This window comes from Erithacus rubecula (assembly GCF_903797595.1).
Source record: "Erithacus rubecula genome assembly, chromosome: 2".
Taxonomy (NCBI): Eukaryota; Metazoa; Chordata; class Aves; order Passeriformes; family Muscicapidae; genus Erithacus; species Erithacus rubecula.
In genome coordinates, this window is record NC_136685.1 from 69,570,283 (window position 1) to 69,634,634 (window position 64,352).

General features: G+C 37.8%; 3 protein-coding genes across 4 annotated transcripts in view; 1 reads left to right on the forward strand and 2 right to left on the reverse strand.

The window, feature by feature from the left end:
• The window catches only part of LOC306814592 (uncharacterized protein C1orf198 homolog), a 21,506-nt gene extending 17,299 nt beyond the window's left edge, over nucleotides 1-4,207 (reverse strand). Inside the window, exon 1 of the mRNA XM_079330782.1 lies at nucleotides 3,770-4,207. Within this exon, the coding sequence (XP_079186908.1) occupies nucleotides 3,770-4,117 (348 nt within the window). The 5' untranslated portion in view covers nucleotides 4,118-4,207. The remainder of the gene's footprint in view (nucleotides 1-3,769) is intronic.
• Nucleotides 4,208-6,540: 2,333 nt separating this feature from the next.
• On the reverse strand, nucleotides 6,541-44,497 carry TTC13 (tetratricopeptide repeat domain 13; the record flags this gene model as incomplete). 2 transcript variants are annotated; one of them, XM_079330708.1, is made up of 23 exons in its annotated part: nucleotides 6,541-6,720; nucleotides 10,085-10,164; nucleotides 11,672-11,750; nucleotides 12,760-12,839; nucleotides 13,502-13,637; nucleotides 14,994-15,100; nucleotides 17,125-17,209; nucleotides 18,618-18,701; nucleotides 22,876-22,968; nucleotides 23,454-23,586; nucleotides 23,922-24,052; nucleotides 24,322-24,478; nucleotides 24,888-25,062; nucleotides 26,273-26,414; nucleotides 27,553-27,635; nucleotides 29,110-29,220; nucleotides 30,035-30,151; nucleotides 31,214-31,306; nucleotides 32,520-32,585; nucleotides 34,785-34,855; nucleotides 37,645-37,720; nucleotides 40,344-40,438; nucleotides 44,059-44,497. In XM_079330708.1, 23 exons carry the CDS (start codon nucleotides 44,495-44,497, stop codon nucleotides 6,597-6,599), a joined length of 2,757 nt encoding a protein of 918 aa, XP_079186834.1. In that variant the 3' UTR covers nucleotides 6,541-6,596. The 2 variants fall into 2 exon arrangements, with proteins under 2 accessions (XP_079186834.1, XP_079186833.1); XM_079330707.1 differs by having other exon boundaries at nucleotides 14,994-15,103.
• ARV1 (ARV1 homolog, fatty acid homeostasis modulator) lies at nucleotides 44,461-57,487 on the forward strand. The gene is made up of 5 exons (XM_079330795.1): nucleotides 44,461-44,594; nucleotides 53,769-53,888; nucleotides 55,518-55,671; nucleotides 56,529-56,753; nucleotides 57,234-57,487. Exons 1-5 carry the CDS (start codon nucleotides 44,496-44,498, stop codon nucleotides 57,338-57,340), a joined length of 705 nt encoding a protein of 234 aa, XP_079186921.1. The 5' UTR covers nucleotides 44,461-44,495; the 3' UTR covers nucleotides 57,341-57,487.
• Nucleotides 57,488-64,352: the final 6,865 nt, after the last annotated feature.

Here is a 64,352-nt window from a genome sequence, read left to right on the forward strand (position 1 = left end):
TACTGCACTCAAAAGCTGCCTTTGATTTCTGGGTGTTTAAAAAGCACAAATCTCTAACAGGTCCACCTTAAAAGTTTTTGATATGTTGATTATTTGTTGCTTTAAAGCAATTTTAAGTAGGGAGGTAAAGGGGTTGATCCTTTACTTGGTGCCAAAGTTCTTAAGGCTAAGCAAAACAAATAGCACCTCTGCCTGAAGGAAGGTAAGTCAAGCTTCCCTCTAAAACACAAATAATAAAGCCAACCAAACTCTCTTACCTGTCTTTCCTCCACAGAAATTTACCATTTCCTAAAGCATATGGCATTTTTTCCAATCAAAAGTTTAGTTATTTCATGTCCAACTCTTTTACTGTTCAAATACTGAATATCCATTCAAAGAAAAAAAAAAGGAACTAAAAACCAAAGGAAAAATCAGACCTTGACTCCATGTGTATGTCACATGCTTATGGATAAAAAGGGATGGTATTAAGAGAACAGTGAGAACCTGCTGGAAACTGAGTACCTAAACTATCTTTCATTGAACCAGAGAATACCCAGTGGCATCAACTGACACAAAATCAGCTGCATTATTAAATGTTGGCCACCACAATGGGCAAAGGGTGGTAGCCTCTCACATACTGCTGCTTTTCCACCTATTCCCCTCGTGGTTTATGGCATATTAAAAAAAAAATCCATCTGTATTACATTCATGCTCAATCTCAGCTTGTACTTCCACATTTCTCTCTGCTCAGTTAACCTTCATTTCTACTGCTATGGGCATTAGATTGAAGAAATTATAAATGGAGAAAAGCCAGCAATTGGAGGTTTGTTGGGAAGAGAAAGCCCTATTGCAGCATCCAAAAACCCTTGGTCAGGAGTCCTGGGTTGTCTAGACACAGAAAATTATGGTGAAGCAACAACCAGTGTCTTGTGCTGGGCTCAGTGATAGTGAGTCAATCTTCAACCAACAGGACAGAACTTATTTTATTGAGGTGTGAAATGAGCCTGTTAACCTAATTCTCTTTTGAAACTGTGTTCACAGAGTGTGCAGGGCTTCTGCTACCAGCTCCATGACTGGTGATGCTGCAATGAGGATCAGATGGAAGAGAAGGAGCAGTGATTCCAGGCATTTGCTAAGAGTCACACATGGTGCTGCAGTGCTCTAGCACTATAAAATGACTGGATCATGGCTACAGGATGCCACGGTCCTGTTACTGCATGTCTATTTTCTGTAACACCCTTCCCACACAGCCAACATACTCAAAGGTGTTTTGAAAACATCAGAGATGGTTATAGTTTGAGAACTTACAGTCCTGGGCTGTGAGTTCAGGAGATAAATTTGGTGTTAGAAGAGATATGCAGGAAATGGTGGGGGTGAAAGAGAGGGAAGCATCTGTCCAGAGATACAAGACCACTGCATATATCCTCTGGGCTGCCCTATCATAATGGTCATATGCATAAAAATGGGACTGAACTAGTGAGAGACCTGGACCAGCAAATCAGTATCTTCAGTATCCATCCTTGGTTTGCTTTCTTACCTCCAAGGAACACGAGGTGAAAGAGATCAAATTCCCATGCTTAAGCAAGCCCGGGAAGATCACTACAGATTTCAACATCAGTTAACAGGGAAGATGAGCTGTGGCTGGAAACATGAAACTTCTGGAGCAGGTATATCAGACCAAAACACTCTCATTGAAAGCGCTGCAACATCCACAAGTGATCTTGAGGCGTGTGGGCTGCTCTCTGCTTCCTTGCCTTAGGACAGCAGATGGCAACAGCCAGGGGAGCAGCCAGGATGAGCCTGATGGTCATGGGCGAGGGCTGGGTGAGCACGGTGCGTGCAGCGGCTGAGTGGCACAGAGGCAGCAGGGGCACAGCTCCCTGAGCCCTGTGACAGGACACAGGGACAACAGAGCTCCACAGCCACGCGCTCACAGCTGAACCGAGCTGGCAAGGGACCGGCAGCAGTGGCTCTGCTGCAGCAGGACAAGGAGGAACGATTTGTCAGCCAGGGCAAATGTCCAGCCATCAGGTCGGATGCCAGCAAGGGAGCCAGGGGAGAGGAAGCTATCAGATGAAGAGCCAGGAAAGGCTCCAAGGCTCAGTAGCACAGTTGGAAGAACTGAAATGGAAATGGCGAATGCCAAAATCAGTGGAATCGCTTTTCTTCAGAGAAACAATTTATATTAACTTGCTCTTAGAAGTCAAAGAGGAAGTCAGTTGAGGCAGATGCTTCCAAAATTAAACACTTTGTATCAAGTATTTGGACGAGCCATGCCTTCTTTGGTTAATGGCTACAGAAATGGTAACATTATGCATATTGTAACTGTATTTGAGGAGGAGAAGAGGGGCAAAGAAAACAATTTGCCCAGCTTCAGATGGACTCTCTAGATGCTTTAGGAGATTATTTTTTCCATACTGTGCAGCACAGCAGCTTACAACATGCTTGCTTTCCTTCCAGATCCACATAATTCAAAGCAGAAAGCACAGCAGAGTTCTCCAAGGCTGGGAAAACTGAACATATTTATTTTCCATACTCTTTAAATTCTTTCACAACCAATTTAAGTTTCTTTTCAAAAGTTGTTAACACAACCAAATTTGTCCTGTGTCCTTCTACACCTCTTTTTGGCCATTACTATCAAGTATTTATCCAGAATGTGGTGTTTCACTAACTAGACAAAATTGAGCTACATCCTATGCTCTAGCTTTAGATACAATGTGTGTGCAGCAGGGCATCACACCTTCCTGACAGGGGAAACACAGGCAGCAGTGTCCTGCACAAAGCTGGTCAGGAACCAGTGATGACCAGTACCAGTGTGCCCCACACACTTCTTAGAAATGGATATTGGAGAGGAGCATCAAAGTAGCACTGCTGTCTTTAAATCGGATTGATGATTACAAATGCAGAAGCAGCTTATTTTGTTTTTCTGGTAGAAGCCACATAACTTAATTAAGAATAGGTTACTTAAAGCTGTTATATGGACATGGTGAAAGAAACCAGCTCTGTAATCATACGAGAATAAAATAATAGCATAAAAATGTAAAAGAATATAAAACAAAGGGAATCAATACACTGAATAAGAGACACAGTGTCTGAAGAATACTGTCAGGTCTCTTCAAGCATTGTTAGATCTTTCTCTTCAAGGGCTCACACTTGGTAACACCACTCACTGCTCCAGACCGGGTACTCTTTTACTGTGGATTTCCAGAAGGGCTGCCACGCTTCACCACTGGATAGATGGCTCTCAGAAGGTTCGAAATCCCTACTTTTTGCCATCTATCTTTCCACACCCTTGTTTTTCCTGGCATGTGACATGGAACAGGCTGCATTTTTTTTAAGGTGTCAAACATGCCAAGAACCGGAATGTTTTCAGTGTTGTATTTTTAACCGTGTCTAAAACTAGAAACGAAAAGGAAGAGATTTAATTCAGTGTAAACATTCCCTACAGCCCATTTCAGCAGGGGACCATGTCCAGCGCCAGTCACGGGGGGAACCGAGACCGCCCTCTTCTCCAAGTCCTCTTTCTGCAAAATCCACTTGGGCGCCTTCCCTGCTTTACGGGGTGCCCCGGTGCCTCTCGCGCGGTGACCATCCCGCGCTGCCGCACAGGCGGGCAGCGGGGAGAGGAACGGAGCTCATCACCGGGGCAACTCGCCCCGCCGCCGCCGCGGAACGCCCGCCGCCCCGGGCAGCGCAGCGCCGGCGGCACCGCACCCGGGGGAGGTGGCTGTGCCGGGGGTAGGGAGCGCCCCTTCCCCTGCCCCTTCCCCTGCCCCGGCGCTCCCGGTACCTCGTCTCCGAAGCGCACCACCTTCTGCCCGGTGTTGAGGCGCAGGCTGGGGTAGGAGGCGGGCGGCGCGGGCGGGCGGGCGGTGCCGCGGTGCGCGGCGTAGCGGGCCTGGACGTGCGGCTCCACCAGGCACTTGTCGATGATCTCGTCCTGCTGGCGGGGCGGCAGCCGCTCCCACTCGGGCCCGTAGCGCTCGCGGATCCGCTCCTTCTCCGCCATGATCTTGCGCGCCATGGGGCTCAGCGAGGAGAAGTAGCTGAACCGCTTGCGCTCCCGTTCGTCCAGCGGCCGGTTCCCGTTCATCACCGCCGTGCGGGAGGCGGCGATCGCCGCCGCCATGGAGGCCATGGCCACCCCGCCGCCGCCAGCCCCGCACTCGCACGGCGGGATTGGGGATGGGAACGGGAAGAGAACCGCCTCCTCCGCTCCGCTCCCCTCCCGCGGACCCGCCTCCCTCGCTCCCTATAAAGCCGGGCGGCCGCCGCCCCGCGCTGCCCGCCCCCTGCCCGCCTCCCCCCCGCGGCCTTGCCGCCGCCGCCCCGGGCCGGCCGGAGCCAGGGAAGCGGGCACGCCGCCTCCCGGGCTCGCTCCGGTCTCGGTACCGCCGACAGCGTGCGGCCGAGCGGGCCCGAGTGCTCCTGCCCGCAACCTTCCCCTTCTCCCCCAGCAGGGAAGCTGTAGTATTCCCACGCTGCCGGGGCCGGCAGCACCAGGAAAGGACTTGCCCCAGCTGGCAGAGGAGCACCGTGCCCAAGAACCTGCCTTTCCTCACTCCTAAATAAGTCATACGTGTTTCTTAACACGACAGTAGGTCCAGCAGCTGCTGGCAGAAGAGACAGGATGGCTGGCACAGGCGCTTTTGTCCAACTCCACTAGTCAGGGAGATGGTCCGAGGCCTCTGTATTAATCGATAGTAAAGATGCAGCCTAAGTGTAACAAGTTACATTGGTAAAACAGAGTCCTAATGGCTGAAATAATTCGGTTTTCTGGTCTCTGCTATTCAAATGCTCGTTTCCTGTATCAAGCCCTTATTTTGGCAAAGGATTCACTGAGGTCCTATACACACTCCCAAAAGATGACCAGTCTCCTGGGGTGGGGCATAGTTCTCCTTTCCACAAAACCCCCCTCCAGAAAACCCAAAAACAAAACAACAAAAAAAACCAAACACAACAAAACAAAACCACCTAAACCAAACAAAAACCAAACCAACCAACCAACCAAAACCTACCAATAAAACCAAGCCTATCTAAAATAAATCTTCTGACATACTTGCCTACATGACACAATCTATTTTGACTTTTGGCCTAGGTAGTTGCAGGGGAATTTTTATTATCTTCAAAATATATTACAAAGTAGCACAAATATAAAGGTTCAGATTAAGGGTTTTTCATTGCTTAGCCTATTTTTTTCCTCATTCTGCTTTCTTTAGTAACATTCTTAATAGATAAATGACTGGGGATGCACTACAATAATGTTCCCATTTAAGAGTTCAAATGGTATTGCTAGACCAGCTAAGATGACACAGGAGAGGATGAAAAATGATAATTAGATTTCTCCACATACTTGGTTCTTAGGAGGTAATTACAGTTCCCCAAGTCATCACATACCAGCCCAGTTATATAACCCTGTTTTGTTTGTTAAACTTGTTTGAGAGCACTTGACTTGAGCTCACTTACTTTCTTAGTCATCTGCATCACACCCAGAAAAAGAAGCCTTGGAAACACGTTTGCAGGCACACACACACTCATAAGAGGTGTAATACATGTTACACTGAACCCTCCCATGATCTCCCATTAATCTCTTTTGTCTGCCACCAGGGGGTGGGGATGAAGTCAGTCACAGGATCAAGAAAGGAGGACAAGGAAACTCAGGTTTGTTTGCCCAGGCAGTTTTTTTTCTTCCCCACCACCCTTTCTCCTCTTCCTCTGCTCTAATCCCAAAAATTTACAAGCCTCCTTAATTTGCAAAGAAATACCTACTCCTGCCCTTTACAGAAATTCTGATCAACAAAGTTTAGAATTCATGTTCATTAGTACTAAACAGACAGGTGGTCAAATTTGCCTTGATTATGGTTTGGCTAAGGAAACTTGCCTTTCCAGAATGCTGCCAAGTCTGTCCAACAAAAACAACTCAAGGAACACCAGCTAGTGCTCCCGATATACTTCAATCCTGTCAATCAGCTAATAACTTTTGCCAACCACCACCACCACCATCAATGGGTACTTGGAAAGGAAGATTGTTGTGTTTCTCTGTTTCTGTTGTGTTTTACTCACCAAGAGCCTAACTCCAAATAAGTAATTGGTTTGGTTTTGTTTCCAAATGTTGTCTCCCTGATCCCCATTCTTTTAAGCTGACATCTTTTCCTTCACTGGACTGCACATGAAATGCCTGTGTATTCTCCAGTTACTAACACATGGTAGAGCTCTACGTTTTCTGTGCAGAAGTCAGAGGATTCGAAAAAAAAAAAATGAAAAGTAGTATAGCATTATTTTCAATGAAGATTACTTTCCCATTTTTTTAAAATAAATTTTCACCTGCAGTCTGTTCAGTTTGTAAGTTCGTAACTGTGATCAAGTTTCTTACTGCTCTTCAGTTTGGCCCCTGAATAACTATTTCTGTTAGAGTGTGTCTTAATATGAAAAAGCAACTGTTCCACTTCTTTTTTCCTTTTCAATATTATTGGTCACAGAAAGATTTCTTTTACTGGTGACAAACAAGGAAGTTTGTTTTCTATTAAAAGAAAACAAAAAATCAAACAATTTTGACCATAATTTGCTGTTCAAAATAATTTATGAAGCGGTACCTCTTGGCCTTTTATTTGTATAAATTATACAACAACTATAGTTTTTTTTAGACAATGAGATGAGTCTGTATTTAGTACTTCAATCATCGTTCTCAGGGTTGGAAAAGTCTCTGATACTGATGGTAGGCTCTTGTAAGAAGGTGAAATACTGAAAGAGAAAAAAAAACCACAAGTTATTTTCTGATGAGTTTTATAATTTACCTGCAAGTTAACACATTAACTTAGACTTCTCCTCATCCTCTCCCCCTCAACAAAATTTGCAACCTGTGTCAAGAGTCAAGTCCGTGCAACAGGCTTGGGGCAGAGTGGCTGAAAGCTGCTGGGCAGAGAAGGATCTGTGGGTGCTGGTTGACTGCAGCTGCAGTGTGGCCAAGAAAGCCAGTGGCATCCTGGCCTGGATCAGCAATAGTGTGGCCAGCAGAACCAGGGCAGTGATTGCCCCCCGTGCTTGGCACTGGTGAGGCCACACCTCAAGTCCTGTGTCCAGCTTTAGACAGCTCACTGCAAAAAGGACACTGAGGGGCTGGAGTGAGTCCAGAGAAAGGCAATGGAGCTGGTGAAGTGTCTGGAGCACAAGTCTTAGGAGAAACAGCTGAGGGAGCTGGGGTTGTTTAGCCTGGAGAAAAGGAGGCTCTGGGGGGACCTTATTGCTCTCTACAACCACCTGAAAGAAGAATATAGCCAGCTGGGGGTTGGTCTACTCTTAGGTTAGCAAGGGACAAGACATGAGGAAAAAGCTCAAGTTATGCCAGGGAAGGTTTAGATCAGATATTAGGAAATATTTCTTCATGGGAAGGGTGAAGACATTGGAATAAGCTGCCCAGGGAAATGGTACAATCACCATCCCTGGAAGTCATCAAAAATGTGTGGATGCAGCACCTGGGGACATGGTTTAATGGTGAATACAGTGGTGTTGGATTAGTGGCTGGACTCACTGATCTTAAAGTTTTTCCCAACCTTAAGGATTCAATGATTCTCAGAATCTGTTGTTCACAAACAGCTCTTGCTTTTCATGACTACTCTGTCACCATACAGAATGAAAACAATGTCTACATAGAAGAGCTTTCAAAAGCAGCAGAAGTTAAAAGAAAAAATGTATTGCTTTAAGTCTTCCAGCCTAATTTACTATATCCACTATTATTTGTCTACCACAGACAAATTAGCCACTTGGGCTAATTACCTTCATATTATTACACCAAGTCCTTTGGGCTGCAGTGCTTTAGATTTTTTTTTTTCCCTCCTCAGCAAAGTCAGCTTCTCCACTCTGGATCATTTCCTCACCTATTATACATCTCTAATTTGATCCAGCAATTCTCCAAGTTCTACTATACTACAAAATGGTATTTATTAGAAATAAATAGTTTGGCAAGGTTATTTTTAACATGAATTACTTCCTGATCTGGTTTGACATGGGTTCACATAAGTTTCAACAGTACAGCTGAGAGAGTCAGAAACATATGGGTAGGACTGAAATATCTTAAGATGACTTTACTCTCAAGAAGGAAGTTTCTCTTTGGTAAAGATATGTCAAAAAAAACAAACCCACAAAACAAAAACCAGCATGAACAGAGGATTAATAGACTAGAGTATATAATTGAGAGAATTACAGAAAAAAAATGTGGGAACCATAAATATTTTATATGTCCATGACAAGCATGTCTAAATATTTGTGCAGACTACTTTTAATAAAAAACACAACTTGCTACACCTGTAGTTTAGAAATGTCACTCCTTAATGAATACGGAATTTGACTCATTTACAAGTAGATTTTTAGCCTAAGTTTAACAAAGATGCCTTATTAGCCTTCTTCATTTAGGAAGGGATTTAATACTCTAATGAAATTCACCAGGCTCAGAACCCCTGATAATCAAGTTAAACAACACTAAACAGTATGAAATGTTTGGCACTAAGAGCAGCTGCAGAGTCCCACAGACTCTAGAAGCTGGAGATATGGAATCTAAGATCCTGTTCAAAGTAAGATCAAATGAGAAGTCAAATCGGGGTGTCAGGGCTTTATCCAGCCAAGTCTTGAAAATTTCCAGGGGTGGAGATTGCACAGCCTCTTTGGGCAGTCTGCTGATGTCAAGATTATTCCAAGTCTAAACATTGTTTCAACTCATGCACATGGCTTTTTATCTTCCCACCAAACACTCACAGGTCCTGCAGAGCTGCTCTTAGATGAAAGCCTCCTTTTCTCCAGGCTGAACAAGTCCAGCTCTCTCCTGTTAAGGCACGTGCTCCAGACCATTGGCCTATTGGTGACTCTCTATTGAATTTGCTCTGGTTTATTTCAGTGTCTACTGCAGCTGAATGCAGTATTTTAAGTGTGGTCCAAAGTGCTGAGTACCCCCTAAATCTGGTCATCCAAACATCATCGTAATCCATCTAGTTGTCCTTTTGTCCAGACCATAATGTGCTATTTTGATATGAGAGTACCGTGTTGTGGGACCATTGTTGAAGTAAAAATAAACAACTGTGATTGCTCTAGTGATCCCCAAAAGTCGGTTTTTACCACAGAAAACCATCACTGAGTCACAACGTTTGGTAATCTCACACTGGTTGTTTTCTGTGAGTTTTTCCTTCATATCAACTGAAATGCTTTCCTAGAGGACTCCATGACTTTCCCATGGATCAAAAGGAGTCTGACCAGCCTACACTTTTCTCTGGGTTTCTTTTTGGCCTTCCTGAAGAAGAACTCAAGATTTCCTTTCCTGCAGTAACCAAGAATGTTTCCTAACGTGCACCATGTTTCCAAGATTATAGATAGCCCTGAAAGGACCTTGGCCAATTCTCTCAGAACCCTTCAAGTGTCTTGACTCTGACTTGAAGCATACTAGAAATTGGTGTTGTGTCTGGCCTGATGTTTAGATTTTGTATTGGCAATAATTAGGGGATGAATCAAATGCACCAGATTCCTAATATTAATTCACTGTCAATGTATGCAGTATTAAATTCTAAATTCATATGAAAATAAAAAATGTGAAACATTGCACAGAAGTCATGCACCTATATTAAGTAATATAACTCTCAATACTCAAAATGTCCACCTACTTTGAAAACATTTATTCTCAGATCAAAATAGAACTAAAGGATAAGAAAATTACTTTGGATAGTTTGAAGAGATCTATAGAAATTAAAAATAAAGAGGTCAAAATTTCTCCTTGCTTTGTTCACTCATTGCCAGATCTACTAACCATAAGCCATATTATAAAAAGACAAATTGGACCCACTAGATAAAATGAAGAAAACATTAACCCAAAGAATTTCCTCAGAGGATAATACTCACATAACTGAATGCCTAGACTACTAACTACTCTGTTAGACTAGAAATACGCTACTATGTGTGCAAATGCAAATCTTGTCCCATCAATTCCTAAGCAGTGTTAAAAAATGCACTGAATCCTTTACTAAACTCATAATTTCTAAGTAACATTTCTTAGTGTAGGTTTGAATTTTACACATAGTCTTTCATATTTTATTTCCCTATTCCGCATCTGAACAAAAGGATTTACCTTTTTAGATTCATCCAGCTCCTTGCTATTTTGCTAAAAGCTTCAGACCCTGGTGCTGTCATGGCTTCAAAATCAACCAGCTGAAAATGCAGGAAAACAAAAGAGATATTAAGAAATGACAGAATTTTTAAGTTCTCTAATTTCAGGAAGGGCTTTGAGGGCTTTGCTGCCTATGTTCTTGTTAAGAAAAGAATAAAGTCACAAACCAGTCTGTGCCCTACTTTGTCCTTCACCATCTGCTTGAAGCCAGCATTCAAGCCAGGCACTAAAATTCTCTGTGGGGTTTGCACATCCCTACACAACCAGTACTGGAAGCTACACTTCCAGCTACACTGGCCATGGCTACTGAATGACCTGCCAGGCAACCACAAGACTCTTGGCTACTGTGCACCTTTGACTTCAGAGCAGCCTGAAAATGCATGTTGTCATAAGTCTGGGACCAGCTTAGCACTTCTAACAACTCCAACAATAAACTCCAGTTTCATTCAACAATTTCTTCCATGCTGTAAAAGTTTTTCTGAAAAACAGGTTTATTTGTATTCAAGCACTCTGTTTCAGGAAAAACCTTCAAATGTAAAGATGTCCCCAATGTTCCCATAAGTCAGAAATCCTGCTTAGTAGTAATCCTGAAACTCTGCTTGCTTGCATAAAATCAGTCATCAAAATACTACTCTATAAGAAAATACTTAAGAAACCCCATGGAAGTGTTTACCTTAGTTTGGACTCGCACAGAATGGGGTAGATACCAGCTTAATGGTGTACTGAAAAGAAGCTTTCTTGCTGCTAAGCAAATGCTGTATGCTCTTAAAAGCTACTAGAGTTCATTGTACTCAAAGGAGTACATTGTTTTCAGGGCTTTCTAGAACAGAAGAGAAAAATCACCCTTTCTTCAGTTATCCATGCAGGGTATTTTCTTCAACAACTTGGATTCTCACTGGAATTTTACTGATTATTTTGACAATGCATTAAAGAGACAGAGGTGTTCTCACTCCTTTCATGCTGAAAAAGTTATTACAGCTAACAAGCCAATTCCTGAAGAAAATTAAATCCTTTATTGAGCAAGGTGGTATAATACTCAAATGTAGTCACTTATAAACTAGGACTTAGTTTAACTTCAGCAGAATACAGAGGGGAAGGAAAAATCAAGAGAAGTTGCAAATCTGTTTCTACTTACTGACCCCCTAAAAGCTCTACAATACACTGAGAGAACAGACAGAAAATTTCTTTTGTGGGCTGGAAGAGTCACTAATTCTTCTCCAATATTCTCAGAGTACTTCTCCAAGCAAGCTGAAAAGAGCAGCTCAGCACACTGGAAGTGCTTCAGTAACAGATCTGTAATTCCTGTGGGACCAAATTGCTACAATTTGACTGATCCAACTTATTGCGCATACCATCTCCAAACTCACCACCTGTCAGAATAGCAATGGAATTTTCAACACACTCTCAGGGTGCAAGACACCATAGCATGCAGCTGACCCATCTCCTGCAAATAAGCATGCAACTTCTGTTCATCCTTACAGCTCTTTCCCCACATTTACAAGCATTACTTCTACCATCAATTCTGAGCTAATGTATTTTGATACTTGCCTTTCCTTTAGGGATTTTTCCTGATACTTCTTTTCCACTTGCCATTAGTGCTCCCATGATCACTGAATAAGCTATCACACTAAAAGAATAAAATTAAAAGCAACAAATGGAGTAGAAATCTTTCCATAATGCTATTTTAGACTACAAAAGAAATGGAACATAGTATTGTTTCATAGAAGGCTAGTAAAGATTACTGCGCTAGTTATTTTAGAAATAAGGAAACAAGTACAAAACACTTAAAAAGTGAAATCACTGTAACTATCCAACATCACTAGAGCGAAGTTATGAACCTATGGAGTTTTACTACTGTTTCTACATTAGTCAGAACAATATTTTCAGACTTTGGAGTTCTTAAAACTCCACAGGGCTGAAAACAAATCAGACTCCTGTTCCCAAGAAGATCAGCTGTAGCCCAGAAGAGTTTATTAACTCTACTGCAATAGAACTAGACACACCATAAACTTGTTCAATTATTTAATTTTTAACTTTTTTTTTTGAACTGTGAATCTCAGATGGAATTTTTCATAACTTTTACATTCTATAAGATAAATGCAAAATCTGATTATAAAATCCCAAAATTGGAAGGGATTTTTTTTCATACTGAACTGTATCTAAGAGTAAGATCCTACAGTTTCATTTGGTGACCCTAACAGTTGCAACAATTTACTAAAATCATATTTTAGTGTATCTATTTAAAATAAGTTATGCTAAAATATATTCAATCTTAAAAACACATTTCAGAAAAACTTCCTAAATGAAATTGCAGTGGTATAACACATTATAGGTTAGAAAAGCAATTTAAAAATTACACTTCTCAATGCATGAGCTGATTCTATAAATACAGACTACTCATCATTTTAAATATACATGCAGCTATGAATAGTTACCATTAGCAATTACAAACTAGCTTTTAAGACAGTACCAAGTCAGTTCCCATTGTCACAGCAGCACAAAAGGAGAGGCTGTGCAGGGCACACAGCTCCATTAAAAATAATATTAATATTAAAATAAACATTAAGATACTGCAAGACATGGACATTGTATAGCAGGCATTCAAGGTAACAGATATAATGAACACCAACACTAACCTAGATCCTCTTGAAAGTGGCATTAAATTATAGAAGTAATAAACTAGTGACAGGATCAAGTTGCAAACAGCATCTACCTCCTAAGAGAAAAAAAAAGCATGAATTAAAGATAATTTAATAACCAGGTAATACCTTATAAAGCTACACATTGCAGTCTTATGTCACTACAATTATTTTTTAAGAACCATTTCAAATCTGAACATTTCAAACTGTGAAGGTGAAGTCTGATTAACAGATGTTTAAACAAACTACTTTGTTGTATCTTTAACATTTAGGTGAAATACAGTTCACCTACACACCTATTAAAGGATGAAAAAGCACAAGGTTAAATGTAGTCAGATTGTCCTGGCACATCAAATCAATAGAAACATAATTCTAGTGCTTCTCATGAATTCGTGCTACTCATCTTATATGTAACCACCACGAGCCAAATCCTAAACAGTACTTATAGGGATGATGACAAAGGTGAACACAGACTCATGAGAGAAATAAGAAAAAAACAGAACACACTGTGATATTGAGATCTTGCCCGGACACTCTCTAGTACTGCAGGCAAAGCACTGCAAATTTTAAAGTAACAGACAGAATTATAGCACTTCTTATGGTATTTGTCATAATTTGGTTTAAGTAACTTTATTACCTAAGAACTCTCAAAAACTATTAGAACAGGGACTATAAAACAGAAAGTATAAAAACATAAAAGGATTTTTCAAGGAATTAGTAACTCCTTGAACAGCCTTACCCCCAGCTCTGCAGAGAGAATTAGAATTTTTCCTTTAGCTGTTAGATCCTTATATAGTGCATCTATTTCTGCATGATACAGCTGTGTTCTCTCTTCTGTCGTCTGAGTTTCTACTGAAAATAGTATGTTCCCCACTCTGTTAAGCAGATGAAAAAGAAAAGGAGGTAAGACTTTTTTTTAACAGAACTTGATGCATATCCAGGGTAAATTACAAATCTACTACAGTTACACATCACCTTTTTCCTATCATCTTCCTTAAGCAGGAGATTATGTGCATTACTTCCCATTTAATTTAAAAAACCCCAAAATCAGTGAATTAAAAATGCTACATCACATTATAAGTTTAAAAGAATATACAAAGACTGCCACATAATCATAGATGAAGTATTTCCACTGAAGAATACCTGGCAAGCATTAGTGTTTCACTTAAATTGTGGTTAAAAAAATAGGAAATATAAAATTTTAAAATATCTTCACAGGCTTAAGATTTTTGTATAGAATGTAGAGTGTAATTTTCTTCATTTCTAAACTACCAAAATGGGATTGTTTTAGTGTAAAGCAGTTATATATATCTATAAACTACGGATCAAAACAGACTGAACAACACCAAAGTTTGTCCAGAACAAAGTTAGGCTATTTACTGACACCAAAATATTTTCCTTAAAATGGTGAGGCCATATATTTAATGCCCTTTCACAATATGTAAGCCTGTGATTTAGGATGTAAAATTAAAAAAAACAAGAGATACAATAATATTTTAGAAGGAATTTTGGATTCCGTGCCACTATTAAAAGCACACAAATTCTGGGAAAAATCCCAATGCATAAAACTTTAATTTAAAAAGGTTTTTATTTAATAGTATGACAGCAGTTCTGAGCTTCAGACTTGTTCATTTTTCCGAAAGGCAAGGAATCAGAATCCAAAAAGTGAGACATTCACTGTCTCACCCACAGAGTGACCCAAAGCCTCCTGAATGTATTCTCATACCTTCAGGTACTATTTAAATTTTCACTTGCAGATAAAAAGATCTGCAAACATCTTAAACATAAAAAAGGCCAAAATCTCAAATAGAAGAAAGTGTCTTCCATTCTTAGATCACAGAAATTTCTATTCCATTCAGGACTTCTCAGTCAACACAAAAGACAAGGTCTCACAAGAAGAAATGTATTTTGATATGTATAAAGACTGAGGTATTTGATATTTTTCCCCTTTAAGCATTTTATAGTCTAAGCTGAAAAGCAAAGTATATTTTCACTTTTGTGCATATGTTAGAGAATCAACTCAGTTCCATCAGTGTTATCCATATCCTTTTTTTCTCATAAACACAACAGGAATCAAGTCCTGAAATGAAAAAACTTGAGTTATTTACAAAAATGCCTCTTGTGAAAAACAAAACCCACTTTATATGAACAGAAATGGCATTTCAGACAATTAATTGCTAATAGCTCATCACTGCTTAACGTACCCTAACCCCAGAAAACTGTGAACGTACTTATCTCCCGTTATTGTAATTGTGAATCCATCATATTCTTTGCCTTGATCCTTCAGGCTGGGGACTTTTGTGTTGACAGTAAATCCATCTCTAGTTTTACTGTTAAACTGCTTTCAAAAGAAAGAAAAAGCAATATTAGAGGTAGCAGAGACAGAGGCTGCCTACTTATTGCTTTGAAGCACTTAAAATACATAGAAGACAAATTAAACGTGGACAAACTTATGGAACAGAACAAAGTTACTATCAGTGATGTTATTTCATTCATCCTTTACTTCCCTCTGAATGGAAACCATAAATACTGAATGAGGCACAGTGGTATTCAACTTTATAACTAAACAGTGAATAAAATGTGCTATTTGTGAAATGCAACTGTTCAAGTTGTACAGATTCCTTCCCAAGTTGCATGTTGATGGCAACCTTTTGGTGCTACAATGTAAATGGAAAAGCAGGAATTTGAGATTCCATTTTATGTTTACACTAAGAAGTGGCTGCATTAGTCCAAGTGTGAATTCCAGAATACAACTCAAAGCAACAGTTTTTTAGCTGTGATCCAGTTTCAATTGGTGTTCATCATCATCAGAAGGAAAATATCTCTAGGTTTAAAAATTTTACAAAGCTACATTATCATGAGTAACACTGTAGCCAGAGAGTTGTAAAACCAGGCAGAACTGCATTTAAATCAAGCCAAAAGCCCAGCTTTCCACATACAGCATTTGCCAGCTACCCAAATAACCAAGTTACATCACTATTAGAAAAACATTTATTTTATATAGGCACTAATAAAGACCAGCATTTACTCACACAGTTATTTATATTAACCCAAAACCTGTGATGCAGTGTGTTTTGTTTCAAGAGAATCCGCATTTCTTTTAAAGGAACCAAAGGCCTCTAATGAGATAGCATTCCACTTTGATTCAGTGTGGAATGGGATGCAGGAGACTCAAATCAGACCAAAATGTACAGGTAGGGAAACTGAAAAGAATATTTGCTACCACTTGAGACATTTACTTTGAAATAATTATGTAATAAATGTATATAACATAATGAAGTCCACTATGTTTATATATTTTCATTATTTTCTTGGAGTAACCTGGATTTTTAAAATCCCCGGTAGCATTTTTTCTGGCCCATGATTCAAAAGTAAGCATATTAGATGCCCTACAGGATTCTACTAGCACATTTGTGCATCAGTAGGGAACCACCCTAGGCTGCTACCTCTTCAGCAAAAGCTTTTGTTAAGGTTCAGTTCATATCCACTTGGCTTCATCTTTCAAAGCCAAGAACAAGGCAGAAATATAAAAAAGACCTCTGAAATTAGAGTGCCTTCAAATAACATATATTCACAATACATTATAAAAACCCACAGAAAAATGTAGTGTTTAAGCCACGTAGTTCCTGCAAAGATAACTAGTGCACAAGTGAGCACTACTACCAAGAACAAATCCAAACCCAGTCTGCCAGGAGTAGCAGCAAGGCAGCTTCAGAGATCTCTGCTCTTGGCAACCCAGCTGCTTTGCTTAGATACAAAATTCCACTGTGGACACACAAGATAAGAAAGTAAAGAATTTGTCTCTGTTTAGCATAACTGTTTCTTCCCAAGTTTTATTCTGCTCTCTCTAAAATCCTGTACAACCCTTAAAAAAAAAACATACTTTGTAACTTTGTTTCCCCAACCCCAAATACTTACACACTGCTCATCCTAGATTTATCTGGAGGAATGGGGGGACAAGGGACACCCGTTACTTAAACCCAGATCAAATATTACTACTCAAGTTGAGATAAGAGTATAAACCATTTTTCAGATTATATATCTAAAGCCTTTCTACAAGGTCTGACCACAAACCCTCTCAGCTGAGAAGGTTGGCTTCAAAGAATTACATTTAACATTTTGGTGTCCCATAATTTTGTTAACAGTTCACAGTTAGGCCAAGGATTTAAAATATACATCACCCATTTGCACATATTAAAGGGACAGTCCAACCCTATATATGCAGATTTGGAGTAACCTGTGCTAATATTTCCAGTTATTCATTTTAAGTTTATATACAATGGTTCTATTTTGAGGAACTGAATATCCCCCTGAACACATTTTATAATTTTTACCATATATTAAAGTTTTTCTGTAATTTACCTTCATTATGGGAAGAAGATCTTCTACTTTATGTACTTTTTCCAAAGCTTCTCGAACCTCTAGCAGTCCTTTTGGATTATTAGCACTGGAAAAAAATTAAATATTAAATGCAACAGTTGAACACATGATACGGAAATTCACATATCTTTAAGCTAATCAGCCACAGTGAAGTAAGTTATTGAAAGTTAATTATTTATCTTCTGATAATTAATTCCTTTATACTTTTCCACATGCTCTCCTATACCTCAAAAAGCAATTTGCTCCAATATCAGCTCAGCTTATTTTTTCAGCTTCAAGCCTCAATTTCAGTATTCAACTACTCTATCTTACTCTTGCTATTGGCCATTCTAAAGCATCAGTGTCTGCATGAGTGTTTGTGGGCAGAGGTTACTAGGTAAGGAAAGATGGAAGTAGAAGAGAGTTAAAATTAGAGATATTCTTCACAAAATATACACATCTGTGTAGCCTCAAAGGCAAGTAAATACTTTAGATGCAGGCACAGCTGGAAGGAACCTGTTGAATTACTGTTCTAATAATTATTAATTACACTATACCAGATTTTAAGAACAGAATTATTTTAGGAATCATACCATAAATTGGTCTGGTTTAAGGTCAAATGCTACTGCGCTTACTCAGAACAAACTTTCTAGCAACAGAGGACACACTGTCAGCTGCTATAGAACTTACATATTTTCAGCAACTATCATATATTTCTAAAATATCAACATTTTCAACTGTTAAAATGATTTTCTATGCTTTCAGGGTTTTTTTTTTAATATTTAAGTAGCATAATGAGATTGTAAAATAGAATTCAGTATTTAATAAAAGTTACCAAGCCAAAGGAAAATTAGAAGGGTTTAAAGCTAAAAAAGTTTTTTAGTTTATGCTATCAGAATACTGAGCCACAGTATTCAGTACAGAAGCCAACATCAATTTTCATATTACATTATTTCATTCAGGAGTCTACAACTCTCTTCAGTTTCAGGACAGCATCTACTAACTCATCTATGTAACAGATAGTAAAGATTATCTGTTCACTTAAAACACTTGTTTCAATGACAATTATCTTCCATATTTTCTTTTATCTTTTTTCCTCACTTCTTAATAATAAACATTTTTCTCAATACAGTCAGACTAACTGTACTTGATTCTACCAGGAGGAAACCCAACATCTTTAATAAATCATATGCTTAGAAAGAGTAGAGGTCCAATCATGACAGAACCATGGCTACAAATTCAAAACAGTAATTAGTTTCTAGGTACACTGTAATTCACAGGGATTTTTTACCTATTAGTTTTAGTTTCTTAATGTAGCAATGAATACAATTCTTAATTTCCAATAGGAATTTAAACAACTATATATAAGGAAACCTGAACTTTCTAAAATAAGAAAAAAATCTTTCAGACTTTGTGAAATGAATATTATGTAAAATTCAGATCACTATTACCAGTGAACAAAGCAACAAAGCAGGGGGAAAAAAAATTTAATTTACCCGTGATAAACAAGGATCCTGTCTTTGATAAAATGAAGAATTTTCTCAAAGTATTCCAGGTACCGCATGTTAATGACCTGTCCCCTACAAAAAAAAGAAATTGTTTTTTGAAGTCTTGTTGTTCAACCCAACATTCCAGGACACAAATATTACTCAATATTTGACACAATTTTATTCACAGTTGCTCTGTAAAATAAAGAACTGAACTATGTAGGGTGAATTGCCAATCTCCCATTTTAAATATCAATTACATAATGAACTTCCTCAAACTTATGTATCATTAGATTCGTTGTTCTCTGATAAACTACATTCCATGCATATTTCCCCATTTTTAGTGTGCCTGATTCCAGCAAATCTTATCTATATGACAATTATCAATTTGTACAATATATAATCATCCCTAGACTCATAGATATAACACAACTAGAAGAATTCTGAATTTGCACATCTAGAGAACCAACACACTCCAGTTTACACATTTGTCAATAAACATGTTGATCTGCTCTGACCACACATATCTGGTCCACATGTATGTTTTTTTATTCACCTATGTCCCTCTGTATTGAAGTAATTTTGCTGTTAATCCCAACAGTTACAAGTAGTAACTGAAAAACAAAAATATTAAAAAGGTGTTGCTTTTTCTCTTGTGCTACTACAAAAAAAAAAAAAAAAAAAAAAAAAAAAAGAAAAAAAATCAATATTAAATGTGGTAGAAACCTGTTAGGATTATAACCACTCCGAGAGGAAAAATTACATACCATTACTGCATTTGTAGGAGTCCTTCCTCTTCTCCCAGTCTACAAAACAAGATTTTATAAAGCAAGCGTTATCGCTCTCTGAGGAAGCAAAACCACTGTCAATCACAGGAAGCTGTGTACACCTAGCTTTTTCTTTCCACTTTAAGGGACTTTTGGCAGCTCAAGTCCCTGTCTGATGTCTCACTTGACAGACTCTCACCTTAGGAAGCCTAATCTCAGAAAACCAGCAGAATCAGTCCTCAGAAATGGAACAGAACTAGAACACATACACATATCTGCACATAGGAAAGGGAGGCAGAGAAAGCAGAAGGATGAAGACAAATCTAATATACATCATTTGCCCTTGTTGTACGTCCCATCATTTTCCATCTGTATTAAAAAAAATATCTGTACAACAGGCAGTAGCGTGTCAGTATAAGGAAGTGGATCCTCCTTGAGTGTCCTCTTGGAAAATACATCCAAAGCAGACCTATCATTCTATAAGGCCATCTAGAAGCTGTAGCACCAAGAAAGGCTTTTAGTGGGTTATCAAAAGTGATTTGTGTTTATTCCCACTCTTTCTTCCTGTTTAGTAAACACTACCACCAAGAATTCAAAAGTTGCAGTGTTCCAGTTGCAGTGGTTTTTTTTTTGTAAGAACATTAAGCATATCATTAATACTTAGCTGATCACAAAACCTTACTTTATCTATGAAAACAACTAAAGCTTTTGAAAACATTTTCTCTACTTTAAATCAAACTTATTATCTTTGATCATTTAAGCCAGAAAGGAGATAAGCCAAATTCACCCTTGTCTATAGACCAACAAAGAGACAGCTGACACACTTTCAGCTTGAGAGCATTAAGATCTGAAAGCCTATAAAAATTGTCAAGTACAAGACGTTTCCTGTAGATCTTTAAAAAAAAAAGGCCCTAAATTGACACAAAACAAACAAAAAAGGTTTTTGCTTCCTGACACACTCTAAACATTTTACCATTTTGGAAAACAAAAAATAAAAATTTAATTCAGCAGACACTGAATGCTAATGCCTCCATGACAAGACTCATTTGACAGGAACCACTGAACAATACTGGCCTTCAATGGAAAGAATTAAAGAAAAAGGTTGTGCTAACAGACAAGTAATCCAAGTATTTCTGCCCACAGAAATTCCTGGTGTACAATTCAGATATACTAAAACCAAGAGACAGCTTGAGCTCAGCATGACTAGATTGTTTACAAATGCTAGAACACCCAACTGCTGTTGCTACACTTCTTGTTTGACTGAACAGCTTTTATCTTAATACACATAATAACCATACAAACTGCTATTTGTCAGCCTAAATCTACTGTTACACCTGGCTGTCAGGTAGCCATGGTATTATAGAAAGAATTCAGCCTTAGTCACATGAGTATGAGAATAACTTTCAAACCATAACCTAAAAATAAAACAAAGTATATCTTCCTGAAAGAGGGTCAAAAGACCATAAAGCCATCTCAGTTATCAAGAAAAGGTTATTAACTCTGTGCCCTATTAGTCTCTTCAACCAGCAGCCATTTTACAAGCTGAGTGATGTAAAAAGGAAATTATACAAATCTGCGTAATTCCTTAAGAAGAAATTGTCATAGTAAACTAGAACATGCTTCAAAACTAAAAAAAAAAAAATTTAAAAACAACCATTACCACTTAATAGGTCCATTTATTTTATCACTCACATCATGTGAAATAATCAGGATGGAACCAAAGCAGAAACAAATCACAACAGAAAGCTGATCAAAGAAAGTGACTATTACTTAAGGCTGGAGAAGGTTTCCAGAGCCACAAAGAATGCAATCACAATCCACTACTAAAGCATGAGCTACTCCTAAGGCAGTGGTATTTAAGCTGCTTCAAAATTATTTCTTAAAAAAAGGTGCCAAACCAGTATTTGGCTATCAAATAACGATAACCAAAATGCTGATGAGATCCCCAAAAGCCATGGCTCAGCCAAATCAAAAAGGTTAGAATTAGATTCGCTATGCACCTACAATTCTGAATGTTTCTGAAGCTTATTTTCAGAGTCTATAAAAATGATGAAAAGAGCTGTAACAGTACATCATCAGTTTTGCCAGTATTCTCTGATGAAAGAAAAACAAGTAAAGTACTTTGACCACTGCAAAACAAGAGTTTCTAACACAGAGATTCTGTACAAGGATGTATTTCTGCAGACGAAACATTCAGAATTAGTTTCAGGATGTTAATTGTTGTTACACGAATGCCTTTCTCCCAACACAGATCACCTAGAAGTTAAGGCTTTTACTCTCCCATTTAGAAATAAAACTATGAAGAAACAGGTGAAGTATGGGATGCATCTCTGTCTCCAAGTACAGATGGCTGTGGTTGCTGCTGCATTGTGCATACAAGAGAGAAATGCAGCAACAGCAATGATGGAAACAGTTTGGAGCCCAAATGTAATGCTTGGCTTGAGTGAAGAGAGAAACCTGAGCATAAGACTGTTCAAAAAGCAGCACATCTTGCAAAGTAAATTATCTGCACTGGAGTTCAGTGCTGCATTAGCCACTCCATAAAGTAAAGTAAAGGGCTAGGGTCCATTCCATAGACTGGAAGTGTGAGGACAAATCCTCATTAGCCTCTGCACATGAACATCAGAACATCACTATTGTTCTCTGCCTGAAATAATTCCTGAGAAGGCTTAATGTCCTTTATTCTCCTTTTCCAGTATAGCTTCTCAAAGAATGAAGATACAGACATACATAAAAGCAGAATGACAGATCAAAGATTCAGAATTTCCCATGGTGGGGGTGGAATAAGATGAAACCTGGCTACATATTTACTTACACAAACACACTCTGCTCCTGTGATTGACAGTGATGTTGCCACATCGAGTGTATTACACTTGTACCACTTTAAGGAGGTAGCACTGTCATAACTACAAATATAAAGTTTTGCAGCATGGGAGAAGATGGAACGTACAACAGTGGTTGAGTCTTTAAATTTTACCTTTATTTGCAAGTGCAACTGTTACCTTTCACAGGTTACTTATTTTGTCATTTTTGCTTTATTCTGGCCTGCCTTGAAAACAACTATGAGAACTGTGTTTTTCCTCTTCACTGTAAATTGGTATTAAAACTAATAGAACAGCATGGTTTAAATACTGATGCCACTGTCTTGAAGAGGCAGTATTCACAAAAATTGCAACTATGATGAACTTAATAAAATGTATACATTTAAGGTTATTTGGGAAACAAAAGCAGCATGTGAAAATACATATATATTCTGGATCTTCTTAGATACTGCTGTAACTCAGTTGCACAACTGAAACTCAGGAAAAAGATAAAATGTCATAAGGGAAAATTGTGCACAAATCCCAAACATTTCATCAGAAAACATAAAATAAACATAAAAGAAAAACAATAAGCACATATACATTCAATGTTGTAAAATGCTGTTTCACAAAGAGCAGGTAATTTCTGGTACAGTCCCTCAGTATGTATGGGAATGCTGTTTGGTAAAACTCTCATACCTGATTAAGTTAATGTGATTATTGAAGCCTCTGCTAAGGCTCCGGGCAGGCATTTGGTCCAACCAAAGCACAGGCTGGTCAGGGTCAGCTATCCTACAAAGACAAAGGAAATCAACATTGGCACACATTTTAACCCACGTAATATTTCTAATAGAGCTTTTTTCACAGAACAATTTTAGGCATAAACTAGAATTCAGAGATCACAGAAAAGAACTTTTCCTGAAACATATTTTTTTCTTACAAAACCCATACAACTCAAATATTTGATGTTTCTAGAGTTGAAACTGTTAGTTTTTATTTGCCTTAGCTGCAGTGGATCCTATGGTCTCTCACAGCTTTGCTTCAACTGGAAAATGCTATTCCAATTTTTTCCCTTCTTTATGGAAAAATAAAAATTGAGCATTTTCAGAAGTGCGCTCATTGTACCTACACCATCCTTTTCTTTAATCAGAACCTTTCTAGTTACAGAATGGCAAGTGATCATTTTCTTGTCCATGACTGCAGCCCTTTGGTTAGCTGGAGCACTCATCATTATGACAACCAATCCAGGCTTGCTCTCTGTCCTCTGTGACCATTACCTTCGCCACTTCACTGCAATATCAAACATATCTCTCCACTGCATCAGTCTGGTTTTCCCATTCATCCGAACTTTGGAGTTTGCCCAAGTCCGCTGCACGGCTTGCATTACTTCTAGAGTGGCCAGTCCCATTGCTGAGGTGAGGCAGGAGGACAGAGGTACCAACAACAGAAACAGAAGACCAATTAGAGACAAATACTCCGTTTTGCAGACAGGAAAACTGAAGCAGGAAAGCAATGTATTTATAGGAAAAGAGTGGACAACATCAAAAAAACTCTGGGAGATCCTGATTTCCAGTACCCAGCTAGGTCAAGAAAATGCTGAATAATCATTATTTTAAACATCCTATCTGGTTTGAAAGAAAGAGTACAAAACTAATTTGCAGATAGAAAAGATGTAGCATTCAATTATCACCACATTGACATGCCCTGCCGCCCCCCCTCAAATTTACAGAGCATTTTCAGTATACCTCTATGTATCCTTTTATTTGGAAGAAATCCTGGTGTCTCATACTGCATCATGGAACCCAGATGATCAGCTACACATATGAGTTCTTGCACATCAGGCTTATAGCTTTCAAAATTCTGAAATAACACATCTCTTACAGAGGAGAAAAACATGCATCAGACATAGCTTGGCTATAAAAGTCCTGAAAGCATTTGATGAACAAATCTGTGTTTTACAAATCAATACCATTTGTGTGAGAAACATTAAAACACAGGATAAAGAACCTTCATTTCTCCTCCCAGTCCACTGAACATATACAGGATGTTGCAGTTACACCTAATATCTCAAATAAATTCAGTCTTACTGAATTCAATGGCAGACCCCCCTATTTAAAATAGGCTTAGAAACATAAAAATTCTCACTTTATATGTGGCTGTAACCCTGGCTGTTCTTCATAATTTTCTATAAGAAAAGGAAGATTTTTGGCCCAGTGATCCTTAAAATTTCCAGGAAGATCTATATCAGTATTATACTCCGTGAGTGGGGTATCCAAATGTGCATGCAAATATCTGGAATATTCTAGAGGAAAGAAATAAAATTAAGTTCTGCTTGCATAATCAGTTTACTTATGCCATTACACAAACACAGTAACCAGGTTATAAGCTTGTCAGTTAAACAACACGACTTTAATATGTCATTATTTTTAGGTAATATAATTTTGCTATCAGCCAATTTCTAAGATAGAAATAAGTCTTTTTCAACTAAGTCTATGTTTATATACAAATGTATGTTCCATTTTTGACCTACCTTTTAACTGTGTGAACAATTAGAATCAGTGTACCTTTTTCTTATCATACATACCCAACAGTGCTCATGAGCATGTACACTGGTTTCTCTAAAATGACAATAACTACAAGTAAGTTTGCATTTTTAAGGTCCTTGAAGCATTTAAGAAAATTTAAAACAAAACAAACCAATTTCAACTCACCTCGGAGGTATTTCACTTTCAGATATTCTGGACTGGCCTTCTGTCCTGGTAGAGGATCATTTAACATAACTTTGGTCTGAGCTTTTATGCCTTCATAAAACTGCCCCATTGCAACATGGCTGAGACCCTTCATGTACTGGCACACTTCATTGTATGGCTCTAGCTGCAGACATCTCTAGGAGATTAAAGGAACAAATCACCCATAAATCAAGAGACAGGAAAAGTATTGTCAAATAATCCAACCTGTCTGGTCAGAAGACATGCGAAAAGATTTACTGATTAGTAAGATCCACTTCCCTCATAATTTTCTTTCAAATGCTGCTGGGCACTTAAACTGCTAGCAAATGTAAGAAAAAAATATTTTCAGCTTTATCAAAGGGGAAAAAAACTGAAAACCCAAACCTTGCCAATGCAAATATGTTTTGCACACTTTACTCTCAACGTTAGCTGGGAGAAATAAGGCAAAATATATTCCTGACAATATAAGAAATCATTTTGGATTAGTCATAGAGATACATATATTTTCTGTCATCTCTTCACTAGTTCATGCATTAATACATTTCTATGCTAGCCAGCTATTTACTGTATGTTAAACACACAGCAAATTCCTGTTTAGGATTCAGAAACGAATGCTCCACTTCTTCCAGCAATTACATGCCTTTACAAGAGCATTTCCATCTCAGAAGTTGAAGTAGCTTTTCAATTACACCAGTACCTACAAATTGGGTTATATAAGGTGCAATAATGCACATAAAGGGTTCTCTTTGGGATAAGCACAGATTCATTTGGAAAGGGATCTTATTTCATTCCTTGCTATAAGAATATGGGCATACAAATAACATTTGTCTTTTTTGTTCTGTCTACAAAATAAGGCAAGTATTTATTGCCAGCAGAGATAGGCAAGATTTTTGGCAACATGAAAATTTTTGCAAGCACAGTGAATCACAACATATGCTGAATTTTTCAGAAGAAAATGCTCTAGAAAAATTAGATAAACATTTTAACTTATTTTCATCTGAAAATTACAGACTAGGACGTTTTACTGTATGTTAAACACACAGCAAATTCATCCGATATGAAAAAACTTTAGGTTTCAAGTCAAAGTATCAGCAAGAACACAATCACCAGTTTAAAAAAAAAAAAAATTCATCCTGAGCTTAGTTTTACAAAAACATAAAAACAATTAAAGAAACCATCTTAGTTTTAGCAAAATTTCATTTTTAGTTACAAACTTAAGTTTTATCTTTTAAGACAGACTTCAGAAAAAATACTCCTAGTTCAAATGCATGCACACTCAGAATGAAAAAACCTGGAAATCTCTCCAATTTACCACATCTGTTGAATACAAGACCTTTACATTTTGTGTTTACTTATGGACTGCTTACCTTAAAATTTCTTAGTGCTTCATCTAAGCTACCGTGATGATAAAGCATCATTCCTTTGAGCTGTAAGGTCTGAACATGATTTTGATTCAGCAGTAAAGCCTTCTGGAAGCTCTCTGTAGCAGCATCAAAGTTGCCAAGCTCTCTAGGTGATTCCAGAATGTGAAAAGTGAAAAATACAGAAGGCAACAGTGACAGAAAAATTACTTGTTAAAGGTGACTTTAAGGTATCCAAAGGGGATATCATTGAAGAGAAACACAGTACTAGTGGAAAATGTCTTTAACAAAAGCAATAGTTTTGCAACTATTCTTCTGTGATAATAACAGAACAGCTGCACAGAGTTTGTTACTCCCAAAAATATGTACTCTGAAATACAACCCCACAAGACAACACATCTTCACAATCCTTGGCAGACATTAAAACTGTAGAAACATATGCCTAAGGTATTTCTTCAGAAACTGAAGTAAATAAAACTTCCACATAACTTTTTTCCAAGAATGCTTTATCTTTGAGAGGTCTTTTCAACTTTTAAATACAAACATGCTTTTAAAAATCTACCAACTACTTTAATGCTGAGTAAGAAGAAAGCATATGGTGTTTGAAAACTGAAACTAACTAAACATTTATTGACTGGAATTACTCCATGTGCAGGACACTTGTACATGTAAGCACACAGTAAAAACAGTCACAAAGAAACTGAAATGCAAAAATTAAAATAGAAATAATATACAACTGAATTTATCATAGTTTTTTAAATTCAGTACACTGATTTCTTTAAGATTATTAGACAAAATTAATTCAAACAAGAGCAACTAGGTTTCTAGAAAAGCAAACAAGATTTACTAGGTTTAAATACATTTGCCGAAAAGAATTTTTTGGCAAATGTATTTAAAACTAGTAAATCAGAATAGTAATTAACCACAGCTCTTTAGCTTCAAATAAATGCATGAACATCAAAGCCACTATATTTGAAGCAGGATTTAATCAGCTATAGCTCATGTTGTATTAAACCTTTCCATAATTTAAAAATAATTTAGCATACCTAAAACACATCTTAATGAAAACTGCCATTTAATTAACCTTTCAGTCTGGGAGACTCAAAGAGATACCAGAGACTAAATTAGAAATACAAAGCAAATATAGAAATTATTTACATTGAACACATTCTGACACAGCCATACCAGCTGCTGGAGCTACCAAATATCACATTTGGTTCTATGCAATTTTGTAACAAATATGAATCTTAACAAATGGCTTTAAAACTACTTCTGAATATGAGTACCTGTAGGCTTGTCCCAGACTTTTATATGCATCTATGAAGTCTGCTTTCTGCTTCAAAGCTTCTTTGAAGGATTCAATGGCTTCCTACAGAAAGGGACCAACAGAAAAATTTGTAACTTATTACATTCATTAAATTTCAGCATCCTCAGTAGCTCCTAGCTATGGAATTTACAGTTAAATATCAAAAGTTCTGGAAGGAACAAACAAGCCATGAATTTATTACAAAATCTATAGAGTAAAAATTATTACATAATAAATGAAACATTGAAACATGCTTTACAGAATTGACAGATTTAGCTGTAATTCTTTTGGTTAATATGCAGTGGGAATTAACAATTCTTCTAGTATTTTAATAGAGTTCAGAGATTAAATCCCTTCAGAGTTTGCTTTCAAACTTTAGTCTGATCCCTAAGGCAAAGCAGTCTCTTCTTACAGTCTTCCTTCTTCATTCATAATAAATCTCTTAAGTTTTGAAGGCCAAAAGACTCCTTCAAATCTGAACTCTGTCTTTAATTGTCTTATTGCATTCTTTGTTATTTCCTCAGTTGGAAACATTCTCTTGAGGGATTACAGAGTAAGCAATCACCTTCACATAACAGCATGTACTGTTGCTATTACTGCTGTGAGGAATACAATGTAATAAAAACAAAAGCTAACAAATAAGCATGTGGTTAAAGAAATACTCCTCTAAAGAATCTCATCAAGAACCAAGCTTTTCAAACTAGAATGGCTACACAAACTGGAATATTCAGTACTGAGATTTAGAATTAAGGATGGAATAATCAACTACTTTATATTCCTAAGGAATGCCTAAAAAGTATCTTAAAGTCTTCAGTGCAATAAATTAGATGCTGTAAGGAAAGAATTACTGGTATATATAGTTGATTTAAAAATTGTTATTTAGAGAAACTTTAAATATATTCTGAGCACTACAATGTGCACAAAAATACCCATTGAATAAAAATGTAGGACAATCACCTACAACTATGGATAGGCTCATATCCTATAGGTAAGTTTCAAAATCAAGATTATTATTCCCAAAAGCAATGATTAAAATACATTTCTTTTCACTCAAAAATGAACACAGCCTCAACTCAAATCTTCAGTTTTCAGCAAGCCTTATAAAACCTAAGAGATAGCATGTACAGCTTTCCTTTAAAAGGCAGCCTGAATCCTGATTGGAAGCTAAGGTTTACCTTGGGATGAAAAACCACTCGGTGACAATCTCTCTGAACATGAATATCAGGGAAATTCCCATTTAATTCTGGAATTTTTAAACACAATCATATGAATACTAGCAGAGGTGCTAAATAAAAATATCTTTCAAAGCATTCCTTAAACATGTCTGTTATCACTGATCTACTGAGTTTCAACAAGACTGCAGTACTTACATATCATATAAAGGAATTTTTTTTATTTTGCTTGCACTCTATTACCTTAAAAATCTTCCTTATGTGAGAGAAAATACATATACCAACACCATATTTCCATAATATTTTGTGGAAATAATTTCAAATAAATGGTATTATATGTGAACTATTGTTTAACATAGCTTTACCTTCAAAAGTCCTCTGTGAAAGAAGGTTAAGCCTTTATAAAGCATAGCTATAGGCTGATTTTTGTTCAGTTCCAGTGAGCGCTGAAAATCTTCATGGGCAGTTGCATAATCCTATGATAAAGAAGATTTCAAATGACACAGAAAATACCATACAAATGAGGAAGTATATGGAGTTTTCTTCTCATAAAAGTAAACCACATAATTTTGTTTAATATATGAAGCCAGTCTCAGGGCTAAGCAGCAATGATTATCAACTACCCATCAGAACATCAAAGAATGCACAATACACTTTTACAGGAAGTGCTGTATAAAACATAGCAAAGTAAATGAAAAAATAGCTGGAAGCAAACAGCGAATTTAGAAGAAACAAGTATGAAATCAGCTATCTAGCATTCACACCATCTTTGAAGATAACGCTACTTATTCTACATTAAAGTTTCAAGAACAACATATACAGATCACATAGCAAAATGAGATGCTGGCATTTTTGCAGGTTTGGTTTGGTTTTTTTTTACTGTGAGAAGTGTTTTTATTAAGTATGTAGAGTACTTACTGCCCTGGCAATAACTATTTTCCTTTTCAGACTGCTGTTTATCAATACTAATTAAATGCAGCCACAGGTTATAAATCAAGACAAGGTCTTTATCCACATTCTACTCCTCAAATACAAAGAATCTGAGGTATGCATGCAAGGTACTTGCACTCTGATTCTCCACATTAAATAGATTTGCAAATGAAATACTTAGAGAACACCCCTGAACTGTCAGAAAGCCAGCTACAGGAGAATCAGGGCTTTTGTTATATTGTTTTGGGTTTCTTAACTAAAGGAAAGAAGTTCAAGAATCAAAGTAACAACTAGTACAGAAATCAACAAAATAATGAAAAACATCTCCACAGTCAAAGAGAATCTCCAAAATCCACTAACCTCAGATATGAAGTAAAGGGTGCCTCTGTGCCTGTAGAGCCTTGCTGATGGTTGTAGCTGAATAGCTTTGGTGAGATCTGACAATGCTTCACTGATTCGTCCTAGTGGGGACAATATCTAAGAGTATAAAACCAAAACGCAGTTTTAGAGCAGACAGACTGAATAGAATTGTCTTAGAAATATGAAGATTATTATTTTCCATGTTCAGCTGTAACAGAGTAATTGTATTTTCTAGAATAGGCTGGAAAGTTCCAGTATAAATTTCAGTAGCTATGTCTTTTAAACTCCTATGAAAGAGTAAATCTGAAAGAATCTTTCTCAAAACTATCAGTGTTCATGAGCATCACCATGTTAGCAGAAACCCTGTATTCCAAATTAAAAACAAGTTGGTCAAAGCAAAATACTTAATTTCAAGCTATTTCAACATATTCAAATGAAAATGTAATTAAAGTATTCTCCTAAGTCTTATTTGGATAAAATATTCTGCAAATGGAAAATGGTTGGTTTCCAATTACTTGAATGCCTTTCCCATTTTTAGATCAATGTTCTCAAGTCTACTAAAACATCACTAAAAGCGTTAAAACTGTGAATATTATGGCAGCTATCATTATACAGTATGTTGACTTTGATACTTATACTTTTGGTTTGTCAGCAAGGCTGCTTCTTGACACCCATTTTCTGTAACTTAGTTAGCAAAACAAAACTTGATTTTCAAAATTAAAAATATATGTGGCTTGGAATGATTTTTAAATTACGTGCACAAATATAAACCCAAAACAGTTCATTTTTTAGAAATTCCGTATTTTAACAACTAGTATGCACAGTAGATTTACTAAAGTGACAAAAGGTGCAAACAGTAAAGTTCAAGTGATATTTTGATTCATTTTATAAAAACAATACCCCAAACAAAAGTGATCTTACTATATTGTATTCAAAAATTGAACACTTAAACATAATATATGCCATTCCATTGGCTAGGGTAACTCTATACAGTCTATGTCTTATTTTAAAACTATATATTCCACAAATTACACTTAGAGGAAATGTGTATATTTTAAAAGAAAGAATGTATGTTCCCAGAAGACCAAGCTTTAGCCACTAAATCAGTTAAGATATAATTGGAAACACTGTATAATTGCAACTTCTCCAAAAGTCTGAAAAGACACAAAAAATGCTCACTTCTGCTCGCTGTTCAAACACTTCAGGATGATCTGGTTCTAGACTAATCACCCTACTGAGCTCAAACAGAGCAAGTTCAGCATTTTTCATATCCTGAAAAGGAGAAAATAGACAAGGTGAACAACTGTGCATACTTAAGACTAATATATACTCTCAAGATGAAGGATAACTAGATTGGGTAAGTGTCTGAAAGTTTGCCAGTTTATATTAAAAGCCCTTCACACCTTTGCTAAAAACATCGAGATGCATTATTCTGCAAATAGCTGGAAAAAAAACACCTGTCTGCTACAAACAACAAAACCGAACATCATTCACATCATCTTGTGTTGCACCTCTAATAATTTATTAATATAACTCTGTGAGTAAATATTAGATTTATAGCTCCAGAGGTACCTTTCTTGGCAGCAAAGCTGGTTCAAGCCTCCACATGAACTCCAACACACAGACACACACACACACATCCACCAGTGTTGTCATCAGCACTGTCTGCAACTTAAGCCAAGTAGTACTGATAAACAGGGTGATGCCTACTAGCTAAAATTTTTAATTGTCCTCAATTAAGTAGTTATTTAATTAATGGGATGGAAGTAGTCAAGGAGTTATTCAATTATTCATTCTTCTAGAATTCTAGCAACCACACAATCATGATTCAACTGGCCACAAACCCCTACAAAGACCATAGTTTACTCATAAATTTTTTTATGCTCAAGAAATTATTTGAGCAGTAAGTATTGCACCAAGTAATTTCACTTTGATTTGTTTTTTTTAACAAATTCAAGGTGGTATACTTATCAAGAGGGATAAGCTATCAAATCAGTGTGAAACCTACAGTATTGGAAGAGCTGACAATGTTCCCAAGCTGCAATAAAAGACCTTTTCATTTACAAATACAGATTAGATGTGGAGATGAATTCAGTGGGACTTCATAAACCTGTCTCTCAGAGGCAGGACTCTGCCTGTTATCTTAAAAGGCAACTCTTTTCAGAAGCTGTGGCTCACAGCTTTTTTATCTACCACTCACAACAGTGCATTATCTTCTCCTTTGGCACACTCATGTCGTGCAGCTTTACTTCCACAATCACACGAAGCAAACATACCCATGGCTCGAACGATATGATCTGCTACTTCCCTCTATGCCACACAGGGCACCAACCAAGGGACAGACTCCTCATGCAAGGACAGCACAAAGACTTTGTGCTGTACTGAACACATCCTAACCAGTCTAATCATTCCTGTTACAGGCTTTCTTATAGTTCAGACTCAAATAATTCAGTTGGGTATTAATTAAAAAAAATTATCTACTCACGTGTAGTCCTTTTTTTCCATATGCTATCCCTCGTCCATAAATTGCACTAACCAGCTCTGGTTCTTCCTGTTAAACAAATAAAATACTAATTTGTGGTGGGGTTTCTTATGTTTCTTCATATGTATTTCATTTTAGCTGATCTAAAGTAGTAAGCAATGAACAATCACAGCTGCCAGGCAAATTTATTATATTACCATCCATACTTTCATATGCTCACAACTTCCAATCCAATTCAATTTAATGGAATTGTTCTGGAGTATTTGTCTGGTAAAAAGCCAAATAGAGAGCAGTTACAGTGCCAGTGACCACCTACCAGAAGCTATTACACAGTGTACATTAGATTAGAATACACAGTATTCATTAACATACACTGTTACCCAATCTTTTTTAGTTGTAACCTTACTGGTAATTATGTAACTATGTTACTGAACTGATAAGAAACATACAATTTTGCCACTCCAAGCTTATTTTGTATGCAATTTAAATTTGAGGTTTCAAATTTGGGAGCAAGATATTGTGACATCATGATGAAATTTATATTTAGACAGCAACTAAAACCAGAAGTATTCTACCAAAATAGTTCTGCAACAGTCAAACCAGCTCCTTGAGTTAGATTTAATTTTGTGACTTTCCTACTTGGGCACTTAGGGAGGATACACCCTATGTAGCGAGTCTACTTCTTGTTTGACATAATTTACTCCAACCACAGTTTCCCATACAAATTTCAAGAACTTCACAGCAAAACAGTGCTTATGCAGCCAATTTCCCTGAAAACCAGTCAGGAATCACACCATATTCACACCTGCAAGGAACACAGCTGTGCTACAAAAGTTTGTAGCACAGGCCTGGTCTTATTTAATTGGGACATCTGCCAAGAAACAAACTGTTTCCCAAGAAACAAACTCTGCCCTGGACAACACGTGGCATATCAATGATGGCAGCTTGCCAGACTTGAGCTTTACATTTGGCAACATCAACAGTAGGTAACTTTCTACTTGCAATATCAGACTAAGCAAGGCTGTTCATTCAGTTGAATGCTTTAATGCTCACTTACATGTATTTAATATTGCCTTGTGGAAAACAGAGTGAACAATCATCTCCACAGCCTTTCAGGCATACCAAAAGCATGATATTAAAGCTTTAAACTGAGATGTGAGCATGGCAGAAGTACTCTATTACATAAACACTTCTCCCAGTATCTTTCTACAGTTGGTGTATCTTGCTTATCTTCACTTGTATTAAGTTTCCTTCTGAATAAAGACAGAAAACAATATGCAAATCCAGTGGTTTTGGAAGCAGGATTTCTCATTAGGGTAAAAAAAATCCTCACATTAAAACAAATTAAAGACAGATATCACTAAACACCTATACGAACCAAATGAAAACAAAAGCACATAAAACCACAGAAATTCTTGTCCTCAGATAAATTCCCTGGAATAATTCCATTAAATTGCCACACTTCCACTCAATTTAAGAACAAGCCATATGACACTTAAGAAAAAATACATGCTATTATTTGCAGTATTGCTTTCAGACTGCATTTTGTAATTCAGTTTAAATGAAAAAGTATGTCCATGCTTCTGGATGTTTCAGGTTTATAGTCATACAAATGCAGTATTTTTAAATCATCTTTAGTTGAAGCTTATAAATTGTTGGGGCTGGTTTTGTTTCAAATGTGACTACCTCCTACTAAATGGCAGAAGATTCTGAATTCTTTATTTTGGTCAGGAAAAACACCCACAATATAATTATTAGTCATGTTTAATTCACGTATTAAACTTATTAAATTCTTACCATTGAAAAAGGATAAAGCCAGCATACAAAATCATTTATCACTGTGAAAGCAATGTGTTACTTGCCACTAGCAATAAATTATCTGTCAGGGTTTTTTTTTCTCATGTTACTGGCAACATGCTGTCACCCAAAAAAGTCTACTTTAAAATATCTCAGCCTACACAATAAGCAGACTATCTAAGGAACTTCAGCTCTGCAGAGGTCAGGTTTCTGAAAACACATGCTTTTTTGGTCAAAGTGCCATAAAAACTTTATGCCTACAGATGAGAAAAATACTCACCAAATAACCAAGATACTGATCACCCAGTTCTAAGAGTATGCTTATGTTTGGATGGAAAAGAAAATGAACAAACAGTAGAATAATTACTCTCATTTAAAAATCCTTAATGTAATATTTGTTTTATTAAAAGCCATATGTGGCAATGGATATTTTTATTAACTTATTTTTTGTGGCCCAAGTAGAAAACTTACCTGCAGCATTGTTGAAAAATGTCGTATAGCTTCATCATACAAGCCGTTGCCAATCAACACGTAAGCAATCGCTAACAAAACATTAAAAATGTAAATAAAACAGAAAAAAATCTGACTTTTTAAACTATTAAATACTACCAAATTGTAAAGTGTTTAAGTTCCTACATTGCAGTGAAGATTAAATTAGTCAGAGGATTCCTGAATGGCCACCAAAATGATATGACTCCCCTTGGCCATAACCTAGCATTCATTACTTACTTAATTCATACTGTGCTCTTTGGAGTTGTTTGGGGGTTTTGTGATTTGTTTGTAGGTTTTTCTTTTCCTTTTTTTTACAAGTTGTTTGGGAAGGGGCCCATGTTTGCTTCTAAAATACTTAGGATCAGGAAAGGTACTATGATTCCAATACAATAGCCCTGGATGCTTTCTCAATTAAAAGTGCCACCTAGCTATCATTAACTTTTTTTGACGATTTGATTAGAGAATTTCTAGTTGTTTGTACACATATTGCTAAACTTTATTAGTTCACAATAAGGTTTTCCTTCATTTGAATTACCTAGAAATATCTCAACTAAACTGATTGCATTATTTATAAAATTGAAACTGAAAAACAACTGAGTCTTTAACTATATTATAATTAAGAAAAGCTTTCAAGCTCTTGCTCATCCCCACATTTTGCAGTAGAAGCCAAGTGATCGAAAAAGAAACATATCATTAGAGATACATTCCTGTAATCTCCATAAGATATAAAAATGCAGTCAAATCACAAGATTGGAAAGCTGTAGTTGTGCTTGCATGACTGAAGTTCAGTTCTGACAGCTGAATATCCCAAGATTGCTTCATTTTGCATGTTTTCATCTCTCACAATTCTTAACTCTGAAGTAAACTCTGTCTACACTGCCAACAAAACCCAGTATCTTGAAGACCACAACTAGAGAGAACTTTTCCCCAGGCAGTTTGTTAAAACAGCTGGCAGTGGAAGTAAGAGCAGGATTTCACCTTTCCCTGCTTAAAATGAATTTAGCAGTCATCCAAACAGAATGGAAGAGGTACCTCTTAGCTTAATTATTTATTCCAACATGGGAAGAGACAAGACAGTTATAGCAAAGGCATTTTTTACAGGACACAGACACTTATCTTTCAAGCAGGCAGAGCCACATTGTTTTGGCAGCGTTGCTAAGCACAGTTAATTTAAAAAAGAAAAACAGTTAAATGAAAGAGAAATGAGAAATGCATTTAATCCAGAGCTTGTCTCATACTCAGAGCACTTCTGTTATGAAGAAGGAAATATTTGTGTGCAATATAAGCTTTCTCCTCGATACATAAAAAGCTTCACTTGGCACAAATACATAGCATTGCCATAAAAGGGAAGAAATGGGCAGAGGGAAGGATGAAGAGCTCTTGAATTTTCCTCATTTCATCCTTTTTCAAGACTACACAGTTACTAGCATCATCTTTAGGGTTCCAATCCCAGAATACAGAAAAGCTGGGACATAAAACAAAGTCAACTCAACCATTCCAGTGTTAAGAAAAAATGTGGAGGATGCAAAATAATCAAGACTTATATTGCCACTCAGTTGTCTTGCTGATAAGGACTGTAGTTAGTTTATACAAGAAACTTGGCAAAATGCCAAACTGAACTGTGAACTGTTGGTAAAACTATGGCAAGTAGCTGACAGCTAGTAGTTGATACAGTATCAGCTTATTTTTAAACAGTATCTTTTTGATTTTTTAACCTTTAATATTACAAAAATACAAGTACTTCATTATGAAAAAAATAATGGTTACCAATAGCCCATTAGCCAAAGTTGTTCAGTCCCAACATTCCTGCAGAAGGTCCCACACGTTCTGTGCTATTTTTTCCTCAGAACAGTTAAAAGTAATATGCACAAAGATGAAGGACCAAACCTCCTCACACCACAACATCCTTGAACTAAAGTGGGTAGATAGGTGTCAGCCTACATGCCAAACACAAGGACAGAGACCTTCTAGCATAGTCTTCCAAGTCTACAGAACAGATATTAGAAGTATCAGGTATTTTCATCTGAATAGAAGTTTCCTATTCTTTGCAGGATTCTATGAACATAGCTAGGTAGACTAGGAATATGAAAAGAGATTAAGCTGGCAAATCTTCCTGGATAAACCCATAAAGGTAGAAACTATGCAAAAGAAACACCCCTTCTTTATTGTTTTAAGTTCATTAGAAGGGAATAAAATCTCCCTTTGCTCTTATATAAAAGATGTTCTGCTGCTTTCCTTGACAGACATCTTCAATAATCTCTTTGCTGCCTTGTAATACCACTGCATTTGAAGAAGCAGTGCAACTCCATTTTTTAGAAAAGTATTTCCTGCTCAATTATTTGAAAGGCCCTCATTTTTTTGTACTGAGTGTGCTTTGAAAAAACTTCAAGTAGCAGACCAGGACATAATTCAGAAAGTCTTCCTGCTGCACATAAATTTTGATGGAAGGAGTGTGGAGATGCAAAACAGATCCAAGATCTATGCTTCATAGAAAGCATATTGCATTGGCAAAATTTTCTGGATGTTTGAACATGTCATCAGTCATCACAGAAAAATGGAAACAGGAAGTAGTTGAGTCTGTTAAAAAGGACTCAATCAGAATTCTTCTTGAACATCTGCTTAAGCAGACATGGTGAGGAATTCCAATGAAGAAAGCAGGAAAGATTTTTAACAGAGATAAGTATTTGCTTTATATGACCAGAGAAAAGTTGCTGCATTTCCAGACTTATTAAGATCAATTTGAAGTTAATGCATCACTTCAATCATCAATTTTCAAAACATTAAGTGCTAATAATTAGCACATCATTCACCTGCACAAATCTTATATAAAAGAACTTACCCAGTTCTTCATTTGTGTTGTCATTATCAGTAGCAAATGGAAATCGTTTTTGCTCTGCAAGCAACTTCGCTTGACTCTGTAAAACATCACATTTTTTAAGTGTTCAGCAAACAACACAGAATTTAACAGAAAATCCATGTCTTAAATCCTTAAGCGAATGCCTTAAAACACAAAGTTAAAACTAATGGGATTTCACTAAGGTAACTGAAATCAAGTTCATTCCTAGTCTTCCACAGGGAGAGAAGCTTCTCCTGAGTCAGATGCTGCTGTTTTCTGCTCTAACATAAGGGTAATCAAACCTCAGGAAGAACACTGTTGGCATTTTACCAGGCAGTGATGTTTCTGTATTGTACTTACTTAGGGTGAAGTTTTTAGGCCTTTTTAAGACACCTTATTCATATGAAGGTTTATACCGTTTACCCTATAATTACCTTTTGTCTCCTGCAAAGGAAGAGTACTGCAGAAGAGTAAACCACTGAAAATAAACATTGAAAAGAATATCACCCCAGTATTGAAAAGTTTAACTACATGATGCCATGCTAGAGCTTGTCCTTTCAAGAATGACATTCTATCAGTTCTACACTTCGTTCAAATTGTAGCCTTATCTAGGATGTCTATTTCCTAAATAACACACCTACAGAAGCCAATACTGTCCAAGACAAGCCCCTCCGAAATGTAGAAATACTCAGCTCTGTCTATTTCCAAAAGCACTTTTCATAGACAAGTGTAAGCCTAGCAGAGTAACGTTAGAAAAATAAAAAATGTTCATTTAAATCAATAGGTCTTTCAAACTGGTTTAGGAAACAAGGGGGGAAAATAACATTTCTCTCCATTCAGTTCTTTCAATTCAACTAAACAGCTAATTTCCACTACTATCCTCCTTTAAAGTTGTTTTGCCTGTCCAATCAAAAGCAGTTACATTACTTGTGTCCATGACACAGACATTTATCTACAAAGTGCAAAAGTTAAATGGTCAATTCCCATTGCACAGTTTTTGGCTTGATTATCTAATGATGAGGAAAACATTTGGTCTGCTCTAAGAACTTGAGTCTTTTGGAAAGCATGAATGATTAACAAACGGATTTTACAAACCTTTTTTTTCTGCAATTAAAAGTGATGTATGAGTTCTACATTACAGCACAACACTGAAAATTGTTACTCCACCTATATCTACACCTCTGCAGTAACGGAGTGTGAGTTATTTCCCTTATAGTGAAAAGCCATTAAAAACACAGCATAAAAAGGAGCAGAGTTCAACAGATACAACAATAAGAAAACTAAATCTACATTGCAATCTGTATCCATCTATAAACACAACATTTTTATATCTCCAATGGCCTTCGTGCAATATTCAGAAAATGACCTTTAACTCTTAACTCTGCAAAACACTGTTCTTCTGTAATTATCTTAATATTAGGAAAAACACCACAACATTTTAACTGAAGGACAACCTCTTCCTTGATGCATTTACAAAAACAGATCTACTCAGCTTTGTCTGCAGACGAAGATAAGATATAGCAAGATTCCATACTGGCATGGGAAAATAAGCCACAAGCACAAGAATCCCACAATACAGTAGAATAATTTCTTATGAATTACAGAGCTGCATTGTGACAGCAGGACAAGAAATCTGTTTTGTCATTACAGAGTAACAGAACCGTTAGGGTTGCAGAGAAAGTGGTTTCACACTTCCTCAACAAACTCTGAATTCAGCTACAGGTTAAACATCCTGCAACTCTACACACAAAAAAAAGTCAGTCACTGTCTTCAAGAAACAGGAGAATTTTTCATCAAAGCACTATTCCCAACAGGTTTAATTCTTGGTCTCTTTAAAACAACCATTTTGGTTTTTTTTTTTAAACAGGTAAATTTCTTCCCAACAAGTATAGATTTCACTGTGGTAGAAAGAATTGCTGGTACTGCTGGACTAGACTAGAAAGATTTTCTGATCAATGTATGATGAAGTCTAAGGAGAATATTCAAGTTTAAAAACTGGCTTACTGGATTTGCACTACAGCAGTTTTAATTCCAAGTGCCACCTTTGAAGAAGTTGCTTCCATTTATAATATTGCTTACACACTTCCTCATAGTCAATAATTTCTAAAAATTTTCCAAGGGTACTTTGCAAATTCACATGGAAATAATTTAAAGATTTTCAATACTTGTACCCTACTGGATTGAAGATGCAACATCAAACCCACATTCTCAAAAGCTTAAGAGCAGTGTTGTAAGAAACCCCAATTTTCAAAATAATCCTCTTGAGGTCCCTCCACCAAAAAAACTCTTCTTTTGTTAGAATATTCTTCACATGCCAAGTCAATTTCACATTTAGTGAAATATGGTCTGAAGCCTGTAATTCTCATCTTTGCACAATGCCACTTCTGTAGAGATTAGAAGTTATTACTATCACTTTTACACATTTTGTGGTAAACCTCAGGCAATTAATCTGGGTAGAAACTAATGCACCTCTCTATTTTTCAGGCATAGCCCCTACAAACTAATTACTACAAAAGAATACTTCTATGAGTACCTTGAATTTATTCATACTTCAGCCATTTGGGCAGCTATGCCTACTGACTAATATATTCTATTTGCATTTATTTCCCTGAACTTTATTCTAACTGTTATGCAGCTGAAGTGATCTGTGAGTTCAACAATCTATTAAAATTTTCTTGCACCTTATATTCTTGATAACATACCAGAATTTTTTCTGTATTCAAGGAAAGCATAGATTCACAAGATGATGATCCTCCTATGTCACAATCTGATTCATGGAAGTGCAAAAATGATGAATCTGGGAGAAAAGAGAGAAAATACCTTTAGGAACTCACAGAGTTACATATATGTTCTATTATGACATATCACATTTCCTCATGTTTGGCTGAACAGCTTCCCCACTGGGCATGCCACAGGGCAGAACTTCCATGAAGCACTTTCTGCCCATAGCACTGCACCTGCACAGCCAGGGAAGCAATAGCTGACATGACAGCTTTTACATAATTTGTTTTATCCCTACTTAAGCTATTGGTTAAAAATAGATTAATAAAAAGAGGTGCTAAAAAAGTGGGGCAGAGGCAGAAAAGGAGGAAGCCAGAAGAAAATAACAAAAGCTCAGGATAGGCATGTCCCCTTCCAGCCTTATGATTCCATCCTCTCACCCAAAAAATAACAGATAAAATTATCATTCCAATCCCAGAGAGGAAAATAAACAGAATGGATCACAAAGAAGTAGGGAAAAAGCTGCAGGAAACAGAGGTATAAAGACTGTAAAAAGCAGCCAGAATAACGAATTGCAATTGAAGAATTCAAGAATGTCATTACATTACAGTCAATGTAAGACTGAATCATTTCTTTAAAAAGTCAAACACAACTTTTGGCACAGCAGAGAGAAACTTTTAGATATCAAACAAACGAAGAAGCAACAATAACAATCAACAACACCCCCTCAGACTGATAGACTACAAAAGCCACTACTTCACCATCATGATGCTTTTAACTGATATTCCAACAGAATGTTAACTTTTGAATCTTTGGATCCTAAGGCTTCTATCATTTTAAATATTTCAAGAGTAAACAAGAAAAAGTAAATATACAGTATTATCTCCTTGAATCCATGGCACAAATACCAAATTTTATCATCTTCCTTGATGTTTGTAAATCTAAGCTTGACGATAAATTTGAAAGCCTGGGGGGCAGGGTGTGCTCTTATATTTTGACTTAAGGATTGCTGTTAATAATTCCCTATCTCTCACAAGCACAGAGCTAAAAGAAAGAAAAAAGAAACAGTCTACTTGTAAAGAGAAGTCAAAGCAGCATCTAAAATCATTCTCTGTAAATAGAGACTTGGATCTACGTTAAGCCATAAATGATAACCAGTGAGATATTTTACAACAAAAGCAAGAGTGGTAAAAAGCACAAGGTCAAAGTTTAAAGTCGCTCCTGTGAGAACAGTGGCAAACCACTCATACTTTCCAAAAAATAGTGCTGCCAGCACAAGGTTTCATCACTGCCCTTTGTTCTTCACATTGGCCAAACACTCCTGTGCTATGCCAGTGTTACTAATACATTACTTTTCCTGTTGGTGCTTGCAATTCAGTAACTTAAGAGTTTTGGCTGCAGACTCACTGAGAAACTTTCACTTCAGACATCAAAACAAAGGTCTACAGGCATGGCTTATCTCTGGAATAATTTTCTTCACAACAGCAAGGATTTAGTGAAGGAATTATTTGTAAGGTGGTAGGGAATAAGACAGCCAAGCCACAAGCTTGATACAAGCTACAGCAGGGAAAGGCCCCCTCAAATCTTCTTGCAGTTCTTGGGGCAACAAACCACTTTATTCACAGGGAAAAATGGATCTTTGTCAGCAAGTCAAACACAATCAAAACTGAAACACATTAACAACTTCATGAAAAACTGGAAGAAAACACAGAAAGTATTTTGGACCTTGCAGTAGGCTACAGGGCTATTTGAGACCAAAAAAAAAAAAAATCTTAGCTTCTGTGCAAGTTGTATTAAAACAAAGACTGAGATCTTAAGGAAAATTTTCAATTGGCAATTAATTTAGTCCTAACACTTAAACAGCAAGGAGTGAATTGGTACACAGCTATTTGAAGGTAAGTATGTTGTTCCATAACTAAGGGCTATCTTATAATCAGTGGATGCAAAGTACTTGAGAAACCTGATGATTCAAGCAGAATACTTTGTACCAATCCCAGTTACACCGGCTTCTTTAAAACAACATTCACCGTTAAATCAAAATCTAATCTTTCAAATCCACCTCTGAAGGAGTGCCTTGAGTCAATCATTCATGTCTGGTCTAGTAACAGATGAAATCAAGTGCTTTGCCATTTATTAACTTGTAGGGTATACAGATTTTTATCTCAACACTGGGTGAAAGTCTTCTTGTTTTATGCTAAAGCTTGAATAATTTGTAGCAACGGTTACCTGAGATAACTTTCATGATCTGATTTCATGTTTACATACTATGGTGTGCAGTCACTCTAGCCACACACCCAAAGGTGATAAAAACTAACCAAAGAACTTTATAATGTGAAGACAAAAAGACATACAAGAGGCAAGAGGGATGGGAGATAGCAAAAACACAGTGCAGAAAACTTATAAGAAGCTATTTCCCCAAAGTCTACTATTCAAGTGGATTATAATAGTTCTATATTAGTTGTTAGGTACCACAGGAATTGTTGATGTGAGCACAGGCTTTATGAAGTACAGGGCAGAAAAAAATTCACAAAACTATGCTGACAGCTAAGATTTTGTGACACATCACTGATTATTCTCTTACACATAATTTAGCATCACATTCCAAGCAACTGGTAAACCTTTTTCTTCATCTGTATTATGTGCACATTGTGATTCAGACTGGTCTTTTTGTGTGGCCCATTCACACCATGCTCAAGATCAACAATCGTAACACATTAAGCCACACGCTCCAGATACAAAAGGTATTCAAGGAAATAAAAATAGTTTTAACTATGTCTGTATTACAATACACCAATTAACCTGAAAAATAGCAAATCTGCTACCCGAACTTGGCACTCATAAAGAGAAGCATCCAGTTCACCAGTAAAATACAGATACAACTGTAGCTGAAATTAAATCAAGCCACATCTCACTCACTGAAACACGGAACTGGTACAGTTGGAAGAGACCTATGGAGATCATCCAGTCCAACCCTCCTGCAGGGTCACCTCGAGCAGGCGACACAGGAACACAGCCAGGTGGGTTTTGAATGTCTGCAGATCAGGAAAATCCACAAGCTCCTTGAACAGTTCCAAGTGCTCTGACACTCTCATATAAAGTGGTTCCTCCTCAACTTGAAGTGGAACTTGTCGCATTTAAGTTTGTGGCCATAGCTCCTCAACCTGTCTCTGGGCATCACTAAAAAGTCTGGCATCATTCTCTTGACACCTGCCTACTGAGATATTTATATACCTTAATGAGATTCCTTCCCAGTCATCTTTTCTCTTGACTAAACAGGCCCAGCTCCCACAGCATCTCTTCGAGAGAGATGTTCCAGACCCCTGGACCGTCTCCAGCAGCTCCTTATCTTGCACCGAGAAACTCAGCAATACGAGCACGGGGTGCTGGCATATCCCAGCACTGCTGAGCGCAGGAATTAAAATGCAGGCAGAGCCCAGCTGCGGGCCCGGGAGGTGAGTGGGGCAGCAGGGATCCTCCCGTGCCGTACCCTAGCTTTGCCCGTCCCAGCGGTGAGACCTTTTCCCGGGCTCGCCGCCCCTGTGCCCCGCGGCACACAACGGCACGGCGGGCTCGGCAGGGCGGGCTCGGCGCAGCAGCTGGCCCGCGACACGGCTCGCAGTGAGCCAGCCGGGGGCACCCGCAGCGCCCCGGGCCGCCCCCACCGCCGCGGCCTCGGCACCGCCGCCCCCGACTCACCGCACTCGGCCGAGTACTGCTCCGCCCACTCCCCCGCCGGGCCGTGGCGCTGCCGGTGCCGCTCCTGCTGGAGCAGGGACAGCGCCGGGTAGCGCTCGGTGAGGGCGAGCGCGGCCCGGGCCAGCAGAGCCAGAACGGCCAGCGGCACCCACGAACCCCGCGCCAACCCGCCGGCAGGTGCCATCTTCACAGCGCGCACGCGCGCCGCCTCGGCCGGGAACACGGGGCGCCCCAGCCGCCCCACCCACGGCACCGCCGCCGCACAGCCTCCTGGGACGTAGAGTTCCCCACCCGCGCAATCGAGCGGCCAGCAGCAGCAGGAAAACCACAACTCCCAGGATGCGGCGCGGCGCGGCCTGGCTCGGCTGCGCTTCCGACCGCGGAAACGAGGAGGCGGTGTGGAAGCGCTGACAGGGCTGGGCGTGCTCGGCCGCGCCATGGCGGCGCGCGGCGCCTACCGCTGCATCGAGTGCAACGGGGAAGCGACGGAGCTGTACCGGGACTACCAGCGCGGGGTGCTCCGTATCTCCATCTGCGTGAGTCGGGGCGGCGGGCAGTGGGTGGGGAACGCCAGAAATGCACGTGGGAAGCTCTGACGTCAGCAGGCGGCGGCGCGCGGCACGCGGCACGTGGTGCCGGGCCCGGTGGCACGCGGGCGCCTGAGCCCCCTGGAGCGCCCCCTGCTGCCGGGTCGGGCCATGCTTTCCCTGAATCCAGGTGTCGCACGGGGAAAGGCTGAGAGAGCTGGGTCATTTCGGCTCGAGAAGAGACGACTGAGAGGCGGACTCATCAGTGTGATAGATATCTAAAGGGAGGGTGTCATGAGGATGGAGCCAGGCTCTTCTCGGTGGTGCCAAGCAGTAGGACAAGGGCCAATGGGCAAAACCTGATGCACTGGAAGTTCCACCTGGATATGAGGAAGAACTTCTTCACTATGCAGGTGACTGAGCACTGGAGCAGATTGTCCTGAGAGGCTGTGGAGTCTCCCTCACTGGAGATGTTCAAGAACCATCAGGACACAGCCCTGTGCCAGGTGCTCTGGGATGACCCTGCTCGAGCAGGGAGGATGGACCAGATGCCCCACTGTGGTCCCTGCCAGCCTGACCCGTTCTGTCATTCTGCAGGTTTTCTATCTGCTCTGCTTCCCAATGCTATTTGCTCCTGTTCCTGTACCTGTGTGGTAGAGCTGTCCTGGCTGGCCTGTGTGCTTCTGCACAGGGCACTGCAGTGCATCTGCTGTGTGTGTGTGCTCAGCCTGGCTCCGGCTGAAGACCAGATCTGAGTGTGGTTCCATTGTCAAACACAGCTCCCATACCACTGGACCTAAATGGCAGAGTCTGAGAGATGATTATTTAAAAGAATGTGAGTGTCCTGGTCAATGGCAAGGTGAAGCTGAGCCAGGAGGGCCAGCCCTGTCCTGGGGTGCATCAGGCACATTATGACAGCCAGGCAAGGGAGGGGATTGTCCTGCTCTGCTCTGAGCTGGGGCAGCCTCACCTCCAGTGCTGGGGGCAGTTCTGGGTGCCACAATGTAAGAAAGATGTAAAGCTATTGGAGAGCATCTAAAGGAAGATTACAAAGCTGATGAAGGATGTAGAGGGCAATCTGTATGAGGAGCAGCTGAAGTCAGTTGGTGTATCCAGCCTGGAGAAGAGGAGGCTGAGGGGAGACCTCATTGAAGTCCAACTCCCTTTTGCTTATTAATCTGGTGATGATAAGCAGATCTAAGGCCACCTAGAAGCCAGTAGATGGCACTCATTCCCCTTGGTGTTTAACCATTTGAGGACCAAAGATCCTGGTCTGTTAGAGCACATAGAATCAAAGACTCAAGTCCCAGTTGCTGTATTCCTCACAAATGCTAAACTCATACAAAGAGAGTAAAAAACTGATTAAAAGAAAGCAAAGAATCACGCATTCCTAGCAATTTGGAATTCTGTCCACCTTTCTCCATGCAGCCCCAGATCTGTACCATTTTTCACTGACTTGCAGCAGTCTGTTTCCTCTGGCTATGTTGTGAGTCATCACAGTTCAGTTTTGGTTCTGGTTGCTCTTAGGTGGCTCATGTCATAACATCTCAAAACTTTCCTTCAAGTTCTGGCCACCCAGGCAGTGCTGATAGCAGGAGATATGTTAGCTCATGGTATATAAAGTGGAGATAAGAATGTTGAAAGATTGCCAAGATCAGAAGATTCTTTCAGTTGAATTGATGTGACTTTGGATTTATCTGTGTATGGCAGGAAAGCCCTACTGTTATCTTCAGCTACTAGAGCAATGCTTGGTTTACTTTTTCTTTTTAATCTGCAAGGATAGTTTTGTCACTGTACCACCTCTCTGCAGGCATTCTATTCCATCCAGGAAGGGCTGTGCTCTGACCAGAGACCTGGAAGGTTGTTCATCATCATGCTGCTGACAACAAAAAATAGTCAAGTACTGAATGTCATTTGATACCCTTCACAGATTTTCATGAGTAGTGATATGAGTGTGTCAATGTTATGAATCTTCTCAATGATGAAACCTAAAAATAATGTTAGCTTAGAAGTCTTCACTTAAAAATATATGAAGATCCCAATTATCAGTGTGAAACATCATTTATATCCATTATGTATAAAACTTAGAGTGTAGGCCTCTAAAAGCTTTTTTAAAGCTGAAGGTATTTGAGAAAAATTGAAGGTCTGAGGTGAGATTAGAAGGTGATCACTCAGCCTGAGAACATTTTTCATCTGTCTTCATGGAGTGAGAACATTGAGTACTGCTACTCCACTGTAGCATTAAGAGAGAAGTGAAAAATTAATAGATTGTATATTGATACTCAAAGAGAGGTCAATGGGCATCATCTAGATAATTTTTTTGTTGAAAAGAACTTGTGTTTCATTCCCACTTTCAAGTAGTACCTGGAAATACTGACACCTTAAGGAAAAAAATAGGCAACAACCCAATATTTGTTCCATATGGTAAGTAAAATAGAGGGTCCTAGAAAATTGGAAACAAGCAGAACATGGTCAAGATCATCACTGTGTCATACTGACCTACAGACTTTCCCCAATACTGTTTTAAAGTTATCCTTGATACATTAATAAATCTGTATCTGAAAGGTCTTCACCATTCTCAGGATAACCCTGCCATTCAACACGTTTTGGAAAATTATCTCAAGGTTGAAGAAGCAACTTCTGTCTAGCCCTGTATTTATTTTAGGATGTGTTTAACCTGATCTGGGTGTGATTATGAGGTGGAAGATTTAAATTTGAATGCCTAAGCAAAATACCATGACTTTGTATTCTGTTATTAATTTGTTGAAGAGAAGAATGAATTTTTTCCAGAGGCAAATATGAAAAGCTTTCATTAAGGAACATGTGTTTCCAGCCTACAATATTAAGAGTAAAGTTTTGGAAATTCAGCTTAATGTTGCTTTAGTTTAGTTCCCGCAGAATTTGTTACTGCTCTAATATAATTAAAAGTTTCTTTGAACTCCATATTGTAATTTTAATGTGGTCAAGCATTAAAGACCTCACAAGTGTTATTATCCACTCTGGGAATAAATTTGCAATGGATGCCGAAGGAACTAAAGACTTTCTTCTGTAAAACATAGAAGTCCACACAGTCCACACTTGGATTGGAAAGGTCATGTTTTTTCTTAATAACTCTGCAAGGTGGCTAACTGCCACAAATTCCTCAAGTTCTGTAACTTCTTTTAAAAGCTGTTTGGTTTAATTAAGACCATTTTCAGCTGAAGCCTAGCCCAGACCTCTGGCATTGCACATTCCTTCTTGCTGGAGATTCACATTTAGTGGATGAACCATTTTCTTTCTCATCCTGCATATACTTTGCTGTGGAAGTAGCATTCCAAGAGATAGATGGACCTCTTCAATATGCATTTTGTTGAGTGTGATAACTGAGGAGAGTCAGGGGAGGATGGAAGGTGTGGGCATGTCAGGATTGCCTTTGATGGAGGTGATATTTGGCACTCACTTTGCATCTCCTGGGTCTGGGTTTAGTCCTAATCTGTGAATGTACTGATGTGATCCCTGTTCCAGGTGAGAGACAGTGATGAAAGCCTAGGTGGCTCCTTCTAGAGAAGGTTTTTGGCAATTATTTTGAGACCCTTGAAATTTAATTGATCTGTAAATAATACAGCAAGTCTTCACTGTGTGTTATTACAAACAAGCCATTAAGAAAAGTCAGGAAAAACCTACTGCTGCTACAGTAATAATGCTGGGGCAGTGGGTGGGAACACATTTAGCTAACCTGAAATAAATTCTGCAAAGTGCAATGAATAAAGAAAGAAATTAGCAAACTTCACTTATTCAGAAATAAAAGAAAAAGCATGCAAACATTTTTCAAACTTGGTTTTCAATTTCATGTATGTTGTTACATTTAAAAATAAAATGTTAAAAATGTTCCAGACCATAACAAAGGAAAATGAATTACTGCTTGCAATACATAGAGCAGAATCAGGATCCCCCTTGTGTTTTGTAATAAGAAAGTCAAATTGCCTGAGCAATGCACACTTCATTTAGCTTTTCTGCAATTAAAAAATAATTTAAAAGCTCTTTTATTGCAGCAAGGCAGAGAGACCAAGTGCTTTGAATGCAAGGCATTTGTGTGGTAGGGTAAAGAATCTGTCAAGAGTACAAAGATCATCGTGGAAAATAACATATATTAATTTTATGTAACTCTATTTACAGACCAACTCACTACTGGAAAATGTATTATACAGGGAAAAAAATATAAAACAATATTTTTAATTTGTTTTCTGAAATTGAATGCATATGAAACTGGGCTTCTTTTTTTCCTTTTTCAGTCTACTATGACACTTGGCTGCATCCCTAATAAAGAATCCATTCCTGAAAGCAGCACAGCTAATATGCTTTATTATTTAAGGGTGCAATTGGGATTAAAGGCACAAGAGTCTTTAATTTGCCTATGAACCAATGCAAATGGACCCATGTTCATGTAGTAGCTATGTAAATGTTGTTACAATTTGCTGTGTATGTAGCCCAGCAAAATATTATGGTTTAATTTTGCCAAGCTCCAAACCCCAGAGAAAGGAATACTACAATGAGACTGTTTTGTTGGCATTTCTAATGCCCAGAGATTTGTAAATGTACTCCTGATGTGGTTTTTTTGGTAGTTTTAGATTAGGATGCAGCTTTGTTCTTCAGTGTGTATTTTTATTTTCTGTTGTGTCCTATGGCTTCCACTTCAAGAATTCTTTTACTTCCTACAAACTCCATCCCGGAATATTTTTATTTTAAAATAAGTAATGTTTTATTATTAGAGAGATGACGCCACAAAGTAATGTTCATATAATTGAGAAACTTTATCCTTCAGAGGCAGAAGGTGTTTCCTCAAATATTTTTATACTGTATTGTATTGGGCACATATTTGTGAAAACTGTTTGCATGTTGAGTGTCTTTGATGAACAAAGTAAGAATTATGTCTTTTTAGTAGTGTTTTATGAAAGGCTGATAAACATGCTGTTTGAATTAACATATCAGTATTTTTTTTATCACATTTAATACAACTGAGATGTTAAAATGTATGTTACTTTCCTTAAATGTTTTGGATTGCTTTGATCAAAAAGAATCTCATATATGATATCATGAAGAAGATGGTTGTACTAGCTTTTGAAGATTTCTTTTTTTCTTTAATTTGCCTTTGCTAATTGGTTTTAATTTTTTAAAGATAATTAAGTAAACTTCTAAGTTATGAAAATGAAAAGTTTTAATATAAACAATAGACAAGCATAGTCAAATCTTCCTAAATATTGGATTAATCAAACAGTTCCTAAAGTAATATCCATTTAAATTTGCTAGAATACTGATATACTTTTAACATTCTTTTTTAGGGGAGCACAGTATCTGTTGGACTTTTTTATGTCAGTATCAAACACTCGAAGTATTCCTTAAATTTACAAAATCAGAAAAAGATGTGTAAGTAAAATTTATGGTGTGAAGCTTGACTTTTTTTCCTGCAGCCTAATCTGAAAGTACCTTTTAATCAAAGTAGTGTCTATTTTTTCAAGAAAGTACCAGTTACTTGTTTCTGATGTCAATTACATATTTAAAGCAGAAGCTGAAAAATGGCTAGAAGTGTAGAGAAATCCAGTTATCTCTTTTCACTGCTTTTTGTGATAACTGAGGCATTTCTTTGAGAAAGTCCAAAGAAGATGAAAAAGCTCAGGTATGTTCAAGACGTGCATTCTTTACTTATCCTGCCCAGGCCACTGACTAGAGCTGTGCAGAACAGCACTGGGGAAGGAGATGGGAGCACCAGGATTGTAGTTCACACTAAACTGCCTGACTAAAATCCTAAAAGTAAGTGTGCAAGCAGTTCTCCAGAGCTGAGCTGCTCATGCCAACCTTCTTTTGAAGTGTTACTGATTACCAGTGTCCACAAAGTTACATCCCTTTAAGTAGCTGAAACTATCTAGTGAAGCATATGTGTACTTAAACTGCATCACTTCTTGCTTGCTCTGATTTTGCTGAAGTCAGGCTTTACTCTCAGGTTTCCTTCCTAGGCATGTAGGGTTGGTATCAGATGTTTTCATTGTATAGCTGGAAAAAATAATGAAAAAGCCAGGTGTGGAAAAGTTCTTTCAAGAGAGCATATTAGTTCTGTGGTGCACCAATGGTATAGCAGCCATCATCCAATTAGTCTGTAGCAGTGCACACACAAGTCCTTTGCAGCAAAGATGGTTTGTAGGTCTCACAAATCCCTGGATGAACTCACACTGGCTAGGTCACTGGCTGGGTAAGCACAGAGGACTTTTCTCTTGCAACAGAGACTCAGATAGAAATAAAAGATCTTAGGAATATAAAATGTATGAAGAATAGGGCTCTCATCTAGCTCTAGAAAACAGAAATACTAAATTTAACATAATTTTCACAGCTGTATAGGAGGTTTGGTATTTGGCTGCCAGAAGGTGTGGGGCAGAAGATACCACTATTTGTGTATTCATTTGTAGCAGTTTCAGTCTATATCTGTAGTAAATTTCTCTTTTGTTGATTTGCCTGGGTGGTTGGTCTGTTAAATTTTCATTGTCTAAAATTCATGTCAATTGTCAGTGAAAATTTTTCAATATCTCTTAGCTGCAAATATTTTGATCAGTGTTTGATTGGGATCCTCTGATTGAAAATATCATTATTTACTCAGAAAGATTTTTTTTTTTGTCCTGGTTAAAAAATACTCTGTTGCAGGAGAATTTGAGAGCATAATAAAACTGGGTGTATGTAGGATACCTTTCATCTGACCTTTGTGACCCCCATTGTGTTGAATAATCTTATTTTGTGTGAACTGAACTCGGGGTTTTTTGGTTTTTTGGTTTTGTTTTTTTTTTGCAATTGTGTGCAATTGTTCAATGCTACGTCAAGCCAGAGATTTGACATATGCAAATTACCACTTATAAGAATATCTGTTAATGATTTCCCAGTAGAAAGAAATGAAGCAAGACACTGCCTCTAATTAAAGTAGCAATTTCTTTTTCACTCTATTAAATCTTATAACTGTGGTCTTGTGTTAATTATGTCCTTTTTTTCCATCTCATTCACTTTATTTTTAGACTTACCAAACTCTTAGCTATTTGAGGGAGTTTTTTAATTCATTACCTCTGACTTTTATACTGTCATACACAGTGTTGTCTTATTGAAACGAGCTGAGTTTTTCCTTAGACTGGATCAAGAAACACTGATTAGAGGTTTCAGCATTCCCTAGATGCTCTATTTAGTTTATGCATTTGTTCAGATGTTTTTCTTGACCTTGATGTTGAATTTCTGAGTCAATTTGCTGGTGAAATTCTGCATTCTCAGATTCTACAAATATCATTCTGATAAATAGCAAGGCAGTGTTAACTTTGGACACTGTCCTAGTTTTGGCTGGTTTAATTTTATACCCAGTAGCAGGTAGAGTGCTGTGTTTTGGATTCAGAATCAGAATAAGGTTGATAGCACACAGATGTTTTATCTGTAGCTCAGCAGTGCTTACCCTGAGTTTGGGACTTTTCAGTTTCCCATCTCTGCCAGTCAGCAGGTGCACAAAGAGCTGGGAGGAGGCACAGCCAGGACAGCTGACCCAAACTGAGCAGAGGGATATTCCATACCCCATAGAGTCCATGCTCAGTAAATGAACTGGGGGGAGTTGGCCAGGAAGGGATGGTTACTGCTCAGGGATGGAATGGGAATTGATCAGTGGGTGATGAAAAATTGTTTTGTGCAGCTCTTGTTTCTCTTGGTGTTATCTCTTATTATCTTCCATTTCATTACCATTATTATTATATTTTACATTATTTCAATTATGAAACTATTCTTTTCACCACCTATGGGTTTTACCTTCTTCTGAGTCTCCTCCTCATCCTATTGCAGGGTGAGTGATCAGAGTGTGATACTTAGTTGGTCTTTGTGTGAACAGAAAAATGAATCTCAATAAAATTGAAAAACCTTTATGTTCTGTCCTGGGAGTTTGTCTGTAGGTATGTGTTGTCTGATGCTGCATTTTTGACTTTTCCAGAATTTCAGAAAGTGATGAGCTGACATTTCTCTTCTGGAAGTTCCATTCATTAAAATGGAAATAGAGAGAATTTCTTTGACTGTTGTGTTCTCAGCATGGCAGCTAATGGGAAGGGCTGGGGGACTAAGATTAGCTGAGGATGGCTTGGAGGTAACAAGTAGCCAGACTGGAGGATTAGCAGCAGGAGAAAGCTGGCCTGGAGTAGAGCATCCTTCTGCAAGTGTGCTTATTTGTGTGGTGGATGCTGCTCTTCTGCTGCTCCTCAGCTCTCTGCTAGAAGTTACTTCCCCACATCAGGTCTGCTAGAAGAACCTTTTGTAAGATTATTTAATCCTCTTGCTCACAGTATAACAGCCTTTTATTAGCCCTAACTCAAATCAAGGAGTGGTCAGCCAGGCAGGTAAGTCAATAAAGCTGGAAGGGATTGATGACAAGCAGTTCCCAGGGTGAAATAACCTCTCAGCAGACACAGCAGGAACCAGCAGATGGGTTGGAGAAGTGATGGTCTAGTGTTCTACCAGTGTTTAGTGGCAACTGACTTTGGCAGCTGACTTTAGATCTGTGTGAAAACTACATTATCAGTATTCTGAATGTATTGGTGTTTGCTCAATGATGGGAAACTGGTTGAAACATCCAGACAATTTAACAGTATGGAAGAACAATGTAACAGCAAAAAACATTTACTGTTTCCTTGAAAGGAAGGAAAAGGTAGGATAGGAGGATAAGGCATCACTGAAAATAAGGAAGTGATAGAATAAATTAATTTTCTTTCTAAAAAAATACCCAAAATAACACAAATAAAATACCCAGTAGATGAGCCATGATCAGGTAAACTTTAGCATGATACTGGTGCATTTGAGTCTTGAGAAAGTAGTTTGGTTTTTTGCATCTGTGGAGCACAAAATGATAACTAAATCCATTCCTGCATAGTTCATTATTGATCTTAATCCAAAGCCTGTAAAAATAAAAAATAAATATTTCTATTTTATAAGGGAAGTCAGTGTGTCAACTGTTATGTCAAGGGAGGAGAAGCAAATTTTCTGGATGGATTAAAACTGTATTGAAAATAAAGATGACATTAGGGAAAGACTAATAATAATTGAATTGCTAGTTTATATTTAGCTAGTTGTGCTAAGATCAGAGGAAGATCTTATAAACTCTTTCTTTCATTTTTTCCCTCTAATTTTTCTTATTTTGTGATTTTTCAGAAATCCTGCCAGAAACCTGTGGATAAATACATTGAGTATGATCCTGTTATCATCTTGATTAATGCTGTTTTATGCAAAGCACAAGCATACAGGCACATTCTTTTCAATACAAAGATAAATGTAAGTTGCTATGTCCCTACTTAGTGACTTTTTTTGTTACAAATATATTTAGGCTGGGTAAGTCGATTGTAATAATTGTAAAACGTTTAAGACTGTTCATCTCCTGCCCTTCCACAGATTTCAGCAAGCTGAACCAGTTATATCATGAATAGAACACATGGAATCTCAAACTCCCACTATTACATAGACAGCTTCTGTTTACACAGAAGTGATGCTGCAGTACCAGCAAATACAAAGTCATCTTACATGTTAAAGAGAAGGAACTGCAAAGAGCTGTTCTTGCAGTTCTGCACCCTCTAACCTGCATATCAAGTTAATTGATGCTAAAAGGATGGTGTGTGGAATCGACTGTAAGAGACAGATCTAATTGTAAATTAATTTATAAATTAAGTTTCTGTTGGAAACAATTCTATTTGAAATGAGCAATAGGAGTATAACATACCAAATTAGCAATACTATGCCAATTAAACCTATTGTACTAATTTCTCACAAGTTTCTCCCTGTGTTATTAACCACGCCCTCAAAGCCTGAGCAAAAGATGGTGACTTTCACTTGAAGTTTGGTTGATGCAGAATTACATAGTTGGGCTGGCCAGGCTGGAGTTTAGAGGTTTTTAGTATTGCATTTTTTTACTGTAAGGACTGATTTCCCAGGGGAGGGAAGCTAATCTAGAGCAAAATCTGTAAGCCTAAGTATTTGCTGTGTTCATGTTGGTACCTCTTGGCCAGTCCAGTTTAAGCAGTGTAGGTAAATACACTTTCCTCATCTTTCAAGCATAAATCTATCTAAATATTTTTAATTAATTTGGTGCTTCTGGAAACTGGTAATGATGTTTTCTGTGAGCTTTCTGGAAGGACTGTCTCTGAAAAGTTCATCTATTCAAATAAATTGAGTTGAATTTTAAAGTGGCAAAGTCTGTGCATGTATATGCAGTTGGCATAACTTGCTTCCAATGGAAAAAAGTAGAATCCAGGCACAGAAATTGTGTTATGCTTCTTTAAATCTGCATAAAACCAGAAATTACCTCATATATGCCCTGGCTTAATGTGGAAACATGCTAACTGTTGGCCCTTACAACATCATTTTTGATGTCACTTCAGAAGAAATTTGGTTATATTGCTCCCTTTATTTTTGGTGCCTCACCCTTAAATGAACTAAGAAATATTTTGGTATAACTACACTACCAGATTCTTCTAATGGAGATTGTCCCAGGGAAAAAGAAAAACAAGGGTACTTAAACCAGTTTGCTGAATGGAGTAGTTACCCTTCAACTGAAATATAATTCTACTAGTGATGGCCCAATTTGGTTTTTCATTCCTAGCTAAACTGCATACCCAATTTTAAAATAGTATGGATCAGGCCTTAACCACAGTTCTATACCTTCTTCTGTACAGAACTGTTCATGCAGTTTTGTACATGTTGTAATTTGACTATAATGTCAACAGATGTTAAAAGGATGATGTGCTAAACTACTGCCTAGAAGTAATTTTGCTTATATTTTAAAGAAAAATAATACACCTACAGAATTTGTGTAGAGGTCTTTAAATGTATTTTAAATACTGATTTCATAGTAATGCTTAATTTATGCTGATTTAATACTACTTCTTTTATTATTCTTTCATTTACCAGATTCATGGGAAGCTCTGTGTATTTTGTTTGCTCTGTGAAGCTTATCTCAGGTGGTTGCAACTACAGGATTCAAGCCAAAATACAGATCCTGATGACTTAATCAGATATGCCAAAGAATGGGATTTTTATAGAATGTTTGGCATAGCTTCTTTAGGTAAGATTGGTGCTATGTATTATATACTCTTTAAGCACTGAAGAACTTCAAGCCCATACTGCAAAAATTGATACAGAATGGATGTGATGTCCAGCCCAGTATGGTTACACAATTACACACAGGCAGGGGAGTGGTTTGTTCTATGCTGGTTAAAACATTTTTTCTCATACTTTTTTAGATTATAGTGTTTAAATCAAACTTGCACACTAAAACTAGTATTTTTCTTACACATTCAGAGCTTAATTTAAATCCTTTATTATCTAATGTTGTTTTAAGTAGATTTTTATAATATGTCAGCAAAAATATTGAACAGATTTTTCAATAGTAACTCATCTATTACAGTTATTGTGGGAGTTTCTTTGATATCTGCATTAATGCCAGCATATCACAGGAGTAGTTTCATAAAAGGTCTGGTAGCTCAATGGTATTTTCACCTTGGTGTTTCTTCTCATGCTGGATGAAAAGGGTTCATTGCTGCTGACCTTTTGCAAAGAAGACAAGATTTGATTTTGTTTTCCAGCCTAATAGACAGATAAAAAAAAAAAATCTCTTGTTGCTAAAAAGTGAAGAGGTTCTTAAGCTAAACTTCCTGTGCTCTATGGAGTCAGAAATCACAAATTGATAATCCTTCACATGGAATCCTGTGATAGAATTATGCTAAATGGCATGATACTGAATTGGTTTAAGGAATATTTGACTGTTAAAATGAACACAGAAGGTAGAGAACATTTGAATTTGCCAATGGCTTTTGAAGTGAGTTGCATTTGGGACATGTCGTTTTAATGAAATTCATTTAGAACTGGAATTGATTTTTGGCATTTTGTTCTCTCTTTCCAACACCTCTTATTTCCTTTTAGAACAAACTTCATTTTTCATTGGCATTTTTATCACCTTGTGGTGGATGACACCTGAGATGCTGAAAAGAAAGTCTGACTTAATTTTACTTCTCAAAGCACTGCTGTTGTCCACCTATGGAAAGCTTCTGCTAATTCCAGCTGTTATTTGGGAGCATGACTACACACCTTTGTGCCTTGCATTTATAAAAGTGTTTGTCTTGATATCAAACTCTCAGGCAATTAGAGGTACATTTTTGCATTTTTTATTACTGCATTATGTGTATAGAATATGTGTGAGAGACTGCTGATGTTACAAAAGTAATTATTATTATCTTTTTAATCTATATCAAATATGTGACTGAAATAGCTCTAGTTTAAAACCGTTTTCTTTAAACTTCAAGAGAAAACTATTGAAACAAAAAAAATTAAAAGAAAGAAAAAAAGTACCTCTTATCTCACCATAATATCTTTGTATATATGGTATTATATCCACCAGATCCATCTGTTATAATTTGAGGCAACTCATGGATCATTGAAACATAAAATAGAATTCTTTTGAGTTTCTGAAAAATGAAAATTTTGTATGAATTTTATTCATGTCTTTGGAATGCAGGCTTTTAACAAATTTGTGTGATTTCTTATGCACACAAATTAATATGAATTCTCACATGATTTCTATGATCTTAAATGGTATGCATGATAAATTTGTTCTGTTTTCTTTTGCAGTTACATTGAACTTGAACCGAATACTCCCTTGGTTTGCCATCTTCTTTGGATTAATTTTGGAAAATGGTGTGGTCTGGTTGTTCCAGAAAATGGGATGGGATGTTTGAAATGTCAGCCCAGTGAAAAAATACCAACAACATTTTCTAAGAATTATCTCTGATTAGAAGTTTGGCTACTTACTGTGCTGAGCCATAAAACTTCAGCCTTAGGTTGTGTATTTTCCCATTTAAAATATGAATGTCTCACTATCCTAACAGTTTTATGGATCTGGCTACTTAGCTGTGGCTGTAAGAAGAAAGGTACACTAAAAAACCCCAGCTCTGCTACCAATCAGTGCATTTTGGCAGAGAGAGGAGGATGAATTGTTCCCTTAAGAGGAAGGGAGTCAGTGGAAAAATGTAAAAGCCAAAATTTATATTTCCGCAAAACCGATTTTCAAAGAGAAAAATGAACATTTGCAAATAGTTTATTAGAGAAAAGGCAAGTATTCCAGAGTGAAACTACAATGGGAAAACCAAGCTGCATTCTCTGGAATGTTTGTGTAACAATCCAAAATAATAAAATATCTAGTTCTAGAGTAATCTCTAGGAACGATAGGTTTAAACTGGCTTGAAATTTTAAATGATCTCATAAATACTTGACATTTTGTGTGATCTCATAAATGCTTCTTTGTTCTGAAAGCTGAAGAGAGTGAAAGGATCCAGCATGCAGGATTGTTAGAGATACTGCTTCTGCTGCATTTAACTCATATCTCCTCCACCCAGTCCTCATCTGGCTGTACATTTAGTGGAAGCAAAAACTGAAACATGAGGCCATTCAGCAATAGAGTAGCACTTTAGAAATAAACAAACAAATAAACAAAAATGTTCAGGCCTAAATTAATGAAGAAACATTTATAGAAGTTCTGCACCTTCTTCCACAGCAGGCAAAAGGAGAGCTAAGTGGCCCACAAAAGATCTGACAGAATCAGTTTCCACAAGACACAATAAGGACAAAAACCCACTTTTGTGCAAACCAGTTTCCATTTGTTCCATCCAATATTTAACTCTCCTGCTTGAGTTCTGGATCATTGGGATCACTTCCATTCTTTGTTTTCCTCAGTTGCTATCTTATATCTTGTGCTTTCCAGAATGAATCAAAAAACATTTTGCAAAATCAAGTTGCACATTAACATTCAAGTTAATCCCCAACAGGTTTAGAGTAAGTCTAGCTTATGACCACAGAAGACATCAAACGTGTTTGTCTGATGGAACTGCCCATGCTGTGCAAGTTACTTGATCAGAAAAGCAAATGGTTGCTCATTATTTTATTAAATCAAAGGCTGACAGCACTTTTGTTGTTTGTGTTACACTTTGCAACTTTCTGAGCATGTGAGAGAAGGCAAAAAAAATTCCAAATTGCAACATTTTAGAGTATGTGAGACTCTTGATTTGATTGGTAATGAATTCATTTCCCCAAGCTGAGTCTGTTTTGTCCATGACAGTAACTGGTGACTAAACTCTCCCCATCCTTAATCTCAACCCATGAGTCTTTCCTTTTATTTTCCCTTCAGTGCCTTGCTGGGCAGTGATAGAACAGCTTTGGTGAGCATCTGACATCCAGACTGGGTCAATCCACCACAACTCTGGATGTCTCTTGAGAAAAATGTGCATGATTTCTAATGCCAATTTTGATTTTCTAACAATGCAACAACAGTGCTTTGGTTTATTCTTCTTAGGTTGCAGATTTTTCTCAATATTTATCATATGTGTCATGGTTATCTATGCCCCTTACAAAAGGGGATTTTTGTTTGGGGGGGGTGTTTTCAGATATTTGTCTGCCACCAGTTTCAGCCTAGAGGCTGAATGGAGCCCATTTAAGTGCAACTAATGCAGGTTATTATATGTAAACACGATGTCAGCAGCAAAATTGTAAATACAATGTATATAAATTTTATTTGAGGACAGTCTTCTTAAATTAAACTTTATTTTGAGTTTTTAAAAACTGATTTCAGGTATTTTCTGAGGTTTTTTTTCAGAACACCCAGAATGGTTTCAGAACACACACAAACACATTCTGAAAGAAGCAGTGTTTACCTCTTGTGTCACATACACTGATAATGTATCAGTTCTGCACTCTGTAATGCTGCCAGGAGCCACCACTGCCCTTACACAACTTTGAAGCAAGAGAACACAATTAAAAGCTACAGAGCTGTGGAACAAAAGCAGGTGTGGTACAGGTTCTCAGTCTTCAGAGGCATCATTAGTAATGTAGGGCATTCAGCATTGTTTGGTGTCCTTTACCAAAACTAACATGACAAATACACTAACATTTCATAAATCTAGGGGGAGCTTAAGGACACCCACTGGGGGGGGGGGGGGGGGTCCCAATGAGTGCATTTTTATGTTTGAAAGCATAAGGTGCTTCAGAGAGAACCAAGACTATTTTAAGATTCTGTCTGTTTAAAATCATCACATCTCTCTTGCTTTTACTCCTTTTTGTCTGTTGAACTCATTTTTTTTTCCATAAAGTTTTTGTAATGAAACAGTCACCTGTGCTGGAAGATGGATGGCATTCTATGTATCATCATTTGTTTCATTAACTTATAGGAGAGGACTTAGTTGAGTTAAAAATAAAGCAGCCTGGAGGTGAATTTATAACAACTCTTTGAGTTTTGCTTGGAATGAGAAGGGATACTGTGACCTGTGGAGCAAATTCAGAACTCCATTGCATGAAATGCACAGAGGAACCAAGGGTGTTACTGAGACTTGGATTGAGCAATGGCTCAGTGATTGCACAGTGGGAGCTGGGAACTTCTGTGGGTTCATACACCATGTAGCAAGTATTTAGTGTATGCAAAATTGGAGAATTACAGTGAAAACTAAGGAGGGTTAAAAGAGAAGGTAGGAGTCTGGCAGACTTTACAAAATTAAGATGACAGTAAAAACAAAGGAAATAGCATCTCAATAAAATTATGTAATAAAATATGCAGTATAGATGTTTATGAGTGTATCATTAAGCAAATATAAAAACATCCTACTCCCAAGTTTAAAAATGATAACATAAAAGAACATTTTTGTCATAGTCTAAGTCACAACATAGCAACATATATCTTCCAAGCAGTAAAGTCTTATGAGTTTCCCTAGAAAAAATACTGGTAACATTACTTGAATAGTTTTCACTACAGCCTTGAAAATGCACTTTTATAAGGCAGAGTTACCAATTGTACAGCATCAGAATTAGTCAGGAATAGGAAGAGCTGTGCAGGAGCAGAGCTTCTCCCTCCCTCCATTCTGCATTAGTGTGTGGTGCATTGGGCTTTGCTGGTGCCAGGGCTACTCCCCTTGTGACCTCCTGCACATACAGACAAGGGAGCCCTTTCTTCCACACAAGGCATATAAGCTGCCATTTGTTACCCCAGCCTTCACCAAACTGAAAGTAAAGCAGGACATCTGTACTGGAAAGCCATTAGCTGGCTTCCCATCAAACAAGCAGGCCCTTGTTTCTCTGGGGCTCGCCCGCTTCTGCATTCCTTGAGCCCTCTCCAGCCGGGTGGTGTTAAGCACTGCAGTGCCATCTGGGGCTGGTGAGGAAACCTCTGCTGAGTTCAAAACTGGAAGGAACGTACAGATATACTTACATATGTGTTCTGTGGTTGATTTTTGCTTTTTGAAATCACAAATCCAAGCTTTTTAAAATGAATATCCATCTTCAGTGTGAAGAAATGGGATAATGAAATTAGTGGTGAAAAATAGGTCACAAAATACTTGTTTTGGTGACTTGGTATCAAGGTCAAATCAAGATACAACCACAAAAGCTAAAAAATACAAATTATTCCAGGACTACATCTCTTAAAACCTAAATAATCCCACAAACTGGGATTAATCCAAGTCTTGTTGAGCTCTGCAACAATTAATGTGGCAAGAGAGAGAACGAGTACATTTTTCCACTGCTAAAAATCAATAGAATTTTTGTTTATTAATTAATTTGAAACTCAGGTTTCTGCAGTTAAAATTTGCAGGAGACTGTGTATAACAAGATTCCCATTTTCTCTCCTGCCTCAATTATTCTGGCCTTCTTAGTCTTTTCATTAATTACTGTATTACTGAGGTGGAGAGAAAGAAGATACGAACATAAGGAGCTTCATAAAATCTTTTTCCTAAATATGATCTGCTGTCCTAAATTCATAAAGCTTTTTTTGAGCTCTGTATAGACAAATAACAGGTCTGCAAAGCAACTAGGGAATACTGCTAATGATGTTTTAATTGCTGTTCATTAGAATAATAGGTATTGTTTGGGTTTTTTCTCCTGGCTAAAAATGTGGTTTAAATTCCTTTACCCAGAAGGATGAGTGTGAACTTAAGAGTTTTTACATGTGCTGGTTGCTGCTGAAATAAATCCAGATGATCCCCCTCGATTTCTTACAATCTCCAACTGTAATTCTGAGGACGTTTTTTAGGCAAAAGAACTGTTTTGCTGCACAGAAGAGCGTGCCATGGCTCTCTGAGCACAGGACCTGAATTAAGACCTGAATCCTAATCCTGGCTCTAAGACCAACCAGTGCTGTGACCTTGAGTAAGTTATATATGTGGCTCCATAAAATGATTGTATCTCCACCATCACAGGATTTGGGGGAGGATTAATTTGTTCGTGTCTGCTTAGAAAGATGAAAAGCATTAAGTCCTTTCAGCTGCAGGTTGTTAGGAGTCAGTCAACACTGTGAATGTCAGATATGAAACAGACATGCCAGGAGCCAGAGAATGTGAATATTAAAGGTGACAGGTTTAAAGTCTTTGTTATACCAAGGGGAGCTTTAATTCTGACCCTCACTGGCATGCAGTTCTGGAATGTACACATCTGAAGACTTTTAAGGGTATATATTGCAAATCACTAATCTCTTATGATTTTTAAATTATTGCAGCTGTTGTGTGCCAAAATAAATCTGTAATTAGTTTAAAAACTTGGAGCAAAGAGAACTGGCACATTAGATGATCTTACTTGTAGCTGTGTAAAAGAAAAAATAAGGTATTTATATGTCAGTTTGAGACTTTGAGGTAGAAAGCACTGGTACATTTTGCAGGAAAATATTTCTTAAAATATACTACAAACCACTGGTATCTTCAGTAAACAAATTCGGTAACATCTCACAGATTTAAACAAAACAAAACCTCACCAACATAGAAGCACTTGTACTCACCTTGCACTCCTTCCTCACAACTGCTTATTCACTCTGTAAACATCTGTGGGTGTTACCTTCATAGTGACTCCCTGCCAGGCAAGCTGCAGCCCATCTGATGCCATCATGCATGCATCACTCCATAACTTTGATCCTTTCTTTGGTCTCTCACTTCACTTCCAGAATGAAGCTTTGGTTCTAACCATCAAAGCCACATATGTATCATGTCTTGGCTACAGTTCAGATAATCTCTCTTTCTCTCAGTAGGGCTACAGCGTTCTTTTGATCACTGAAAATCAAAAGCCAACAGAAGTGTAGTAATAACTAGGAAGAAAACATTTCCCATTGAGAACATCACTGGATAGTAACATGCCACATACCAGCACCAGAAAAAAATGTCTTGGATTTTGCAGGATAGGGACCAAAAGTGAATGTATCCCATTGAGCATACACCTTATAAATTTCTCCAAAGCAGGAATCTGTTTCTCTCTAAGGACATTTATCCTACTTAGTAGTGTGAAAATGGCAGATGAGTTGCACAGCAAGGAAAGCACAATCCCTCTCTTACTCATTTTGTCATGGGAGAGAGCAAAATGAAAATAAAACACGATTCATGAAGAATATTTCCAGGAATGGCAGGTATTCATTTCTATACACAACCACATGACAAGGCTTAATTTGTACTAAAACTCTCATATTTTCAAATGTATTTTGCACTTCTTTAAGAGGATTTTTTCCTAAAATAGTTTTCTGCTCAATTGAATTGTGCAATTTATGCAAATGATGTGTGTGTGCAGATGGAAGGAGAGGGGAGGTCAATACTGTTCCTACAGCCTGTGCCTTTTCTGCCTTATCTATGTATGAAATGGTGCAGCTTCTGTCTGTTTAAAGGTCCTACACTGAAGGAAAAGGCCACCAGCAAGAAAAGCACCTTCCTCCCACAATAGTTGGAGTATTGTGCAACAGAACAGATTGTATCAGTTTTAAAAAAAAGTCCTGTCCCTGATAAAACAGTATCAGAAGCATGCAGAGATCACATCTCCCTTCTCTCATTGTTACTCAGCTACTTTTATGTAACAAAATGCTAGCATGGTGATTCTAATCTAATTCAGCTGCACAAGCACTTTGACTGAAAGTTCAGAGAGGTGCTTTTAATCCTCTCCAGCACGGCCTAATAGAGGATGGCAAAACAGGAAGCCCTCGTGTGCAGATCCTTCCTCACTCTGCTGGCAGGGTGGAAGGTGCCATCTGTCATTTCATGCCATTATATGGGAAAGTGCTGTCTCCTCTGAACTCCTTGCAGCAGCTGCTCCTGCAGGCTCAGCTCTTTGTCCTGAGCAGGCAGCTGCCTGCCTCCCCCTTGGGAAGAGTTGTGTTTCCACAGAATCAGACAGGGCTAGAAGTGATCTCAGAGGTCATCTGGTCTTTCCGCCAGCCGTTGGGATGGATGGGCGCTCCCTGACAGATGTTCCCCCTGGCAGGCAGAGATTCTGCCTCTCAGAGACCAAACCTAAGCTGCCTTTCCTAAATTAGGAGACCCATCAGTTCCTACTGCGTGTAGTGGCAGTTTGATGCCCGGTTGTTTTTCAACTACGACCATTTATTCAAGCAATATGATTTTGTGAAAATACAAGATTTTACTTGAGGAATCCATTGTGAAGATGATGGCTTGGTCTTTTAGAAAGTTTCTGTCCATCAGTTTTATTCTCCAGGTTGCATGCTTCCTATTCCACTACCCCCTGCTTAGCTGTGCTAACCAGTGACACAAAAATCCATCAAATTCCTTAGCTGCAGGACCACAAAGCATTAAAGATTTCATTTTAAATGAATAAAGCAGCCTGCACCTTTTTGGATCTACTATAAACTTTTTGTAAGGACATGGGCACTGGTTAACACACCATTAAGCTGAAACAAAAATACAATCAGTGCCTACAAATGGAAGTAATTCAGAGAGTGAGAGAATG

What these genes read in the sequence shown, in the direction of transcription:
- ARV1 (XM_079330795.1), top strand. Translation starts at nt 44,496, where the DNA reads ATGGCGGCGCGCGGCGCCTACCGCTGCATCGAGTGCAACGGGGAAGCG. An exon ending in TTTTCAATACAAAGATAAAT is followed by an intron (nt 53,889 to 55,517) that starts GTAAGTTGCTAT and finishes TTCATTTACCAG; the next exon opens with ATTCATGGGAAGCTCTGTGT. An exon ending in AAACTCTCAGGCAATTAGAG is followed by an intron (nt 56,754 to 57,233) that starts GTACATTTTTGC and finishes TTTCTTTTGCAG; the next exon opens with TTACATTGAACTTGAACCGA.